This window comes from Ranitomeya variabilis, chromosome 1 (assembly GCF_051348905.1).
Source record: "Ranitomeya variabilis isolate aRanVar5 chromosome 1, aRanVar5.hap1, whole genome shotgun sequence".
Classification (NCBI taxonomy): Eukaryota; Metazoa; Chordata; class Amphibia; order Anura; family Dendrobatidae; genus Ranitomeya; species Ranitomeya variabilis.
The window spans coordinates 268612308-268684396 of NC_135232.1; the positions used below are offsets into that span (position 1 = coordinate 268612308).

The window sequence follows — 72089 nt, forward strand, 5'->3', positions numbered from 1 at the left end:
CACCTTCAGAAGTATCCTGGCTAGAAGGGTGAGCTAGGGCACTCCCTAGTGTTAGGGACAGGGAAGGAGCCCCTGGTCCCGGGTCACCAGACAACTGTGTCATGACAGGTAATTTGTAATGAAGCATACTTGATTTGAAGATGATGTATGAGTGGAGTACAATGCTTCAAGTCTCAATCTATTTCTTGCTCTATGATAGGCTCTTTTGATACATCGATGGCTATAGCCAATTTCCCTAAATCTTAGTTATAGATCTTTTGCCTGATTTTCAAAATCTTCATCTGTTGAACATAATCACTAGAGACGCAAGAACTGGCCCATTGAAATTGATCCAGTTAGGGACGCAGGATGATATAAAGAGGAATGTAATAATATGTTGACAGACTTGGGTTTCCTGTAAATGTTCGTCTGTGGCATGTCACATATAGGAGACACCAAGACTGCTGTATGCACATCACATAGGAGACACAGAGACAGCTGCATACATCACATAGGAGACACTAAGACTGCTGTGTAAGCAACATATAGGATCACTGAGACTGCTGTGTATACATCACAATCACAGTAGACATTGGGCTGCGGCATATACACTTCAGGAGACAAGGGGGCTGTGGCATAGACATCACTGGAGACATGGTGCTGTGGTATACACATCACGTGAGACATGGGGCTGGGGCATAGACATCACAGGAGATGCCGGGAGCTGCATCATAGACATCACAGGAGACGTCGGGGGCTGCAGCATAGACATCACTGGAGACGTCAGGGGCTGCAGCATCGACATCACAGGAGACATGGGGCTGCAATACAGACATCACTCGAAACATGGGGCTGCGGCATAGACATTGCAGGAGACATGGGGCTGCCAAATAGACATCACTGGAGACATGGGGCTGCAATATAGACATCACTGGAGACAAGGGACTGCAATATAGACAACACTGGAGACATGGAGCTGCAGTATAGACTTCATGGGAGACATGGGACCGGAGATGCTGGGGCTGCGTCATAGACATCACAAGAGATGCCGGCGCTGTGGCGTAGACATCACAGAAGACGCCGACACTGCAGAATAGACATCACAGGAGACACCGGCGCTGCGGCATAGACATCACAGGAGACGTCGGCACTGCGGCATAGCCATCACAGGAGACGTTGGCACTGCGGCATAGCCATCACAGGAGACACCGGCACTGCGGCATAGACATCACAGTAGAGGCCAGCACTGCATCCTAGACATAACAGAAGATGCCAGGGCTGCAGTATAGACATCACAAGAGACACCGGTGCTGAGGCATAGACATCACAGGAGATGCATGCACTGCGACATAGAACTCACAGGAGACGCCGGCGCTGTGGCATAGACCTCACCGGAGACACCGGCGATGCGGCATAGACCTCACCGGAGACATGGGGCAGAGGACGTGGGGGCTGTGGTATAGACATAACAGGAGACCGGGACTGTGGTATAGATATGACAGGAGACGCCAGGTCTGCCGCTGCTGTCTTTCTTTGTGGGATGGAAAAGCACATCCTGACACTGGCACTGGCAGGTATCAGGACTTACCGTAATCTTTCATTGCACGTGCTGCAGCATTCAGTGGTGAACGCAGATCAATGAGACATTAGAAGACTGACAACCGTCAAAATGTCGCTGCTGCCCCGAGCACTGCTGACCCAGGGATTCTGCCCGGAGGCCAGAGAAAAGGTAATCGTGGGCTGTAAACGGCCTCAGGCCTGAGTTTTTTCACCCCTGCTGTAAGTCAATGGAAGGACTAAAAAAAGACCCCACAAGGTTTTTTTTGTGTGCGTTTTTTTTTTTTTTTTTTTACTGAAAACTGAAAATAAATTCTAGTGTTTTCTTAATTTCTTTATAAATATTTTTTTAAAAGACTGCAACACTCTGAAAAAAAACGCTGAGGAAATGACTCCAAAAAATGCTGGCAAAAGACGCTTCAGGAATACGAAACTTCAGAGAAAAGGAACAAATGCTGAGGTGTCTTTTGTTTTGGAAAACAGACACGCAGTGTAAACATGCCTTAACTTTATGCTGCAGAATCCAAGTGGAAAATCCACACCTAATGAGCCCGACATGTGCTTTCTCACAGGGATAAAACTTTGAATTTCACCAGAAAGTGTTTCTCTATGTGGAGGAAATTCTAATGGAATCCTGACAGGATTTACGGCGGAATTACCGTGGATTTACCGCATTTTTTTTTTTTGCGGTTTTTGTGTGGATTTCACCTGCGGTTTTACACCTGCAGATTCCTATTACGGAGCAGGTGTAAACTGCTGTGGAATCCGCACAAAGAATTGACATGCTGCGGAATAAACAACGCAGCGTTTCCGCGCTGTTTTTTCCGCAGCATGGGCACTTCGGATTTTGTTTTCCATAGGTTTACATGGTACTGCAAACACATGGAAAACTGCTGCGAATCTGCAGTGGCCAATCCGCTGCGGATCCGCAGCGTGTGCACATACCCTTAGAGTTTATGCTGCCCTAGGCACTTTTAGTGCTGCCTCCCCCATTGGTGAGTATGACTAATGCAGACACTGTCGGCAGTGACTTAGCCCACTTTCATGTCAGCGATTTTTGCCATTCTTGGCAGATCCGACAGTTTTTCCGCTTCTGCCGCATAACAGATCACTTATGGCAACACTGTGTTCCACACACTGTACACTCACACTGTACACACACACTCACACTGTACACACAGATTTGAATAGGGGGAAAATGTGTAGTAACTGGCTATGGACACTAAATAGTGAACAGAGCAGCTCTGTACGGCTGTTTTCACACATCAGTTTTTTGCCATCAGTCACAATCCGTCGAATATTGAAAAAAAGGGATCCGTCGCAGATTGTGAAAAACTGATGCGACGGATCCGTTTTTTCGCCTGATCCAACTAGCTGATCCAGCTAATTGGATTCTAAAAAAATCGGAGCATGCTCAGTTACAAAAAAAAGGAATCCGTCACCGGATTCCGTCATTTGACGGATCTGGCGCCATAGGCTTCCATTGTAGCAAACGACAGACAGTGACAGATCCATCGCTGTCCGTTTTTTCAACGGACACAAAAAACGTTACTATGTCCGTTTTCTCCGGCCGCCAGATAAACAATATTTGACGGATCTGGCGAAAAACCGATGAAACGTGAGTGGCCATCCGTTGCAATCCGTTGCTAATACAAGTCTATGAGAAAAAAACTGATCCGGCAGCATAATTCGACGGATCCGTTTTTTCAAAATACGACGGATTGTGACTGTCAAAAAACTGATGTGTGAAAGCAGCAGTTCCAGCTGGCACCAAGAACAGCGGACTGGCAGGGGTGCTAGGTGTCGCCACAGGAAGCACAAAGGTGAGAGCACGGGGTGGGCGAGGCTCCGTGCCGTGGGCGTGGGCACTGCTGAGTAACCAAAGTCCCTTCACGGAGCTAAGTTCTCACTGCCGAGACTGGTGTGTCATCATGTCGGCACTGACCTTGTACTTGGACCTGCTCTCCCAGCCCTGCCGCGCGGTGTACATCTTCGCCAAGGCTAACAACATCCCCTTTACACACCAGGAGGTGCTGCTGTTCCGAGGTCAGTCGGGGGTCTTGTGATGTGGGTGCGGGGGCAGTTCTTGGCAAGAATCTTTGGAGACTTGCAGCTGCTGCAGTGGTGGATGGTGTCAGAAGTGTGTGGGCTGATATAAAGAATGCTCCCCCTCTTAGGCTACGTTCACATTTGCGTTGTGCGCCGCAGCGTCGGCGCCGCAGCGCACAACGCAAACAAAAACGCAGCAAAACGCATGCACAACGCTGCGTTTTGCGCCGCATGCGTCCTTTGTTTAATTGATTTTGGACGCAGCAAAAATGCAACTTGCTGCGTCCTCTGCGCCCAGACGCGGGCGCCGCAGCGACGCATGCGGCGCAAAACGCAAGTGCGACGCATGTCCATGCGCCCCCATGTTAAATATAGGGGTGCATGACGCATGCGGCGACGCTGCGGCGCCCGACGCTGCGGCGCACACCGCAAATGTGAACGTAGCCTTAGTCCGGCACTGAAGCAGTTTGGCAGGTACCTGGGTCAGGGTATGGGCACACGTTAAAGGGAACCTGTGGTGCCAAAATCCGCTATTAACCTGCAGATATGGGGTTAATCAGCTGCAGGAATCTCACTTTTCTGGTTGTAAGAAATCCTTCAGGTTTTGTGACAAAACAGCCTGTATGTTGGGCTCTCCATGCAGGTGCTGTGACAGCGACACAGTCGCGACACATGCAGCTGCGGCGCTGATCAGCCGGAGTGATCCAGGAAGCCGGGTTCCCTCTGCAGCTTATTCGGTAAGTGTTATAGCTTGCCAACAGGGGCGTAACAACAGTCCTGCGGGCCCCGGTGCGAACTTTTGAATGGGGCCCCCCCCCCCCCCAAAAAAAAAAAAAAAAATGATATACAGACACACGCATACAATGTTAAACTAAGAAGTAAATATCTATTGCAAAAAAAACACCCCCCCCCTAGCTGACCAATAGCACTATGCAGGGCACCCCCCCCCAGCTAAACGATAATGGCACCGGCTCCTGCCGCCCGGACATACCTGGGCCCGGCGATCGGCATCGCCAGGCAGCCCGGGACCTGGGAAGAGCATGGCGCACCCACATGTCGCACCCCCCACATGTCCCACATGTTGCTGCACGTACCTTCACCGCTCGAAGTCCCCCAGGCAGCGCGCGCGCGCGCCTGGCAGCCCCGCGAAAAGGAGGAGGAGGAGCCGAGGAACGTGACGCCGCACGGCCTGCCCCCACAGTCAGGGCCGTATTTAGAGTTTCTGCTGCCCTAGTCCATACTGTATAATGACCGCACATGATGCTCCATACACTGTATAATGACCGCACATGATGCTCCACACTGTATAATGACCGCACATGATGCTCCATACTGTATAATGACCGCACATGATGCTCCATACTGTATAATGACCGCACATGATGCTCCACACTGTATAATGACCGCACATGATGCTCCATACTGTATAATGACCGCACATGATGCTCCATACTGTATAATGACCGCACATGATGCTCCATACTGTATAATGACCGCACATGATGCTCCACACTGTATAATGACCGCACATGATGCTCCATACTGTATAATGACCGCACATGATGCTCCATACTGTATAATGACCGCACATGATGCTCCATACTGTATAATGACCGCACATGATGCTCCACACTGTATAATGACCGCACATGATGCTCCATACTGTATAATGACCGCACATGATGCTCCATACTGTATAATGACCGCACATGATGCTCCACACTGTATAATGACCGCACATGATGCTCCATACTGTATAATGACCCCACATGATGCTCCATACTGTATAATGACCCCATATGATGCTCAATAGTGTATAATGACCCCCTCCCATCTTGTATGCATGGCTCATATCCCCCCGCGTATGCATGGCTCATAATTCCCCCCCCCCCCGTATGCATGGCTCATATCCCCATATGCATGGCTCATTTCCCCCCCACCTCCTGTATGCATGGCTCATAATTCCCCCCCTGTATGCATGGCTCATATCCACCCCCCCCCCCCGCCCCCTGTATGCATGGCTCATATCCCCCCCACCTCTTGTATGCATGACTCATATTCCCCCTATGCATGGCTCATCACTCCCCACTACCCCCCCCATGCATGGCTCATCACTCTCCCCCCCCATGCATGGCTCATCACTCCACCACCCCCCTCCGCTCCCCGCTCCTTCTCCCATGGCACGGGCGGCTTACCGTCCTCCTTCAATCCCCCCTGTCCTCTGTCATACTCACCTGTCAGCTGACAGTCTCACACCAAGCGGGCGCGCCGACGGCGACATCCCTCCGGCTCTCTGTCCCGACTCCCGGCGCACAGGCGCAGGCTCGCAGCTCCTGCTTCCTGCGTGAGCGGTCACGTGATACCGCTCTCATTAAGGCTCATGAATATGCGCATATTCATGAGCCTTAATGAGCGGTACCACATGACCGCTCACTCAGGACGCGCTACAGCTGAGCTAAGCTGAGCTTAGCTGAGACCAGGCATGAGTGACCGGCCGCTCAGCCTGCAATTCATCCTGGCGGCGGCCCGGTAAGCTGCGCCCACGGCGGACTACCGAGGTCGCAGAGGTCGCGGCGGCACCGGGCCCTCTTTTGGGCCCGGGCCCTGGTGCAGCCGCGACCTCTGCGACCCCGGTAGTTCCGCCCCTGCTTGCCAAATAAGCAGGGACCCAAAAACATTCAATCATCTCTACTCATAATAACATAAAGAATAATGGCAGGTCAGCATTTAGTGAACATGGTTAGGGTATGTGTCCACGTTCAGGAAACGCTGCGTCCAGATGTTACAGCATAGTGGAGGGGATTTAAAGAAATCCCGTCTCCACTGTGCATTAAAAAACACGTGTTTTTCCCGCAAAAACGCACATGCGGTGTGTTTTTTCAGAACGCAGCATGTTGCTACAATGAGCAAAACACGCAGGAACACCGCAGGTGACCTGCCAGTGACCTCAGGTGCATTTTTGGTCAGGATTTTACCTGCATAAAATCCTGACCAAAGCCTGAAGCAAACCTGAACGTGGAAACATACCCTTAAAAAACAAAACACAACTGTTGAATTGCACTTTGTTGCCGAATAAGCAGGGACCCAATCAGGGCCGGACTGGGACAAAAAAGCAGGCCTGCCACACAAACCCCACCAGCCCACATACTATAACACTCCTCACCCCGATCAGTGAATTTGGCTTTACTTTGTTGTGCCCCTCACTCTCCTAAAAGGAGATATTTGAAGACCTACATGTGAATGCTGCCACAGTGCGTATGATCGACCACAGCTGCGTTTACATGGTGCTCTACAGAGCTCCGATTTTCAGCATCATGGGGGTCCCAGCAGTCGGATCTCCAGCAATTGGAAAGTTATCCCCTCTCCAGAGGAGAATGGATTACTTGAGATAATCCATTTAAACAACTTTTCCAATATTTTGTCTTTATTTGGCCATAGTAATATTGAAAATACTAAACCAATATTGACCCTCCCAAAGTCCAATGCTTCCTCTTCGACAAAAACACAGGAGAAGTGGTACTGTACTGTGCAGTACATATGCAACGCCCGCTAGGGCCGTGAGGTACTTGGAACTGGGTCGGACGATTCTTAAAGGGTTGGTAACAGCATTAGTGACCTGTCCCGTGGTCCTGGGCGTGCAATAAAAGTGATGAGGGAATGTTTGTATGGAATTTGTTCGTGACGCTACCCGTGGTGTTTGGCAATGAGTGGCTGACGCTGCTTAACCCCTTTGTGCCATGCGCCGTACTAGTACTGCGCTGCCGGCACTGCATTTGTGCCAGCAGCAGTACTAGTACGGCGCATCGATCACCGCGGTCGCGCGCTGAGCGCCGCGGTGATCGGGTGAGGGTGTCAGCTGTATATGACAGCTGACACCCCGCAGCAATGCCCACGATCGGCGCTATCGCCGATCGTGGGCATTTAACCCCTCTGATGCCGCTGTCAATAGTGACAGCGGCATAGAGGGGGATCGCGCAGGGACGGGGGCTCCCTGCGCTCTCCCACCGGAGCAACGCAATGAGATCGCGCTGCTCCGGTGACCTGGAAGGAGTCCCCAGATCCAAGATGGCCGCGGGACTCCTTCCGGGTCATTTACTGACCTGGCTTGCCGGCGCCTGCAAGACCTGCTGAGAGCAGGCGCCGGCAAGCCTCTGCCCTTGTCTGTGAGATCGGTGATCTGACAGAGTGCTGTGCACACTGTCAGATCACCGATCTGTGATGTCCCCCCTGGGACAAAGTAAAAAAAGTAAAAAAAAAAAAAGTCCACATGTGTAAAAAAAAAAAAAAAAAAAAAAAAAAAAAAAATTCCTAAATAAAGAAAAAAAAAAAAAATATTCCCATAAATACATTTCTTTATCTAAATAAAAAAAAATCACACAATAAAAGTACACATATTTAGTATCGCCACGTCCATAACGACCCCACCTATAAAACTATATCACTAGTTAACCCCTTCAGTGAACACCGTAAAAAAACAAAACAAAAAAAAACCGAGGCAAAAAACAACGCTTTATTCTCATACCGCCAAACAAAAAGTGGAATAACACGCGATCAAAAAGACGGATATAAATAACCATGGTACCGCTGAAAACGTCATCTTGTCCCGCAAAAAAAAAGCCGCTATACAGCATCATCAGCAGAAAAATAAAAAAGTTATAGCTCTCAGAATAAAGTGATGCAAAAACAATTATTTTTTTTATATAAAATAGTTTTTATTGTGTAAAAGCGCCAAAACATAAAAACATTACATTAAATGAGGTATCGCTGTAATCGTACTGACCTGAAGAATAAAACTGCTTTATCAATTTTACCACACGTGGAATGGTATAAACGCCCCCCCTAAAAGAATTTCAGGAATTGCTGGTTTTTGTTCATTCCGCCTCCCAAAAATCGGAATAAAAAGCGATCAAAAAATGTCATGTGCTCGAAAATGGTACCAATAAAAACGTCAACTCGTCCCACAAAAAACAAGATCTCACATGACTCTGTGGGCCAAAATATGGATAAATTATAGCTCTCAAAATGTGGTGATGCAAAAACTATTTTTTGTAATAAAAAGCGTCTTTTAGTGTGTGATGGCTGCCAACCATAAAAATCCGCCAAAAAAACGCTATAAAAGTAAATCAAACCCCCCTTCATCACCCCCTTAGTTAGGGAAAAATAATAAAAATTTAAAAAATGTATGTATTTCCATTTTCTCATTAGGATTAGGGCTAGGGTTAGGGCTGGGGTTAGGGCTAGGGTTAGGGCTGTGGTTAAGGTCGGGGTTAGGGCTAGGGTTAGGGTTTCAGTTATGATTGGGAGTTTCCACTGTTTAGGCACATCAGGGGCTCTCCAAACGCGACATGGCGTCCGATCTCAATTCCAGCCAATTCTGCTTTGAAAAACTAAAACAGTGCCCCTTCCCTTCCGAGTTCTCCTGTGCGCCCAAACAGTGGTCCCCCCCAACATATGGGGTATCAGCGTTCTCAGGACAAGTTGGACAACAACTTTTGTGGTCCAATTTCTCCTGATACCCTTGGGAAAATAAAAACGTGGGGGCTAAAATATCATTTTCGTGGAAAAAAAAAATTTTTTTTATTTTCACGGCTCTGCGTTATAAACTGTAGTGAAACACTTGTTGGTTCAAAGTTCTTACAACACATCTAGATAAGTTCCTTGGGGGGTCTAGTTTCCAATATGGGGTCACTTGTGGGGGGTTTCTACTGTTTAGGTACATCAGGGACTCTGCAAATGCAACATGACGCCTGCAGACCAATCCATCTAAGTCTGCATTTCAAACGCGCTCCTTCCCTTCCGAGCTCTGCCGTGCGCCCAAACAGTGGTTTCCCCCCATGTATGGGGTATCAGCGTACTCAGGACAAATTCGACAATAACTTTTGTGGTCCAATTTCTCCTGTTACCCTTGGGAAAAAAAAATTGCGGTCTAAAACATTATTTTGTGGAAAGAAAAAAATGATTTTTTAATTTTCACGGCGCTACATTCTAAACTTTAGTGAAACAATTGGGGGTTAAAAGTGCTCACTACACATCTAGATAAGTTCCTTAGGGGTCTTCTTTCCAAAATGGGGTCACTTGTGCGGGGTTTCTACTGTTTAGGCACGTCAGGGGCTCTCCAAACGCGACATGGGTTCCGATCTCAATTCCAGCCAATTTTGCATTGAAAAGTCAAACGGTGCTCCTTCCCTTCCGAGCTCTACCATGCGCTCAAACAGTGGTTTATCCCCATATATGAAGTATAAGCGTACTCAGGACAAATTGCACAACAACTTTTGGGGTCCAATTTATCCTGTTACCCTTGGGAAAATAAAAAATTTGGGTCGAAAAGATCATTTTTTGTGAAAATTAATATGAATTTTTTTTTATGGCTCTACATTATAAACTTCTGTGAAGCACTTGGAGGTTCAAAGTGCTCACCACACATCTAGATAAGTTCCTTAGGGGGTCTACTTTCCAAAATGGTGTCACTTGTGGGGGTTTCCACTGTTTAGGCACGTCAGGGGCTCTCCAATCGCGACATGGGTTCCGATCTCAATTCCAGCAAATCTTGCATTGAAAAGTCAAATGGCGCTCATTCCCTTCCGAGCTCTGCCATGTGCCCAAACATTGGTTTACCCCAACATGTGGGGTATCGGCGTACTCAGGACAAATTGTACAATGACTTTTGTGGTCCAATTTCTCCTGTTACCCTTGGTAAGATAAAACAAATTGGATCTGAAGTAAAAATTTTGTGAAAAAAAAAAAGTTAAATGTTCATTTTTTTTTTAAACATTCCAAAAATTCCTATGAAGCACCTGAAGGGTTAATAAAATTTTTGAATGTGGTTTTGAGTACCTTGAGGGGTTCAGTTTTTAGAATGGTGTCACTTTTGGGTATTTTCTGTCATATAGACCCCTCAAAGTCACTTCAAGTGTGAGGTGGTCCGTAAAAAAAATGGTTTTGCAAATTTTGTTGCAAAAATGAGAAATCGCTGGTCAACTTTTAACCCTTATAACTCCCTAACAAAAACAAATTATGTTTCCAAAATTGTGCTGATGTAAAGCATACATGTGGGAAATGTTGTTTATTAACTATATTATGTGATCTAACTCTCTAATTTAAGGGCATAAAACCGAAAAATTTGAAAATTGCGAAATTTTCATAATTTTCAACAAATTTCTGTTTTTTTCACAAATAAATGCAAGTCATATCGAAGAAGTTTTACCACTATCATAAAGTACAATATGTCACGAGAAAACAATGTCAGAATCACCAGGATCCGTTGAAGCGTTTCAGAGTTATGACCTCATAAAGTGACAGTGGTCAGAATTGTAAAAATTGGCCCTGTCACTTAGGTGAAAACAGGCTTCGGGGTGAAGGGGTTAAGGGGACTGCTGGGGCTGATGGTCATGCAGCAGAGTTGTTATGGCTCTCCACGGGTAGAGCTGAGCCCCAGAGCAATTGTAGTGTTAAAGTTGGTGGTGATGGTAGTTGTGCAGGGCAAGTGTTGCAGGAAAGAATTAAGAGGACACAGCAGGGTGCAGTCTTCACATTTTACTCAGTTCTCAGAGTACAGTACTGTGCTGTGTCCTCCAGGTCAGTGGTCCAGCCAACTCTACGGTAGCTTGGGGTACTTGTCCAAGACCCCCTTCGTGTGTATTCTTTCCTGGCCGACTCACTGCGCTGGCTCCCACCTCCCCTGCCCTTCACCTCACACACAGTGTCCTAAGCTGGTCGCTGCGGGTCCTGTCGGGCGACATCCTGTCACCTTGACCCTCTTTGGCTCCCTTTTTAGCGAGATATGTGTGGATGTGGCTGTCGCACATGCAGATATGACGGCCTCCGGATTTCTAGCTGGGACTTGTAGTTCCTCCACTACTTCAGGGCTGGTCCCCTACTGCGACCTGGTCCCTCCACCTGACTACGGTCAGCATGGATGCTGGCCCCATGCTTGGTTTCCACACTTCCCGTGCCCCTAGGACCCCTTTCGTTCCTTCTGGGAGCTTCTCTCCCTTCTTTCTCTCAGACTGTCTTCTTCTCTGTTCCCTCTCCTCACATCTGATCCTCTGCTCCTTTCTTCTCCCTCACTTGCCTAACTCCTCCCCTTTTTCCACTTCCTCCACCCACACCTTCTACCTAATCCCTCCTTAGCCTGTAGAGGTCTAGTGATGGGTGCTAGTGTCAGGGTTCTGTAGTGTCCCCCCCTTACCAGAGAGTTGGGGCACTACACCTCTGGCTGAGGTGCAGTACCTCTGTGGCGACTGGACCCTCAGGGGTGCCACACATACAGGGCCGGCTCCAGGTTTTTGTGGACCCCAGGTGAAAGAGTCTCAGTGGGCCCCTTTAACACATACCACAGTTCATAATGCACAGATACAGCAGAGCAATATAGGGATAGTATAATGCCAAAGATTTCACTTCTTACATTATATGAGTGATATCTATTGTACATTGTACAATAGGTCAGAAACCAGACAGTATATTGCTCCATACAGAATAATGAGCCCCATATGTTGTTCCATACAAATTAGCTCTTTAGAGTAAGTTATTATACTGTACTTTCTTTTCCCCTTTTGGTCCTCATACTTTCTGTACCATTGTAAGCGTTATTTTTAAATATATATCTATAAAAGTGAATTCTTAAAGGTCTATTTTTTATTTTGGTTCTAAATAATATTGAGACCCTATCGTTTCAAGAGGTTCTGTAATGACAACCATAGAAGTCTGCTGCAGACCTCTGGTCGTCATACCGACCCCTCTGCCCCTGACAAAGCCACGCTTGTGGTGACACACGTTGGGCTTAGTGCCCCCCTTGACCCCTAGACCGGTTCCTCACTACACTCTGGCCCTGCCTTGATCTGGTTATTTTTTTGCAGGGTGGAGTGCCCCTTCTTCTATTCAGCTTTATGACTTTTTTTTTTTTTTTGCCATGGCTTGGAGCTGAGGGGTCTCCTCTGCTCCAGCTTGCCTCCTAGTGCACTATGGATCCATATTATTGCCATCTAAGGTATACTGCCCACTATTGATTTCTTTGAGGATTCTGCTGATCTTTTTTCTTTGGGGTCTACTATTTGGTACATTTTGTACCTAGTGTTGTTATCTATTCTTCTATATTTTTTTATATACTCTTATGCGCATTTCCACTGTATGTCAGGATTGACTGCATATTAACTCTTTCCTATAGTGGCTATAGACGACTCTGTTTATTGCTCCTTTCTTGAGTATCATCTCAGCCACTATTAGTATGTAATAAGGTCTACTGAGTATGCAGCCTATTCCAGGATTCATAAGTATTTCACTATGCTGATTTGAGTGTTTCATTTCTGGTATAGCATTTTTTGGGGAGTTTGTTTATTTGCGTTGTCTCTTGTGTTCTGTATTATGTGTATTCTCCTGCTCATTGAGCTAGTTATAGGTGCACGCACACAGTGGCAAAATTAGGGGTTATTCTTCTACTGCAGGTGCTATATTGACACATTGTACATCGAGTAGTTTTGATAGCCTATTAATATATTATTTGCATATTCTTTGTATGTATATGTGCATTTTTTGTCATGGCCAGATTATTGTATGATGAATAGAATTACATGACTGTCCTGTGATAGTGTATCGGTCTTGGGGGGCTGACCCCACTAGGGTGTATGTACCATTTTGTTTTTAAATTGTTTGGTGTGTTCTTTTGACTCAAATAAAATTGTTATTTTTATTTATTTACTCTGGTGATCCCTGGTTCTAGTATGTTTCTTTCCTTTTTTCAACATAGCCGACCGGTTGGTGACCCGCAATCATGTGACGGGATCACCAATAAACAGGAAAGGCTACTTTCAACACATCAGGTTTTTTGCACCATGCTGATTCCGTCGTAATTTGTGAAAACCGGATGGAACGGATCCGGTTTACCCCCGGATCCGATACCCGGATCTGGTGGTAATCCGGATCCGTTCCATCTGGTTTACATCCGTTTCTTCCTTTTTTTTATCCGGTTTTTGACGGATCAGGTTTTTAAAAACGCCCCTGGGAGGCTCCAAAATGTGATTGGCCCCCTGAAAGCTATATATACAGTGTTCCTACAGCCCATCTGTGACAGGTTGTAGAGAGCAAGTGTTTTGTGCAAGATGGATGAAGTTATTGCGAATATTCTGAAGATCAATGTGGATTTCACTATGGAGGCGAATCGCTTGAAAACTATTTTTCTGGAGAAGGAGCGAGAGAGACAGCGAATTCTGCGTCTGCGCAAAAGGCGTTTGTGGATCCACCCCATCACTGCACAGAGAATGACGCGGGGAGTCTTTTGTACTTTATACATGGAGCTACGAGGAGACCCAGAGAAGTTTTTCAGCTATGTGTGGATGAAAACGGAGAACTTCAATGTAGTGGTGGACTGAATTGGACATCTCATCCGAAGGAGTGATACATATTGCCGATTCTCCATTTCACCGGCAGAGCGTCTGATGGTCACTCTTCGGTAAGCCATTTTTATTGTATCTCATCCTGTAAAGCACACTTTATTGTTGCTGCTGTTTTGTTTTTTTTTTAGAATAGTTTTTAGTGATCTTTTTTATCGGTTCTCCTATTGTTAAAGCTGACTTATAACTGTAATGTTATTGCTGGCATTTTGTAATAATTTTTGCCTTGCTTTTATTCACAGATTTCTTGCAACTGGAGAATCCCTTTCATCACTACATTTCCAGTTCAGACTTGGGATTCTACTATCTCCGGAATTGTCAAGCACATCTGCCGTACATTGTGGGACTCTTTGCATGGCGAATTTATACCACATCCCACAATGGAGAGTTGGTTGGAAGTAGCAGAGAAATTCCACCAAGTGTGTCAGTTTCCCAATTGCTTGGGTGCAGCGGAGGGGAAACATATCCGCGTCGTGAAACCGGCTGGTTCTGGCTCGGAATATTTCAACTATAAAAAATACTTCTCCATTGTGCTGATGGCCATCGCCGATGCGGAATACAAATTTATAGCGGTGGATATTGGGGCGTATGGCAGCTCCAATGATTCCCAAGTTTTCAAATTGTCTGCAATGGAGCGTCATCTGTATGGAAACACCTTCCAATTCCCCCCCCCCCCCCCCCCAAGACCACTGCTTCAAACCTCTGGGCCACCAATGCCTTTTGTTTGTGTTGGGGATGAAGCGTTCCAACTATCGGAACACCTACTGAAACCCTACTCCAGTAGTGGATTAACACAAACGAAAAGAATTTTTAAGTACTGCCTCACACGAGCACGGAGAATGGTGGAGTGCGCTTTTGGGATTTTGACCGCCAAATGGTGAGTTCTATTGACAGCTATGAACTTGAAGACTGACACTGTTGACAAGGTGGTGAAAGCGTGTGTTGTCCTGCACAATTATGTGATATGCAAGGAACATATTTCCATTGAAGACCACTCAGAAGAAACCACCTTGGCTGATTATCACAACATTACGTATAGAATTTCTGTGTCAGTTTCCTGAATGAGGGACCAATTCGCAGAATACTTTTTTTCACTGGAAGGAAGAATAGACTGGCAGATGAGAGAGTTTGACCAATTTGTCTTGGACCTTGTAACCCTTAGTATTTTACCTTATTGTACCCAAGTTGTGTACCTGTTTGTGTTGCCCCTAAAGTATTTAACTTTTAACCTTCTTTTACCCAAGTTATGTACCTGTTTGGGTTGTACCCAAAGTATTTAACCTATAACCACATTATTAAACCTTGTTTTACCCAACGTATTTAACCTTATAAATAAAAGACACATTTTGTAAAAATCAGTTTTATTAAACTAAATTTGGTAACAAATATAACTTTATAAGTTAAGAAAGTTCGGGGTGGAGATATTGCTGGAGGGGCTGTCAGATTGGGACACTTCGACAGTGGGAGAGTGGAGAGAGGAATGTGGTGGTGGTGAAGCATCAGTAGGTAGCGGTGAAGGGGTGGAGAAAGAAAGAACAGGTGGAGATGAAACTGGGAGTTGTATTTGGAATTTGGAAGGTTGGAGGGGTGTAGTTGATGGATTTGGAGGCAGAAGAGGTGATGGGTGGAGAAGAGGGTTGGGATAGTGACATGATGGGTGAAGGAGACTGGTGGTAGTGGGCAGGGAGAGGAGGCGCAGAAGATGTTGGTAGGAACTGGTATGGGGCAGGATGTTGGTACGGGTCAGAATGCTGGGACGGGGCACGAGCAGGATGCTGGTATGGGGCAGGATGCTGGGATGGGGCAGGATGCTGGTACGGGTCAGGATGCTGGTAGTGGCTAGAGGGAGGGACAGTGGCTGGAGGGGTGGCAGGTGCAGGAGGGGGGGCAGATGGAGTGGTTGGGAGGTAATAAGCGCTAGAGTAGACTGGCACGATTGCATTACTTGCATCTGCTGATCAGGAGATAGCTTATCCATGTGCTTGAGTACCGACCGGAAAAGTGTGGTTCGGTGATTGACTTGCATCTGAATGCAGCCGTAGCAGAAGTGTATGCAACTCGAGAATGCTTTTATTTATCAAATTGAAACCTGAGGCCATTTGCTCCGACAAAAGTTTCAGACAGTTCTGGAAGGATGCATTCATTTGTAAGAACTCGGGCGCATAGCTCTGTACCTGACCCCTCTGCCCCTGCCGCCCCGAAGCCACAGGTATACTAGAGGTGGCAGCATCAGAGGGGTGAGGTAAAGGAAAAGCTATATCCTCACCAGCAGATTCATGCAATGCAGCCGGCCAGGATGCTCCAGCGCTGGTGGATGGGACCGAGGGATCAGATGTGAGGGAAGGCAGCGAAGGTGCAGAGGGGCCGGGACTGTCGAAGTGTGGCGGACTCCTGAGGGATCGCCCCAGAGGGGTTCAACTCTGCTGCAGGCTCCCGAGTGCTGCCAACGGTGCTGTGGAACAAAGCGAAAAAAAAATATATAATGATATTGCATGGCCCTGGCTGAAACAGCAAAAGAGGGTTAAACATGTAAACATTGATTAGTAAATATGGTGGGTAATATTTACCTTCAGCTCACCATCGTTGACCTGAGGAACAACAGGGCTTGGGCATATTTATATCTGTTCCTGCGTCCTCCAGATCCACTCGGGGCCCGCATCTCTTTGTTGAACTCCTTCTTGAAGCGATCCCTGATTGACCGCCACAGCTTGACAATCCTCTCCCCTGAAAAAAAGTGAAAGCACAAGTTGGTTAGTATTAGTGATGAGCGAATATACTAGTTACTCGAGATTTCACGAGCACGCTCGGGTGACCTCTGAGTATTTTTTAGTGCTCGGATATTTACCGTATTTCGCGGACTATAAGACGCACCGGACCATAAGGCGCACCCCAAATTTGGGGTGAAAATTGCAGAAAAAAAGATTTTTTATAAGATGGGGGTCCGTCTTATTGTCCGAATTTACAGTATCTTACCTGAAGGCTGGCAGAGCAGGGTCACAGGAGGCATGGTGTCGGCAGAGGTGGGGTGATGCGGTACGGCGTGCACCTGAGCAGGGTCCCTTCCTGCTTAGGTGGGCGACGGCACGGCCTGGTGTCCATGGGAGGGTTGCAGCACTGGTTACCGGCAGAGGTGCTGGGATGAGGAGGTGCTGGGATGAGGAGGTGCTGGGATGAGGAGGTGCTGGGATCAGGAGGTGCTGCGATCAGGAGGTGCTGCGAAAGAAGAAAAAAAAACCATTACATTCAAAACAACATTAAGTACAAATTGAAAAAAAATAATAATAAGGAGATGCTTATGTGGCGCCCCAGGGTTCTGGTCGTCACATTAGCATTGCTTTCTTCACGGGGAGAGTGATGTTACGTTTGGAAGTGATGAAGGATATCTTTTATCAGGTAATCACCATACACACAACATGTTCACACTCCAGGCCACAAGGGGGAGCTTTTGATCCTATTTCTAGATGACTCCCCTGCATATGCATATATATATTGTGGTTTGGAGGGAAAGAGAGTTGAGTTTCAGGCAGATAGTGCCAGGAAGCAGACTGGAGCAGTCTGAGGCAGGAAGAATGTATGAGGAGCCGTGCAGCCACGAGAAAGTGCTGCAGCTCCTGGACAGAGGTAATACCGAAAGCAGAACATTGTTTAGTGAGCATGCAGGAGGGCAAAGCACAGGAGAGTGATCAGGGGGAGACCAGCTGCGAATGAACTATCTCCCTCTGAAGCGCAGATAACCGGTAACCGGACCACCGAGGTTGTAAGGGACTCTATGACTTACATCAGAAACCGTCAGGACAGCTGAACTGCAAGTTACCTGTCCGCCACACACACCTGAGACACAGTAACACATAGAGCCCAGGGCGTGATAGAGTTGAGTTACCTGTCGTGCAGGTATTGTCCTATCCTATATGGGGGACAGAGAGAAGAACTGTGAGGACCTTATCTGAAGCCATAGGCAGTAAGGGACTATAACACCACCACGCTTTGAGGAAGGCTTTTAACTCCACCTGGTAAAGGGGACTCTGGATTCGCTTCCAAGCTGGTTGGACCCTGCCTGCCCTGTGATCTGGTACCCTGGACTGTGGCTGCCTGAAGTCTTCAGTAAACCAGGTAAAGAGACTGCAAACCTGTCCTCGTTCTTTACTGCGCCATTCACTGTCTTTCATCTACACACCGGTAGCCCTGGGGATATACTTCACCTGTGGGGAGTTGTACCATCTAGCTGCCATAACATCACCCCAGAGGACCCCTTAAAGCAGCATTGGTGCCCACTGACCGAATACTACAGGTGACGTCACGAACATAAACTTTATTCAATTAGCCCTTTTACATGGGCGCCCAGGGTCACAGACCGGGTTGCCACCGTGACATCCCCCTGTGAACACCGGTACCGGGTACCCCATGGCCCTGGCAGGCGACTCGCTTACACGATGACGGCCGCCTGCACTCTCACGCCGACAACCCTAGGAGCTGCTCTGAGGACCTCTGGATCAAGCACCAGAATCAGAAGACTGAGAAAAAAAAAAAAAATTATGTGGTTGTATGTTGCCTTTTTATGTGTTGTGTGCAGTGTGATGTCTAAAATGATCATGTTGTGTGATGTCTGTAATGATCAGTTTGTACGTGTTGTGTGCAGTGTTCTTTCAGTAATTATCTTTTGTTTTTATGTGTTGGGTGTAGTGTGAGATTGCGTTTATGCGATGCATGCAAGAAACTTACCAATTGCAATCCCACTCTAGGTCTCTCTCCACCCCTTCGGTCTTCTTCTGGAAGCACCTCTTCTGCTGCAGCTTCCTGTTATACAAAAATGATAGATTGATAAATGCATTTGGAGCGCCCCCCGACGCAGGGCCGCGGGGTACTCGGTACCTCGCCTCTCTGTCTCAGTCCTGGGGTTGTCACGGTGGCTAGACCCGGTCCGTGACCCTGCTAAGGGGCGTCCAATGAAAGGTGTGGGTGCGTGGTGCAAAATGCGATGAATGACGAGGACACAGGGTTGCAGTCTCTTTACCTTTTTACTGAAGGCTTCGGGGTCCGCAATCCAGAGCACTGCTAACAGGGCAGGCTGAGACCGGCCTGTCATGATCTCAATGGCAAGAGAACATAGCATAAGCATATATAGGAACTAGCTCTTGGAAGATGGGAACTGAGCTGACCATGAACTAAACCTAACGCACAACTAGCAGTGGCCGGGTAGCATGCCTACGTTGATTCTAGATGCCCAGCACCAGCCGGAGGACTAAATAATGCTAGCAGAGGAAAATATCAGTCCTAGCTCACCTCTAGAGAAATACCCCGAAAGGAGACAGAGGCCCCCCACATGTATTGGCGGTGAATAAAGATGAAATAACAAACGTAGTATGAAAATAGGTTTAGCAAATTTGAGGTCCACTTACTACATAGCAGAAGACAGAAAGGACACTTTCATGGTCAGCTGAAAACCCTATCAAAACACCATCCAGAAATTACTTTAAAACTCTGGCATTAACTCATAACACCAGAGTGGCAATTCCTGATCACAAGAGCTTTCCAGACACAGTAACGAAACTACAGCTGTGAACTGGAACAAAAATGCAAAAACAAACATGGACAAGAGTCCAACTTAACTAGTAGTTGTCTAGGAGCAGGAACAAGCACAGAGAGGCTTCTGATAACATTGTTGACCGGCAAGCAACTAACAGAGCAGCAAGGTTATATAGCGACTCCCACATCTTGATGGAAACAGGTGAACAGAGAAGATGAAGACACCAGTTCAATTCCACCAGTAGCCACCGGGGGAGCCCAGAATCCAAATTCACAACAGTACCCCCCCCTCAAGGAGGGGGCACCGAACCCTCACCAGAACCACCAGGGCGATCAGGATGGGCCCTATGAAAGGCACGAACCAGATCAGAGGCATGAACATCAGATGCATTCACCCAAGAATTATCCTCCTGGCCGTATCCCTTCCACTTGACCAGATACTGGAGTCTCCGTCTGGAAACACGAGAGTCCAAGATTTTCTCCACAACGTACTCCAACTCACCCTCAACCAACACCGGAGCAGGAGGCTCAACGGAAGGCACAACCGGTACCTCATACCTGCGCAATAATGACCGATGAAAAACGTTATGAATAGAAAAGGATGCAGGGAGGTCCAAACGGAAGGAAACAGGGTTAAGAATCTCCAATATCTTATACGGGCCGATGAACCGAGGTTTAAACTTAGGAGAAGAGACCCTCATAGGGACAAAACGAGAAGACAACCACACCAAATCCCCAACACAAAGCCGAGGACCAACACGACGGTGGCGGTTGGCAAAAAGCTGAGTCTTCTCCTGGGACAACCTCAAATTGTCCACCACCTGCCCCCAGATCCGATGCAATCTCTCCACCACAGCATCCACTCCAGGACAATCCGAAGATTCCACCTGACCAGAGGAAAATCGAGGATGAAACCCCGAATTACAGAAAAACGGGGACACCAAAGTGGCAGAGCTGGCCCGATTATTGAGAGCGAACTCCGCCAATGGCAAAAAAGCAACCCAATCATCCTGGTCAGCAGACACAAAACACCTCAGATATGTCTCCAGGGTCTGATTAATCCGCTCGGTCTGGCCATTCGTCTGAGGATGGAAAGCGGACGAAAAAGATAAATCTATGCCCATCCTAGCACAGAATGCCCGCCAAAATCTAGACACGAATTGGGTCCCTCTGTCAGAAACGATATTCTCAGGAATACCATGCAAACGAACAACATTTTGAAAGAACAGAGGAACCAACTCGGAAGAAGAAGGCAACTTGGGCAGAGGAAAAACGGCGCTTAAGCTCCCGAAAGGCCTCCACAGCATCAGGGGACCAATCAGCAACATCAGCACCCTTCTTAGTCAAATCGGTCAATGGCTTAGCAATATCCGAAAAACCAGCAATAAATCGACGATAAAAGTTAGCAAAGCCCAAAAATTTCTGAAGACTCTTAAGAGAAGAGGGTTGCGTCCAATCACAAATAGCTTGAACCTTGACAGGATCCATTTCAATGGAAGAGGGGGAAAAAATATATCCCAAAAAGGAAATCCTCTGTACCCCAAAAACACACTTAGAACCCTTCACACACAAAGAATTAGACCGCAAAACCTGAAAAACCCTCCTGACTTGCTGGACATGAGAGTCCCAGTCATCCGAAAAAATCAGAATATCATCCAGATACACAATCATAAATTTATCCAAATAATCACGAAAAATATCATGCATAAAGGACTGGAAAACTGACGGAGCATTTGAAAGACCAAAAGGCATCACTAAATACTCAAAGTGGCCCTCGGGCGTATTAAATGCGGTTTTCCACTCATCCCCCTGCCTGATTCGCACCAAATTATACGCCCCACGAAGGTCAATCTTAGAGAACCACTTGGCCCCCTTTATGCGAGCAAACAAATCAGTCAGCAACGGCAATGGGTATTGATATTTAACAGTGATTTTATTCAAAAGCCGATAATCAATACATGGTCTCAAAGAGCCGTCTTTTTTTGACACAAAGAAAAAACCGGCTCCTAAGGGAGATGACGATGGACGAATATGTCCCTTTTCCAAGGACTCCTTTATATATTCTCGCATAGCAGCATGTTCAGGCACAGACAGATTAAATAAACGACCCTTTGGGTATTTACTACCTGGGATTAAATCTATGGCACAATCGCACTCTCGGTGCGGAGGTAACGAACCAAGCTTGGATTCTTCAAAGACGTCACGATAGTCAGACAGGAACTCAGGAATTTCAGAGGGAATAGATGATGAAATGGAAACCACAGGTACATCCCCATGAGCCCCCTTACATCCCCAGCTCAACACAGACATAGCTCTCCAGTCGAGGACTGGGTTGTGAGATTGCAGCCAAGGCAATCCTAGCACCAAATCATCATGTAGATTATACAGCACCAGAAAGCGAATAATCTCCTGGTGATCCGGATTAATACGCATAGTTACTTGTGTCCAGTATTGTGGTTTTTTATTAGCCAATGGGGTGGAGTCAATCCCCTTCAGAGGAATAGGAGTCTCCAAAGGCTCTAAATCATACCCACAGCGTTTGGCAAAGGACCAATCCATAAGACTCAAAGCGGCGCCAGAGTCGACATAGGCGTCCGTGGTAATAGATGACAAAGAGCAAATCAGGGTCACAGATAGAATAAACTTAGACGGTAAGGTGCAAATGGAAACAGATTTACCAAGCTTTTTAGTGCGCTTAGAGCATGCTGATATAACATGAGTAGAATCACCACAATAGAAACACAACCCATTTTTCCGTCTAAAATTCTGCCGCTCGCTTCGGGACAGAATTCTATCACACTGCATACTCTCTGGTGACTTCTCAGTGGACACCGCCAGATGGTGCACTGGTTTGCGCTCCCGAAAACGCCTATCGATCTGAATAGCCATTGTCATGGACTCATTCAGACCCGCAGGCACAGGGAACCCCACCATAACATCCTTAATGGCATCAGAGAGACCCTCTCTGAAAGTCGCCGCCAGGGCGCACTCATTCCACTGAGTAAGCACAGACCATTTACGGAATCTTTGGCAGTAAATTTCCGCTTCATCTTGCCCCTGAGATAGGGACATCAAAGTTTTTTCTGCCTGAAGCTCCAAATGAGGTTCGTCATAAAGCAACCCCAAGGCCAGAAAAAACGCATCCACATTGAGCAACGCAGGATCCCCTGGTGTCAATGAAAAAGCCCAGTCTTGAGGGTCGCCCCGGAGCAAGGAAATCACAATCCTGACCTGCTGTGCAGGGTCTCCGGCAGAGCGAGATTTCAGGGACAAAAATAATTTGCAATTATTTCGAAAATTCTGAAACCCAGATCTATTCCCCGAGAAAAATTCCGGCAAAGGAATTCTCGGCTCAGATACAGGTGCATGACAAACAAAATCTTGCAAATTTTGTACCTTCGTGGCGAGATTATTCAAACCTGCAGTTACACTCTGAAGATCCATTACAAACAGGTGGACACAGAGCCATTCAAAGATTAGAAGGAGAGAAAAAAAAAAAAAAAAAAAAAAAAATTTCAGCAGACTACTTATTTCTCTCCTTTCTCAGCCAAGGATTTTAACCCTTTAGTGGGCCGGTCAAACTGTCATGATCTCAATGGCAAGAGAACATAGCATAAGCATATATAGGAACTAGCTCTTGGAAGATGGGAACTGAGCTGACCATGAACTAAACCTAACGCACAACTAGCAGTGGCCGGGTAGCATGCCTACGTTGATTCTAGATGCCCAGCACCAGCCGGAGGACTAAATAATGCTAGCAGAGGAAAATATCAGTCCTAGCTCACCTCTAGAGAAATACCCCGAAAGGAGACAGAGGCCCCCCACATGTATTGGCGGTGAATAAAGATGAAATAACAAACGTAGTATGAAAATAGGTTTAGCAAATTTGAGGTCCACTTACTACATAGCAGAAGACAGAAAGGACACTTTCATGGTCAGCTGAAAACCCTATCAAAACACCATCCAGAAATTACTTTAAAACTCTGGCATTAACTCATAACACCAGAGTGGCAATTCCTGATCACAAGAGCTTTCCAGACACAGTAACGAAACTACAGCTGTGAACTGGAACAAAAATGCAAAAACAAACATGGACAAGAGTCCAACTTAACTAGTAGTTGTCTAGGAGCAGGAACAAGCACAGAGAGGCTTCTGATAACATTGTTGACCGGCAAGCAACTAACAGAGCAGCAAGGTTATATAGCGACTCCCACATCTTGATGGAAACAGGTGAACAGAGAAGATGAAGACACCAGTTCAATTCCACCAGTAGCCACCGGGGGAGCCCAGAATCCAAATTCACAACACCGGCCGGTCCGAAGGCACATCCAGAGTTCCCTTTGAAGGTGGAAATCAGTGCCTTCCTACTAGCGCCTGTGTGTTGTAGTCCTTCCCTGCTGAGCACCACGGGATAGTCCTCAGCACTGTCGTTTCTGTTCTGATGTTCTTTCTCTCTCTGTCCCCCAGATGATATGGCTAGGACGCACCCGTATGACGGGTAGGCCTGGAGTTATTCTGGGACCCTAGAGACGCCCCTCTCCCACTATTGCCTCCTTTGTCTTCGTTAGGAGATTTAGGTGAGGCAGCCAACCTATAATTAACTGTCCTGCCGCTGTTTGAAGTAATACGTAGAGTCTCTTACTTCCTCGGTGCTCCGGCCACCGGCTACGCGCCTCAGAAGGATGTTGCCACGGTCTTAAGGGCACGACTCCTTCTGGTTCTCTCGCCTCGGTGCTAAGATCTCACTTCTCCGTAATATACTCCGCTTCGTGTCCTTTCTAAGGAGCCTGCCGCTATACCTTACAGGCACAGCTCCGTAACGATCTGTCCTTTTCGCTAGGCCACTGTCAGGATCCCACCCCTGACAGGTCCTCTCCTGAACTCTCCCGGGCTGCTTTCTCCCTAACTTCCTGTCCAAACCCCAGTTTTACCAGAGTGTGAGGAGTGGCCTAATAGATAGAACCACCCCCCCTGGTGGCCGGAGTGTGGAGTGTAGTGTGTGTCTGTGATACCTGGTCAGGTGAACTCCTTTAGTGCAGTCAGATGTAACATCACTCCCCTTAGTGGCAGAGCGACATTACTGCAACGACCAGGACTCTGGGGCGCTGCACATTAATTAAGAAAACATAGATAGATAGATAGATATGGGACTGATAGATATGGGACTGATGGGTAGATAGATATGGGACAGATAGATAGATAGATAGATAGATATGGGACTTGCTGGCAGGCAGGCTCTCCTTGCTCTCAGGAAGGCAGGCTCTCTTGATGGCAGGCTGGCTCTACTTGCTGTCAGGAAGGCAGGGTCTCTTGCTGGCAGGCAGGCTCTCCTTGCTGTCATGAAGGCGGGCTCTCTTGCTGGTAGGCAGGCTCTCCTTGCTGGCAGGCAGGCTCTCTTGATGGCTGGTATGAGTGAGGGCCTCACTGGCATTGTTTATATATGTGTCCTGAGGCAGGCCAATTGGTTCTGAGCATGCTCAGATTAAAAAACTGGATCAGGTCACCGGATCCGGCGCATTCCGGCATCCATAGACATGCCTTGTAGCAAAAAGCCAGAAGCGCCGGATCCAGCCTTTCCGGCTTTTTCGCCGCAGATAAAAAACATTATTGTAGACGTTTTTTTCCAGACGCCGGAATGGAAATTTTCGCCGGATCCAGAAAAAAACGGAAGGAACGGTGGGAAATGCGGCTCAATCCGGCGCTAATACAAGCCAATGTGAAAAAACAGGAGCCGGGGTTTTTCTAAAAAGAGGCGTAATGAGCCGGAATGAAAAAACCTGATGTGTGAAAGTGGCCTTAGTGACGGGCTTCCTGTAAGCGCGAGTTAAATGCCATTGTCAGAGATTGACAGTGGTATTTAACTAGTTAACAGCTGCGGGTGGTTCGCGATTCCACCTACGGCTGTTGTGCACACAAGTCAGCTGTATAGATCAGCTGTCATGTGCCCAGAAAGGTCTGAGCTCAGTGGGGGAGTCCGACATGGGCGTACTATTACATCACATGTCGAAAAGGGGTTAAGATCATAAGAATGAGGATCCTGCAACCTTTTTATAACCTCAGACGTGCCCCTGCATACCTTCGAAAATGTCTTTTATACTTGTCCCATGCTATATGTAAATTGCACGGTCTGGTCCATTGGGTTTCTCCACATTGTGATCTGCGCCACCCCGATCCCTTTAAACGCCACCTCTTATAAGTGCACGTAAGTGGGTGACATCTCTCCGTCATCCACGTAGTGCCAGAAGTCTCTCGCCTGTGCAGTGAATTCACTGGCTGTTCAATAGGGCACAGTGAGGCCCTATTTTATCCCCCTGTGGTCGGCGCTCATAGCATAGCATAGTCTGTAATTCTGCTACATAGAGGTAATTCTGCTACATAGAGGCGATCTGAGCATCGCCTCTATGTAGCAGAGCCAATCAAGTTGTGGCAGCTTCTAGCCTCCCATGGATGCTATTGAAGCATGCCAAAAGTAAAAAAAAAGTTTTAAAAAATTTGAAAAACTGAAAAAATATAAAAGTTGAAATCAACCCCCTTGCGCTCCATTTAAAATAAAACAATAAAAAAAATCAAACCTACACATATTTGGTATCGCCGTGTGCAGAATTGCCCAAACTATCAATAAAAAAAGGATTAACCTGATAACTAAACGGCGTAGCGATGAAAAAAGTCAAAACGCCTGAATGACGTGTTTCTGGTCGCCGCGACATTGCATTAAAATGTAATAACGGGCGACCAAAAGAATGTATCTGCATCAAAATGGTATCATTAAACAGGTCAGCTCGGCACTCAAAAAATAAGCCCTCACCCAACTCCAGATCACGAAAAATGGAGATGCTACGGGTATCGGAAAATTGCGCAATTTTTTTTTCCAAAGTTTGGAATTTTTTTTCACCACTTAGATAAAAAAGAACCTAGACATGTTTGGTGTCTATGAACTCCTAATGACCTGGAGAATCATAATGGCAGGCCAGTTTTAGCATTTAGTGAACCTAGCAAAAAAGCAAAACAAAAAACAATTGTGAGATTGCACTTTCTTTTGCAATTTCACTGCACTTGGAATTTTTTTCCTGTTTTCTTATGCATGACATGATAAAACCAATGGTGTCGTTCAAAAGTACAACTCGTCCTGCAAAAAGTAAGCCCTCATATGGCTATATTGACGGAAAAATAAAAAAGTTATGGCTCTGGAAAGAGGGGGAGGAAAATACGAAAACGCAAAACCAAAAAAGCTCCGGTCATGAAGGGGTTAATGACCAAGCCAATTTTGAGGCTATGTGTACACATAGCGGTTTTTACCGCGGAACCGCAGCGTTTCTGCAGCTGCGGGTCCGCAGCAGTTTCCATTGCGGGAAGTAAGCCGATAATGTGCAGATGGTACCCGGGGTGGAGGAGAAGAGACTCTCCTCCAGGCCCTGGGAACCATATTAGTGTAAAAAAAAAGAATTAAAATAAAAAATGATATACTCACCTCTCAGCGCTGCATGCGGCCGTCCGGTTGCAGGGTTGCTGTGCGAGCAGGGCCTGAGATGACGTCGTGGTCACATGACCGTGACGTCACGAAGGTCCTTCTCACACAGCATCTTTGGAACCGGACCGCCACATGCAGCGCCGAGGAGATCGGGACGTCAGAGGGTGAGTATGCAGCGCCCCAGAATCCTGGTCGTTGCAGTACTGATGCTCCGCCGCTAAGGGGAGTGATGGTACGTCTGATGGCACTGAAGGAGTTCACCTGACCAGGTATCACAGACACCAATACACTTCATGGTCTGGCCTCCAGGGGGAGCTAAGGGCGCTATGTATTAGGCCACTCCTCACAATCTGGTAAAACTGGGGGTTGGATAGAAAGTTAGAACAGAAGCTGACTGGGTTGGAACCAGGCAACATCCTGTGGCAGAGGGTGTTGCAGGGGAAGATTCAGGGGGGTCCCTGTCAGGGGTGGGATCCTGACAGAGGCCTAGCGAACAGGAAAGAACGTTAAGGAACCGCGCCTGCACTACATCGCGGCGGTATCTCAAGAAAGGACAAGAAGCGAGGTTTATTGTGGAGAGTGAGAAACGAGATCAAAGCAAAAAGGAGAAAACACCAGTAGGAGTCGTGCTGTAAGATCGAGGCAACATCCTATTGAGGTGCGTAGCCGGTGGCCGGAACGCCGAGGAAGTATTAAGCTCCAAGCATTACTTCAAACCAACGGCAGAACAGTTAATTATAGGTTGGCTGTCTCACCTAAATCACCTAAGCAGACATAGGGGGCAACTGTGGGAGAGGGGCGTCACTAGGGTCCCGGAAGAACTCCAGGCCTACCCGTCATACGGGTGCGTCCTATCCATATCATCTGGGGGACGGAGAAGAACATCAGAATAGACATAAGTTGTGAGAAAGAACATCAGAAACAGACACAACAGTTGTGAGGACTATCCCATGGTGCTCAGCAGGGAAGTACTACAACACACAGGCGCTAGAAGGTAGGCACAGATTTCCACCTGCAAAGGAAACTCTGGAGGTGCCATCGGACCGGCCGGTCTCAGACAGCCCTGTTAACCGTACTCTGGATTGAGGACCTTGAAGCCTTCAGTAAAGAGGTAAAGAGACTGCAACCCTGTGTCCTCGTTATTCATTGCGACCTGCACCACGCACCACCACCTACAACTTTCATTGGACGCCCCTTAGCAGGGTCACGGACCGGGTCTAGCCACCGTGACAACCCCAGAACTGAGACAGAGAGGCCCGGTATCGAGTACCCCGCGGCCCTGCGTCTGGGGGCGCTCCAAACTCCTAACCATTTTTTATTTTTTTTAACATTTACTATTGACGCTGCATATTGCTGCATATGCAGCATCAATAGTATAGGAGTAAACCCGCAGCGGAAACCGCAAAACAAACCGCGATAAATCTGCAGGGATAACCGCAGCGGTTTTGCCCTGCAGATTTATCAAATCCGCTGCAGGAGAACCCGCAGAGGACCCCGCAAAGTGTGCACATAGCCTTACAATTCTGACCACTGTCACTTTATGAAGTTATAACTCTGGAAGGCTTCAACGAATCTCACTGATTCTGAGATTGTTTCTTTCGTGACACATTGTAGTTCATGTTGGAAACGGAAATTTGGCAAAAATTTTGAAAATTTTGTAGTTTTCAAAATTAAATTTTTGTGCCCTTAAATCAGAGAGTGGTGTCACACATAGTTAATAAATAACTTTTCCCACATGTCTACTTTGCATCAGCACAATGTTGAAAACTTAATTTGTTTTTTTCTTAGGACATTATAAGGGTTATAAGTTGACCAGCGATTTCTAATTTTTCCAACAAAATTTACAAAACCATTTTTTTTAGGGAACACATCACATTTAAAGTCACTTTGAGGGTAAAGACAACAGAAAATACCCAAAAGTGACACCATTCTAAAAACTGCACCCCTCAAGGTGCGCAAAACCACATTCAAGAAGTTTATTAACCCTTCAGGTGCTTCACAAGAACTAAAGCAATGTGGAAGGAAAAAATGAACATTTTACTTTTTTCACAAAAAATGTATTTTGGCACCAATTTCTTTTATTTTCACAAGGGTATCAGGAGAAAATGGACCACAAAATTTGTTGTGCAATTTCTCCTGAGTACGCCAATACCTTGTATGTGGGGGAAAGCCACTGTTTGGGCGCATGGCAGGTCTCAGAAGGAAGGGAGCACCATTTGACTTTTTGAAAGCAAAATTGGCTGGAATCAATGGTGGCGCCATGTCGCGTTTGGAGACCCACTGGTGTACCTAAACAGTGGAACCCCCCCAATTCTAACTCCAACCCTAATCCTCCATAACCCTAACCACAAACCTAACCCTAACACACCCCTAACCCTAACCATAATCCCAACCATAACCACAACCCTGACTTTAGCCCAACCCTAATTTTAGCCCAACCCTAACCCTAATGGAAAAATGGAAATAAATAAAAAAAATGTATTATATCATTTTTACCTAACTAAAAAGGGTGATAAAGGGGAGTTTGATTTACTATTTTTTTTATTTTGATATCTGTGATGGGGTCTATCACAGTGATCAAAATGAACCAATAGGAAGATTCCCTATTGTTGCCGGGTGCCGGCCGGCAGATCTCGGTGGACACACTTCACATGCGCCCGCCATTTTCTTCCTGGAAGAAGACTCTGGCAGGGGGACTTCACGGGAGGATGCAGGGACACCGGAGGTACCGTGGGGGATCGAAGGACCCCATTTCTTTCTCCTCCGATGTGCGATCGCATAAGAGGAGAGAGAAATTACATGGGAAATCAAACTTTTTTTTTTGCGGTCACTGTTATTCCGTTAATAACGGCGATCGTAACAATGGGGTCAGTAAAAACTGACCCGAATCATGTTCTCTGGGGACTCAGATACGCCTGGTAGCCAAGTCCCCAGAGAAATTCTGACGCTGAGGGGCGATATACACTTATTTCATAGCGCCGTTAAAAAGCACCGTTAAAAGGCGTATCGGCGGTCATTAAGGGGTTAAATTTGCAGCATGTCAATCGAAGGACCCCATTTCTTTCTCCTCTGATGTGCGATCACATCAGAGGAGAGAGAAATTAAATGGGAAATCGTACCTTTTTTTTTTTGCGGTCACCGTTATTCCGTTAATAACGGCGATCGTAACAAAGGGGTCGGTAAAAATTGACCCGAATCATGTTCTCTAGGGACTCAGATACTCCTGGTAGCCGAGACCCCAGAGAAATTCTGATGCTGAGGAGCGATATACTCTTATCTCACAGAGCCGTTAAAATTCACTGTTAAAAGGCGTATCAGCGGTTGTTAAGGGGTTAAATTTGCAGCATGTCAATTTATTATTATTATTATTATTATTATTATTATTACTACGCTATTTATTCCACGGCGCTTTACATGTGAGGAGGGGTATACATAATAAAAAACAAGTACAGTAATCTTAAACAATACAAGTCACGACTGGTACAGTAGGAGAGAGGACCCTGCCCATGAGGGCTCACAATCTACAAATTCTTTCAACATTTTTGCAGCATTAGGCTGGTTTCACATTTGCGGTTGTGTCCGCAGTGTTTCTGACGCATACATCTGCATGCGTCTTTATTTCATATCTTTAACATTCTAGACGCAGGTGCATGCGTTTGCATGTGTTCGTCTACGTTTGCTTACGCATGCGTTTTTCGCAGTGTGCGGCAGGGCGCAGCTGACGCACCATGTTAGAATTTTTGAGGCGGCAAATTTCCGTCAAATATGCGCAGGCATGCGGATGAGTGCGTTAAAAAACGCATTACAGTCTATGGGAACGCATGCGTACGCACGTCTTTGCTTATGCATGCTTTCGATGCGCTTGCGTACTTCGGACTGCACATGTCCAGGAACTGATTGAGACATGCCCTCCTGGAAATATCAAACGCATGCGCATAAAAACGCGAACGCATGCAAAAATGTGTGCAAACATTGCGTTTTTTAACCGTCATGCGTAAGTTGATGCGGATAAAAAACGCAGCGTATGCATGCGTTTTGCAATGCATTTGAGGTTGCGAACGAGACGCTGCAGACTCAACCGGAAATGTGAACCTAGCCTTAGTTCACCCATAGAAAGCAATGAGAAAATTAAAAAAACAACGCAACGGTGTTGTTGGTGAATAAAAACTAACTTTATTAATAGGTGCTTTCGTTCTAAAATGAATAGTCTGCAGTCTCCCTGTGTGACTGCAGACTCGTGAACCCTCCCAGAGCATGCTCTGAACGCTGCGAAGACTCGCCGTTCTCTGACTGGGGGAACGATATTCACACTCCAGGCAGAATCCATCTAGAGGGCACGGGCCACTTGTATTGAGCGAGGCCGTGCTAGTACATGTTCTGTCTGGGCACTGAAGTGGTTTTTCTGCCAGATTATGACATGGGGCTTGGAGAGATGCTGCTGCACTTTGGATTGGAGAGTCTTTTTCAGATTTCGTTTGAATTCCTAAGGAAAAAAATGTGAAATTAGAATTACTGTATACAGGTTATCATATCCTCATAGTGTGACACTGATAGCTGCACATCCTGTGCCCAGGTTGTGAAAATGAACAGGTATAATGACAAATTACGGTAGTATATTTCTGGAAATGTCCTGATCTGGATACAGATTACAATATTTGGGTCCTTTTTTTTTTTCCTTTAAGGAGATCACCTGAAAGAAGATTTTGGCAAGGTGAATCCACTTTGTAAGGTGCCAGCTCTCAAGGATGGAGACTTCACAATGGCGGAGAGGTAAAAAAGGGTCATATGTTAAAGCAAATTTACCAAACTTATTTTTTTTTTAATTTTAAACCATGTATATATATTTTTAAAATAATTGTAGATTATATGCTGCTGCCATTAGGAGGCTAACACTATGCAAATAAAAAAGTTAGCCCCTCCTCCTAGAGACTGAGTGCTGCGTGTACTGCCACCCCATATCCTCATATGTCTAGCCGGCAGGACCTCAACCCCTAACACATGAAGCGTGTTTAGGTGATATGAACATCGGTCCTGGCTCCCGTCTCCTATCCACTCGCCCAGGACCGCCATCAGTGCATTAATGCCCTGACTGGTGTATGGGGCCCGATGACGCAGGTTCAGTTAAACTCTATAGTTAAAAGCCGCCAGCCAATCGGAGGCTGGCAGCTAACCTCAGCCCGCACGTCACCGGCATATGACGTCATTGTCATTTGCCAGCGAGTGCGCGCTGGAACTACGTGGAGGCAACTTCGCTGCAGCAGCACGGCAAGGTAAAAAAATAGGCTTTATTTTTTTTAAAAGGGGCAGGATTGTAGACACAGGGGCCAAGAATGGAGACACGGGCCAAGAATGGAGACATATGGGGCAAAAATGGAGACACTGGGGAAGAATGGGAGACACGGCGGGAAGAATGGGAGACACGGGGGGAAGAATTGGAGACACAAGGGGAAGAATGGGAGACACGGCGGGACACAGGAGTAAGAATGGAAGACACCGGAGAAGAATGAGAAACGGGGAAGATTGGGAAACACAGAGGGAAGAATAGGAGACACGGGGAAGAATGGAGACACGGGGGCAAGAATGGAGACACAGGGGGCAAGAATGGAGACACGGGGCAAGAATGGAGACACAGGGGGCAAGAATGGAGACACGGGGCAAGAATGGAGACACAGGGGGCAAGAATGGAGACACAGGGGGCAAGAATGGAAACACAGGAGGCAAGAATGGAAACACGGGGCAGGATGGGAAACACAAAGAAGAATAGAGACGGGGAAGAATGTAGACACAGGGAAGAATGGAGACACGGGGAAGAATGGAGACATGGGGAAGAATGGAGACATGGGGAAGAATGGAGACATGGGGAAGAATGGAGACATGGGGAAGAATGGAGACATGGGGAAGAATGGAGACATGGGGCAAGAATGGAGACACAGGGGGCAAGATTGGAAACACGAGGCAGGATGGGAGACACAGGGAAGAATGGAGACACGGGGAAGAATGGAGACACGGGGAAGAATGGAGACACGGGGAAGAATGGAGACACGGGGAAGAATGGAGACACGGGGAAGAATGGAGACACGGGGAAGAATGGAGACACGGGGAAGAATGGAGACACGGGGAAGAATGGAGACACGGGGAAGAATGGAGACACGGGGAAGAATGGAGACACGGGGAAGAATGGAGACACGGGGAAGAATGGAGACACGGGGAAGAATGGAGACACGGGGAAGAATGGAGACACGGGGAAGAATGGAGACACGGGGAAGAATGGAGACACGGGGAAGAATGGAGACACGGGGAAGAATGGAGACACGGGGAAGAATGGAGACACGGGGAAGAATGGAGACACGGGGAAGAATGGAGACACGGGGAAGAATGGAGACACGGGGAAGAATGGAGACACGGGGAAGAATGGAGACACGGGGAAGAATGGAGACACGGGGAAGAATGGAGACACGGGGAAGAATGGAGACACGGGGAAGAATGGAGACACGGGGAAGAATGGAGACACGGGGAAGAATGGAGACACGGGGAAGAATGGAGACACGGGGAAGAATGGAGACACGGGGAAGAATGGAGACACGGGGAAGAATGGAGACACGGGGAAGAATGGAGACACGGGGAAGAATGGAGACACGGGGAAGAATGGAGACACGGGGAAGAATGGAGACACGGGGAAGAATGGAGACACGGGGAAGAATGGAGACACGGGGAAGAATGGAGACACGGGGAAGAATGGAGACACGGGGAAGAATGGAGACACGGGGAAGAATGGAGACACGGGGAAGAATGGAGACACGGGGAAGAATGGAGACACGGGGAAGAATGGAGACACGGGGAAGAATGGAGACACGGGGAAGAATGGAGACACGGGGAAGAATGGAGACACGGGGAAGAATGGAGACACGGGGAAGAATGGAGACACGGGGAAGAATGGAGACACGGGGAAGAATGGAGACACGGGGAAGAATGGAGACACGGGGAAGAATGGAGACACGGGGAAGAATGGAGACACGGGGAAGAATGGAGACACGGGGAAGAATGGAGACACGGGGAAGAATGGAGACACAATGCAAGAATGGAGACACAGGGGGCAAGAATGGAGACACAGGGGGCAAGATTGGAAACACGGGGAAGAATGGAAACACTGGGGGCAGGATGGGAAACACGGGGAAGAATGGAGACACAGGGCAGGATGGAGACACAGAGGGGGCAGGAATGGAGACACGGGGCAGGAATGGAGACACAGGGGGCAGGAATGGAGACACGGGGCAGGTTGGGAGACACGGGTCAGAATGGGGACAGATGGGGCAAGATGGAGACAGATGGGACAGGATGGAGACAGATGGGCAGGATCATGGGGCAGGATGGAGACAGATGGGGCAGGATGGAGACAGATGAGGCAGGATCATATGGCAGGATGGAGACAGATGGGGCAGGATCATGGGGCAGGATGGAGACAAATGCGGCAGGATCATGCAGCAGGATGGAGACAGATGGGGCAAAATCATGGGGCAGGATGGAGACAGATGGGGCAGGATGGAGACAGATGAGGCAGGATGGAGACATGGGGTAGGATGAAGACAGATGGGGCAGGAAGGAGACAGATGAGGCAGGATGGAGACATGGGGTAGGATGAAGACAGATGGGGCAGGATGGAGACAGATGTGCAGGATCATGGGGCAGGATGAAGACAGATGGGGCATGATCATGGGGCAGGATGGAGACAGATGAGGCAGGATCATATGGCAGGATGGAGACAGATGGGGCAGGATCATGGGAAAGATGGAGCAGGGTCATGGGGCAGGATCACAGGACATCACATGGGGGCAGAATGGATACTGACGAGGGCAGGATGGGAGAACATATGGCTGAAGCCAGGAATGAGACAGGATGGGGGATATTATTACCATAGGGGCTAATTAAGGGATATTATTACTGCCGTCATGTGTGTGTTTTATTTATTGAGGATACTGTTTTAAATGGGGGGGTGGTCCTGTTACTGTGCAGAGAGACACTGTCACCTTTTTTTCCCTTCATCTAGTGTATTGTAAAAGTCAGGAAAAAATTAATGTGTTCTGCAAGCGGTGCTCTAGATAATTGTGTTGTTTCCTGCAGAGACGAGCCCTGGCTGGAAGAAGTGATGGCGGTCTGTGCTGGATGAAGATGAAAAGCAAAGATGAAGGACTTCACCTAGAGATGTCACTTGTTGAGTCAGTGTGTTGCCTGTACACTGACACTATACACTATATACAGCTGTCCTGTGTACAATGTCACCAGTGATCACTGTATTACCTTTACACGATATACAGAGCTCCTGTGTATAATGTCATTGATCACTGTATAACCTGTACAATATATACAGCGCTCGTGTGTATAATGTCACTGTTGATCACTGTATTACCTGTGCACAGGCACTGCATACTAAGTACAGATCTCCTGTGTATAATGGCACTTATGGTGATATTAGTATTGATTTTTTTAATTAATGATCGGTATTGTATTATTCAGTCACTATGTGATGGTAATATGTTGTCCGGCCATGGTGTGGCGGTATTTGTTCTCTTTATGTGCTGTTATTTGGTCACTGTGTGGTGGTAATATGTGGTCTGGTCATGGTGTGATGTTATTTGTTCCTTGTATGTGATATTATTCAGTCACTGTGGTGGTAATATGTGGTCTAGACATGGTGTGGCGGTATTTGTTCCTTATATGTGGTATTATAGGTCACTATGTGGTGGTAATATGGTGTCTGGTCATGGTGCGGTGGTATTTGTCCCTTCTATGTGATATTATTGGTCATTTTAAAAATTGAAAAATAAATAAAAATATACCAAAATTGTATTAGATATTTTAACAAATAACACTGGTCTACAAAAAAAAATAAAATTCTGGTATTGACTTTAAGAACAGTTTTAGACTAATTTGAGGGTGCTGAATTCAAGTCTGATCTTATAATTTCTCTATCACATCACGTTTTTGCGCTACAGGTATATAGCCCATTTTCAAGAATTCCATGATAAATATAAGTAGTGTATGAAAAGTGCCGATTTATACGGTTCACTAAGGTAAATTTAGTTTTCATTTAGTCTCCCAATAAATGTGAGAATATCTTTTTCTTTGAACATGCATAATTCCCATTTGTTATGATAACACCTTTGTTTTCTGTGCTACTGGGACAGTAGAGCTACAGCAGATCATTGGGTGAAAACTGAATGGCCTCAGCGACAGTTTGGCATCTGGTGATAAGAATATCATCCATGATCCTCTAGTGGATAGGAAGGACATTGTCTTTCCTCCCTTACACATAAAACTTGGATTGATGAAGCAGTTCGTCATAGTTCTCAATCACAGTGGAGAATGCTTTAACTATATATCTTCAACTTTTCCTGGTCTTAGTGAAGAGAAGAAAAAGGCTGGAATATTTTATGGACCTCAAATAAGAACACTTATGAGAGACCCACATTTTATCACATCAATGAATGAGACAGAAGAAAGAGCTTGGAATGCATTTTGTAATGTGGTGCAGAATTTTCTAGGGAATAAGAAAGCAGACAACTATGAAGAGATTGTGGAAGAGCTACTAATGAGTCTGCGAAATCTTGGATGTAGAATGAGTATCAAGATTCACTATTTACACAGCCATTTGGACTTTTTTCCAGAGAACCTTGGGGATGTGAGCGAGGAACAAGGGGAGCGTTTTCATCCGGACATTAAAACAATGGAAGAATGGTATAAAGGCCGGTGGGACTCACATATGATGGCTGACTATTGCTGGAGCTTGATGAGAGACAACCCAGAAGCTGTACATCACAGATCAGCCAAGAAAAGAAAGTTAAAATAACTGCCATTTGTCATTCATCTGTGTGCCATATATATATGTGTTTTTATATTTTGTAGTTTAATTCTGTAAGTATATTATATTTGATTTGCTGTACATAGACTTTGTAATCCTTGTTATTCCTTGATTAAAAATATACAATGTAGTATCGAAAATCATGTGTTTTTATCATAAAACATTAGATAGGAGTAATTTTCATCAAAAATTGAAAATATCTCGAAATCCTGATGATAGCCAAAAACGGAGTTCATATTCGTAATCAGCAGCCAAAATTGACTTAAAATATGTTTTAAAACCTTTTGCCAGAAAAATTGCGTTGACCAGTGTAATTAATAGAATAGAGTAGTGCTCGGTCAAAAGAATCTACCTTGTCGTGGTGGTGGCTTAAAAAAATCTTTTGGCCAAAACAAAAGCTGCTGGCTATATGTTTGATCTGGTGATGGGAACTGTTAATATGTGATTGGTGAGAAGTGGAGTTTTTCCAAGAGAGAGCTGTGGGACTGTGGACAGTCCGAGGGGCAGAGTCTCAAGGGGGCCCCAAAAATGTTGCCAGTATGGGGCCCCGTAATCCCTAGTGGCAGCTCTGCACTTGTCCTCCAGAGCCTGTCTGTTTCAGGAGGCATGGACGTCACACAATTCCACGAGGCTCGGACATCTAAGGATTAGTGATGAGCGAGTAGAATTGTTTCTCGGGTCTCCCCGAGCACGTTCGGGTGATCTCCGAGTATTTGGATGCTCTCGGAGATTTAGTTTTCATCTCCTCAGCTGCATGATTTACGGCTTCTGGACAGCCTAAATACATGTGGGAATTCCCTAATAAACAGTCATTCCTCACATGTATTCAGCCTGTCTAGCAGCTGTAAATCATGCAGCTGAGGCGATGAAAACTAATTCTCCGAGCACATCCAAATACTCAGAGATCACCTGAGCGTGCTCAGGGAGACCCGAGCAACGAGTATACTTGCTCATCACTACTAAGGATGTTCCTGACTATGTAGAGATACTTCCTTTTCCTTCTTTCCTGAGGTGCTGAGAAGTTAAGGTTTTTTGTTTCCCACCACCTCCCCCTCTGTCCTTTCTTTTCATAGAGTCTGAGTGTTAGAATAGTCTATACCTGTAGGTGGGGTTTACTTGTAGCAGGGTTCCAGAGGGGTATTTTAGACCTTTTGTTCTATAGGTGCCTGTGTGGGAGCTACTTGAGGCAGGATCGGTGGGAACAGGGTTTTTTTGTTGCTTTTTTAGGCTCCACACTGCCCCCCCTGTCTCGCCGGGGTCTTTTACTAATTTAGGCCCCGGCTTCTGTGCCACCTAGTTGTAGCGGTTAACCCCGCCCCCTCCTTCCCGGATTTTTCAAGCACGCTTTTCTCCCGTCCGTCGCAGGCACACCCCCTTTCTTCCCTCAGTGGCGTGGAAGCTGTGCACTTTTTTGATTTGAAAGTCCTCCTCTCCCTCCCTACTGTCGCTATCTGCCGACACCTGGACCCAGAAGGTGGCTTTTTCTCAAGGTTACACAGGCACTCCTCCTGCATCTCCCCGCAGCCCCTCTCCTGATGCCATTGTACACTAGCTCCAGGCAGAGAGGTGAGCTGCTCCTTCCCCTTTACTGCCGCAGTGTTTGGGAGCAACTTCCTGCTGAGAAAAGACTGAATCTTCCAACAGTGTCTGCTGTGGCTCAGTGGACAAAAAAGCCGACCACAAAACGCAGGCTCAAGGGTTTGAAACCAGGAGAGTAGAGCTTAGTCTCCCACTGATCCCAAGTGTCACGCTCACGCCCTGACTCGTGGGCGTGAGCCAGGGAGTTATGGCCCCACTGTGCCACAAACCAGACTACCCTGGAAGGGGCGTGACTAAGATAGCTGCCTTGATTTTCACTGGAGCCTCTGATGGTGAGGCCAGGCTTGTGCGGCAGGCAGTTGCCAGGTGTTACGCCAGGGTGGTGTTTGGCTGTGGCTGCTGATCCCACTTGGGACACAGGAACACTAGGACAGGTGCGGGTGACAGGCAGGACTGGCAGATGAGCAAGGCAGAAACTCGGATGAGTAGGCAGGCAGGCACGGCTGAGACACAGGGCAGGCAGGCACGGCTGAGACACAGGGCAGGCAGGCACGGCTGAGACACAGGGCAGGCAGGTGTGGTGTATGAAGGAACAGGTAGAGACCTGTTTACACAGTGGATGTTAGTACTGGAACAGATAGGAGCAAGTGGAGTATAACGGGACAGGTTGGGACCTGTTCACACAGGAGATGCTGGTACGGATACAAGCAGGAAGGAATGAAGTATGAAGGAACAGGTTGGGACCTGTTCACACAGGAGGTGCAGGTACGGATACAAGCAGGAAGGAATGAAGTATGAAGGAACAGGTTGGGACCTGTTCACACAGGAGATACAGGTATGGAAACAAGCAGGAAGGAATGAAATATGAATGAACAGGTTGGGACCTGTTCACACAGGAGATGCAGGTACGGATACAAGCAGGAAGGAATGAAGTATGAAGGAACAGGTTGGGACCTGTTCACACAGGAGATACAGGTATGGAAACAAGCAGGAAGGAATGAAATATGAATGAACAGGTTGGGACCTGTTCACACAGGAGATGCAGGTACGGATACAAGCAGGAAGGAATGAAGTATGAAGGAACAGGTTGGGACCTTTTCACACAGGAAGAGAACCGCAAGGCTGCGGATAAGAGCGGTAGAGCAGCAAGACATAGTGCAGCAACAGAAGCTAAGCAGAGCGGAAGTGCAAGGAATGCAGAGAGGAGCTGCAGCGAGAGTATTCTGCAGCAGCAGGAGCTGAGAAGAACGGAGCAGAACCGAAGGAGTGTGGAGCAGAGGTAAAGCTGCAAGAGAGCAGAGCACAGGCAAAGTCACAAGGGTACAGAGCAGGCAGAGCCGCAAGAGTGTGGAGCATAAGCAAACAGAGAGGACACAAGCAAAGACACAGCAGGGAAAGAAGCCACAGATGAGACAAGGTACAAGAACAAAGACACAGGGACCAGGATATTCTGCCTCCTGGAGGGCGGATAGACAAGTACAGAGCAAGGCTAGAACAAAGACACTGAGACCAGGATATACAGCCTCCTGGAGTGTAGACAAACAAGATCAAGGCAAGGCAAAGAGAAAAGCCTCCAGAGAAGGCAAAACACAGAACAAGGCCTGGCAGCTCAGAAGCAAAACACTGAGTTAACACATTGCACAGGATCAGTCCACAGGGTGGAGCTGCCCTAAATACTGGAGGCCTCTGGGTAATTGGTCAGGAACAGTTTAGACAGGTGCACCCTGATTCCATAAAAAACAGAGTTCTGGCGCCGCCTCCCTATGCACACAGCCAGGAAGCAAGCACAGAGCAGAGGCACAGAACATGAAGCCGGCAACAGACAGAACACAACATGACATGGAGCAGTGAGTAAGATGGTGTGTGAGGGATGGGAGGACATGCAGTGATGCTGGCAGAGTTGTTACACCAAGCTGACTATTATGCCTTGGAAATCAAGGTCCCAGAGTCTGGAGAAGGAGTGGAGAGGCATACAATCCAAGCTGCTTGAGGTCTAGTGTGAAGTTTCCACAATCACTGACGGTTTGGGGAGCCATGTCATCTGCTGTTATAGGTACACTGTGTCAGCTGTCCACCAGGAAATTTTAGAGCGCTTCATGCTTCCCTCTGCCGACAAGCTTTTTGGAAATGGAAATTTAATCCTCCAGCAGGACTTGGCATCTGTCCACACTGCCAAAGGCACCAATATCTGGTTTAAAAACAACAGTATCACTATGCTTGATTGGCCAGCAAACTCGCCTGACCTTAACCCCATAGAGAATCTATGGGGTATTTGTCAAGAGGAAGATGAGAGACACCAGACCCAACAATGCAGACCAGCTGAAGGCTGCTATCAAAGCAACCTGGGCTTCCATAACACCTCAGTAGTGCCACAGGCTGATCGCCTCCATGCCGCATTGATGCAGTAATTGATGTAAAAGGAGCCCCGACCAAGTATTGAGTGCATTTATTGAACATAAATTTCAGTAGGCCAACATTTCAAATGTAAAAATCATTTTTTAAGCTGGTCTTATAAAGTATTCTAACTTATTGAGATAATGACTTTTTGGTTTTCATTGGCTGTAAGCCATAATCATTGACAGAAATATACACTTGAAATAGATCACTCTGTTTGTAATGACTCTATATAATATATGAGTTTCACTTTTTATATTGAAGAGCTGAAATAAAATAACTTTTTGATGATATTCTAATTTTGTGAGATGAACATGTACCTTGGGGTCATTTGCAGCATCTGCCTACACTCCTTTCTATTTACCTCTCAGTGAATCAGAGGTGCCTGGTATTCATTACTTCTGGTTGGCTGCAGCAGGTGCAAGTGAGTCAGGTGCACCTTCTACTACGTGTCTCATGTTAATTAATATCTGTGGTCTTTTTCAGTGAGACATACGTACATTCGACCATGTACCACACGGTTGTTCACAGTGCCATCATAAGTGGCCAGTCCACTTTCAGGTAGGTCAGATACGCAGGTGTCAAGTACCGGATGACCAGCAGTCTTCTTTCAGCCATTCACTTTGCCCTGATTGCTTTTGCTACCAGATGCCCTTCCTCACCTTCTGGTTACTCAGGTCTACCGCTAACTATCCAGTAGGACAGTTTACAGTGCTGTCCTCAGTATCCAGTGCATTACACTTACCATACATGATTTACCAATTGCAGTTTATATGTTCTGGCTATCTCTTTCTGAGTCAGATCCTATATATACCATGACTCTCATAACTGGTCACTGTACGATCCTAGAGGCCTATGTGTTTGTCAGTACTTACCTCTTCTTTCTTACAGACACCGGATAAAGCCTTGAGCACAAGAATCTATCAACTCCGGGATTTGGTTTCCAAAAGTTGCAGGAACAAGTTCCCCCCTCTGACAGGGATTGGATCTTACTCTCCACAAGCATTGACCAGTAGACGAAGGCTGCTCCAGGCCTAGATCCTATGAGGAGCATGGCGATCCTTATCAGTATTTTGCCAATTACATTTTCACCGTTATCTGCGGTTGTGTTGTGACTCATACCTAGGTAAGCGGTCCAAGACCGATACGGTCGCCCAGGACGTCAAAGTGATGGTTGTTCCTTTTGTCAGCCCAGTTTTCTTCTGGATGCTATGTGATCCTTACCATTGCCAACTTTCTATGGATTTGGCTGGTCTCCTCCCACATGGACGTAGCATACTTCCGTTTCTCCTGGGGCTTTTCCTCCTAATTTCTCCCTGTTCGGAGTAGGGCGGTATCCATATTTTAGTTCGGGCTCGACTGCTCATTTACTGTTGTTCCTTCCAATGGCCATCTTGACAACTATTTCCATAGTCCCTTATGACCATCCTCACCCAGTACGCTTGAGTTTAGCTTCCTGATTGATCCGATTCTGTGAAATCGTCCATGATAGTCTACGTTATACCTACTTAGACAGGCAAGGGGTTGCCTCTTCAGACGTCTCTCTATTTTTATGAGATGTTTCTTGATGAAACAGAACACGCATCACTCTGAAGAGATCCTGAGTACTTCATGAGGTTTCCCTGAGTACAGACACAGTGTTTTGCTCTCCCGTATGTTTACAGTAGCTTGCTTTCAAGTTTGTATCTTGTCATTTCAATGTAACTGTCCCTGTCCCTTTTACGGCCTGCTAGTGAAACTGCAGCATCCAAACTCCAGATCCTCCAGTCAAGGCGTAAATACGATCTTTGCAGGGAATTCCCCTTTTATATGCCCCTTTCACTCCTCCCAGGGTCAGTTCCAGAGCCTAGTTGTCACTTAACCCCCTTGGGGCTGCTTCTCGCTTTTCCTTTCAGGGAAACCAGTTTCGCTTTTCATTGGTTGTTTTTTTTCTGTGGGGAGTGCACTCTTCCTTGATTCCTAGCGGCTTCCCGGGTGTCTTTGGGATAGCCCGCCTCTGGTGGCGGTCAATTTCCTGCGTTCCTTCATGTCTTTCTAGCAGTTTTCCCGGATTTCTTAGTAACGGGACAACGGCATCTCTTCGTTCCTTCTGTCGAGACCAGTTTCTTCAGATGCCCAGATTCCCTGTTTGCGTCTGGACAGTCTTTTGTCTTCCCGACTTCTCTCGGCATCTGGACAAATGGCCTCCTGCAACATTCTTTTCTCAGGTTCCTAACAGCAGCTCTCTAAGCTGTTGTTCTCCTTTATATTTTTGTCTTTCCTTCTGCCTTCCTGGAGTTTTTCGCCTGGGTAGTAATGTCTTCTCCATGTTACAGAGGCCAGCCTCCCTCCTGCGATTCTCACCCTTGCTCGTGTTTTTTGGCCAGTTCTTGTAGTCTTCCCACCATTGGGTACTGCTTTTGGACGTCCCATGGTTTCCTATGTCCCCCAATGAAGCGATAGAGAAAAGTAGATTTTGTATTCTTACCGTAAAATCTCTTTCTCGGAGCCTTCATTGGGGAACACAGCACCCACCCTTTTTTAATGATTCCATTTAGGTTGCTTCTCCTACTGCTTTGACACTAACCAGCTTGGCCTCGGTCAGTGGGGTGTACACTGCGGAGAAGGAGCTGTTTTATTTGCATAGTGTCAGTCTACTAGTGGCAGCAGCATACACCCCCATGGTTTCCTGTGTTCCCCAACGAAGGCTCAGAGAATGAGATTTGACGGTAAGAACCCAACATTTACTTATTACATTTAGAACATTGGGATTGCATAGCAGATGCTATAAATCCATGTTTAGATCACTTCCTAACCCTTAAAATCTTGGATTTAGTTTGAATCGCCCGCCTGGGCAGTGGGGTACTCGGTACCGGGTCCGGTCGCAATTAAAGGGGATGTCACGGTGGCTGCGACCCGGTCCGTGGCCTTGGGCGCTCAAGCTGATGGGGAAAGGTCTTTAAAGTGTTTAATAAAGTTTGTATACGTTCGTGACGCCACCTGTGGTTTTCAGTCAGAGGTGACCGACGCTGCTTAAAGGGGTCCTCTGGGATGATGTTACTGTAGCAAGATGGTGACGCTTCCCACAGGTGAAGCGGGGTCCCCAGGGCTCCCAAGGTGTGTGGCAAGGGTGGTGAATGCCAATAAGAAATGGAGGACACAGTCTTGTAATGTCTTTACCTGGTTTACTGATGGTAGCAGGCCTCAGTCCAGGGTACCAGCAACAGGTGGTGATAAGGTCCGGCCAGCTTGGAGGCAATGGTAGATCCCTCTCCCAGGTGAGGTCTGTAAGCCTTCCTGCTAGTGCTAGTATGTGAGGTCCTTGCTGCCTGTGGCTTCTGTACAAAGTCCTCTCTCTCCTGTCCTGGGACAGTTACTTGTATGATGTGCAGTACGAGCCTTTTTATAGGGTCTCTATCGACCCGGGCTCATAGTACTGCTTCACCTCCAGGTGTGGTGTGGGCAAATCACATACAGTTCTATGCCCTCCGGTTCTGCCGTGTGACCTGGAGTACAACACGACCTCGGGCTCCCAGTGCCCGGTTCCTGCGCTTCAGCTCTGAGGGTGCCCGGTCACAGTTCCCCTCTGAGCACCTTTCTATCTTCTGTGCTCCTTTCCTCTGATGCTTCACTAACATTCAACCCCTCGGGTTATCTTTCTTTCCTAGAGCTGCAGCTCAGTCCTGGCTGCATGACTCCACTGTCTGCTCCAGACTTCCTTCTCTCTCGGTCTCCCTGGACCAACTAGCTAACTCCTCCTCCAGACCAGAATACATATATCTCAGGGAAGTGCCCCTGAATCCGGGTTCAGAGCTCCCCCTTCTGGTCTGAATTCAGAACATGTTGAATGTAGGTGCTTACCTGGTTAAGAGAATCCCCCTTGCCTCCAAGCATAATATCGCCCTCCCCGAAAGGAAGGCAACATCACTGTAACAACCGGTTACCTGACGTGTTACAAGTTGATGTTACATTTTCATTTATGAATTAGATTTACTGACTGCACATTATAGTTACTGTGTATTTTACAACGGGAATACAACAGAAGATAACCCCTAATGCTCCAGAAAAACTTTTTTTTTTGTTTAATTTACTCTAAGGGAAAGTTTACTCACAACAGAATTGTTGCAGAAATATCTGAACTCATATTTCTGAATGGTGACAGGTGAAATTCATGCTCTTGTTTCAGAAACCTCACCATTCACATCTATGGAATAGATTGTCAGTTGTCACATTAAGGGTAAGTTCACACAGGGCGTTTTTTTGCTGCGTTTTTTATGCTAATTTTCAGCTGCTTTTTACAGTACCAGCAAAGCCTATGAGAGTTCAGAAATCTCATGTACACACATTGGGTTTTTGTGTGGTCAGTATTTTGTGCTTTGCAGTGTTTTTTTGACATAGGGCATGTCACTTCTTTCAGCGTTTTTCACCCATTGACTTGAATGGGTGGTGAAAAAACGCTGCAAATACACTAGGTTGACTTTTCTTGCAGCGTAATTGCTGCAGAAAAGTCTAGGAGAACCGGATGTGATGTCACATTCGGCTCTGCTACATCTAGATGGCAGGCTGCACGATGCGTTCAAGCAGCCTGTCATCCAGCAGCAGACCCCCCATTCTCTTGAATGGGGAGTCCGACCTTAGTGTTTGACACGCTGTCATATGCATGACAGCTCTGCAAACACCGCTTCTGTTCGGCGGGGAAATCCTCCCCGCCGGTCAGAGAGCCGCGGCTCCCCGCTGTCAGAAGACAGCGGGAGCGATCAGCTGTGATTGGAGGTGTAAACTCACCTCCGATCACTGGTGTGAGCTGATGGGACTACTGCTCCCATCATCTGACACCTGCTAATGCTAATTACAGTGTGAGCAGGAACGGCGGATGGGAGTTTTCATCTGACGCTCTTGCACTATAAATAAATAAATTTAAAAAAAAAGCGTGGGTTCCCCCCTAATTTTGATAACCAGCCACACAAAACTCACAGCTGGGGGCTGCAACCCCCAGCTGTCAGCTTCAGCAAGGCTAGCTATCAAGAATAGAGGGGTTCTCACGCTGGCTGTTTTTTTTTTAAATTATTTAAATAAATAATATAAAAAAAAAGGCGTAGGCCCCCCCATTTTTGACAACCAGCCTTGCTAAAGCTCACCGCTGGGGGCTGGTATTCTCAGGCTGGTAAGGGGCCATTGATATTGGCCCCCCCCCCCCCAGCCTAAAAATAGCAGCCCGCAGCTGCCCAGAAAAGGCGCATCTATTAGATGCCCCAATTCTGGCACTTTGCCCGACTCTTACCACTTGCCCTGTAGCGGTGGCAAGCCGGGTAATAAGGGGTTAATGTCACCTTGCTATTGTAAGGTGACATTAAGCCGGATTAGTAATGGAGAGACGTCAATAAGACACGTATCCATTACTAATCCTATATTAATTAAAGGGTTAAATAAACACACACACATGAAGAAAAAAGTATTTTAATTAAATAAAACACTACACAGTTTTGATAATCCTTTTATTTTTCTGCCATTCCAAAGCGAAGCCATCGATCTTCTATAATAAAAATGAAATAAAAAAGCAAAAGTATACTCCCTGATCCGTCCTAGTCCAATATAACGAGTGTCCCACGCAGAATCTGGGGGAGATAAAGCTTACTACCGGGAGCGCTGCTAATGCGACCGCTCCTGGCTGTAAGCGACTGGTGAACGAATGAGACAGAGCGGGCGCAGGCTCAGTAACTAGCGGTGACGTCACCGAGCCTGCGCTCCCTGACAGCCTGACCTGAGGTAAACTCTGCACCGTGGGGAAATGCTGGGGAAGAGGATAACGCAGGTAATGTATCTATTCTATCTATTCATTCTATTCTGTTCATTCTATTCTATTCATTCTATTCTATCAATCAATCTATTCATTCTATCCACAGGAAGTTGTTTTTTTTCTCTGTGTGCACTCAACTCTATTGGCATGCACAAAGAGAAAAAAACCGCACCAAAAACGCAGCAAAAACGCACCAAAACATGCACCAAAAAAACACTTAACCCTATGTTTTTGGCGCAGTTTCTTTCCTGCCAAGATGATCCGGTTTTGCTGCAGAAAAAAAAGCAACGAAAACGCCCTGTGTGAGCTTTACCCTAATAGTGTGTGAGCAAAGTTTAATATTGGGTTTTTATTCTTCGTGCCCTTGGTACTTTTTTCTTTTAACGACTGCCTAGTAATCCAGAACATGTGATAATCCAGCAACTATCAGGCCTTGTCAATGTTTTGTACATAATTATATGTCTACCTAATAGTTTGTGCTTACTCGGCTTTCATTCTCTTTCCAGCACTGCAATCCTACAGTATCTAGCTAACAAGTATAAGACCCCAGATCACTGGTACCCATCAGACCTCCAGAAACGTGCTCGTGTAGATGAGTACCTGTCTTGGCATCATGCAAATACACGTCCACACTGTTCCAGAGTGTTTTGGGTCAAGGTAAATGTGTCTTTAAAATACAGAGTCCCATTTAGATAGCACGGTTTTTGGAATATAGATAGGGTTTTGTGTGGTGTTCAGTTCCTTCTGGTGGATTGTTTGCATTGTGTGGCATATGAAGAAATGGAGGCCACACTTGCTCTCAAGTGCACTATTTGGAGTGACGGCTGCCACGGCTTCTTTTCTTTTCTTTAGAACTGCCAGAGTTGGCCAAATGCTGTACTCTGCTTGGCAGTACAAGAGTGAGACTGGAGCTGTTGGGCATATGCACAGCCATCGTTCCATTTAACCCCTTCCCGACATGCGCTGTACTAGTACTGCTCTGCAAGAATTGCAAACAGCAGTACTAGTACGGCGCACCAATTGCGCGGCCTCACAATAAGTGCCATGGTGTTCGGGTAAGGGTGTCAGCTATATGTGGCAGATAACACCCCGTAGCAATGTCCACGATCGGTGCTAGCACCAATCGTGGGCATTTAACCCCTCTGATTTCACTGTCAGTAGTGACAGCGGTATAGAGAAGCATTGCACAGGGAGGGGGCTCCCTGCTTGCTTCCATCAGGACATCGCAATGCGATCATGTTGGTTTCATGGTGTCCATGGAGACCCCGGCACCAAGATGGCAGCGGGGTCCAGCAGGGAGGTGGCTTGTGAATGCCTGCTGAGATCAGGCCCTGGCATGCCTCCTTCCCTGCCTGTCAGATCGCAGTGCAGAGTGTCAGATCAGCGATCTGACATTATATAGTGATGTCCCATCCTGGAACAATGTAAAAAAAGTTAAAAAAAAAAAAAAAAATGAGAATGTGTAAAAATATTTTTTTTTAAATTACTAAATAAAGAAAAAAAAAAGTAAATGTTTTTATTGGAAAAATATTTATGTAAATAAAAAAAAGTACACATATTTGGTATCGCCTCGGCCATAACGACCTGCTCTATAAAACTATCCCACTAGTTAATCCCTTCAGTGAACACCGTAAAAAAAAATGAGGCAAAAAACAATGCTTTATCATCCTACCGCTGAACAAAAAGGGCAATAAAACACGATCAAAAAGACGGATGTAAATAAATATGGTAACGCCGAAATAACATCTTGTCTCGCAAAACAACAAGCCACCATACAGCACCATCAGCAGAAAAATAAAAAAAAGTTATAGCTCTTAGAATAAAGTGATGCAAAAATAATTATTTTTTCTATAAAATAGTTTTTATTGTGTAAAAGTGGCAAAACATGACAAAAAAATATACGGTAACTGTGGTATCGCTGTAATTGTACTGACCCGAAGAATAAAGCTGTCTCATCAATTTTACCACACGTGGAACAATATTAAAAAGAAACAAAAAGCAATTCCTGAATTGCTGGTCTTTGTTCATTCTGTCTCTGAAAAATGGGAATAGAAAGCGATCAAAAAATGTCATATGCCCGAAAATGGTACCAATACAAACATCAGCTCGTCTCGCAAAACACAAGCCCTCACATGACACTGTCGGCCGAAATATGAAAAAATTATAGCTCTCAAAATATGGTGATGCGAAAACTAGTTTTCGCAATAAAAAGCATATGTTAGTGTGTGACAGCTGTCAAACATAAAATCCCGATATAAATCTGCTATCGCTGTAATCGCACCAACCCAAAGAATAAAGTCGCCTAATCATTTATACAGCACGAGGAACGGCGTAAAAGATGAATAAAACCAATTCTTCACCTGCTGTTGATTTTTTCATTCTGCCTCCCAAAGATCGCAGTAAGGCTGGGCGCACATTTATCCTGTGCTCTGCGCTGAGCGCTTACGCCGGGGTTTCTGTGTAAATCCCTGAAATACGTGATTCAGACAGAACCCTGGCGGAAGATTCCCTATAATGAGGCAGATGGAGGCACTGTGGACGCCATCTAACCTGTGATCCGACGGTGTCAGTCTTTTTAGGATTGTATAGATGTGCTGTCATCCACAGTTTTGTGCACTTCTGAAAAGAAAGACACAGCTGAACAGAGGCTAGACAGAGTCCAGAGTAAATCTGCTGCCTCATTATAATGAATGGATCCCTTGGGGGTTTCAACTGTCACGTCACTCAGAGATTTAGATGGCAACCCCAAAGTAAGTGGCCAGCGTAGAGCGCAGGATAAATGTGATCCTTAACGTTATGTAAAATGTTCCCAATAAAAGCTTCAACTAAATCCACAAAAAAAGTCCACACTTAGGTCCATCATCTGTTAATGGAAATATAGGGGGCTTCTGCATTACTGGTAGCAAAAAGGCTCTGAAAAAGCTAAATGGCTCCTCGCTCCCCAAAAGAAATTCAGCAAATTCTACGCTTCCAAATCCAAATTCCGTCTCCCTTCTGAGCACCAGAGTGCCTAAACAACATTTAGCGCCCACATGTTTGGCATTTCTGTAGTGATAAAAGCCTTCCTAATTTACGGGTGCATGTCTCCAGTAGCACGGCAGTTTACAATTTTCACTCAGCAACATCCACTGCTGCCTGTTTCTGAAAAACACTCATGCATTCAAAATCGTCGCTACATCTGTAGATAAATTCTGAAAAGGTTATAATTTCCAAAATGAGATCACTTGAGGGGGGGTTCACTGTTTAGGCACATCAGGGGCTCTCCAAACACGACATGGCATCTGTAATTATTCCAGTAAATTTTGCATTCAAAAAGTCAAATGGCGCTCCTTCCCTTCCAAGCTCTGCCGTGTGCCCAAACAGTAATATTCCCCCACATATGGTGTATTGGCGCACTCAGGAGAAATTGCACGGAGCAATTTCTCCTGTTACCCTTATGAAAATGCAAAATATGGAGCTAAAAAAAATATTTATTTTGGAAAAATGTGATTTTTTTTTTATTTCCACGGCTATATGTTATAAATTTCTGTGAAGCACCTGGGGGTTCAAGGTGCTCAATATACATCTAGATAAGTTCCCTAAGGGGTCTAGTTTTCAAAATGGTGTCACTTGCGGGGGGGTTTCCACTGTTTTAGGCACATCAGGGGCTCTCCAACGGAGACATGGCATCTGCTAATTATTCCTGCATATTTTACATTCAATAAGTCAAATAGTGCTCATTTCCTTCTGAGCCCTGCCATGTGCACAAACAGTAGATTTCCCCACATATGGGGCATCTGCGTACTCAGGAGAAATTGCACAACAAATGTATGGTCCATTTTCTCCTGTTACCCTTGCGAAAGTAAAAAAAAATTAGGTCTAAAGGACATTTTTTGTGAAAGAAAAGTAAATGTTTATTTTTACCTTCCACATTCCAAACATTTCTGTGAAGCACCCGAAGGGTTAATAAACTTCTTGAATGTGGTTTTGAGTACCTTGAGGGGCGAAGTTTTTAGAATGGTGTAATTTTGGGGTATTTTCTGTATAGACCCCTTAGGCTGCCGTCACACGATCAGTATTTGGTCAGTATTTTACATCAGTATTTGTAAGCCAAAACCAGGAGTGGGTGATAAATGCAGAAGTGGTGCATATGTTTCTATTATACTTTTCCTCTGATTGTTCCATTCCTGGTTTTGGCTTACAAATACTGATGTAAAATACTGACCAAATACTGCTAGCGTGACGGCAGCCTTAAAGTCACTTCAAATGTGAGGTGGTCCCTAAAAAAATGGTTTGATTTTGTTGTAAAAATTAGAAATCGCTGGTCAACTTTTAACCCATATAAGTGGAAATGTTATTTATTAACTATTTTGTGTGATATGACTCTCTGATTTACCGGTAAGTGCAGAAAAATTATAAGTTTGAAAATTGCGAAATTTTCGCCAAATTTCCATTTTTTAACAAATAATCGCAAGTCATATCAAAGAAATTTTACCACTGCCATGAACTACAATATGTCTTGAGAAAACATTCTCAAAATCACCAGGATCCATTGAAGCGTTCTAGAGTTATGACCTCATAAAGTGACAATGGTCAGAATTGTAAAAATTGGCCTTGTCAGGAAGGTGAAAACAGGCTTCGGGGTAAAGGGGGTTAAAGAGATTTTCCCACAAAGTACATTTTAATCAATAGATCTTGGAATAATAAGTTCTAAAATTGGATGTGTTTAACCCCTTAGTGACAGCCAATTTGGTACCTAATGACCAGGCCAATTTTTACAATTCTGACCACTGTCAATTTATGAGGTTATAATTTTGGAATGGTTCAACTTATCCCACTGATTCTCAGATTGTTTTTTAGTGACATATTGTACTTCATGTTAGTTGTAAAATTTCTTCGATATGACTCGTGTTTATGAAAAAAACGGAAATTTGAAAAATTTTGAAAATTTTGTAATTTTCAAACTTAATTTTTGTACACTTAAATTAGAGAGTGGTGTCACACAAAATAGTTAATAAATAACAATTCCCACATGTCATCTTTACATCAGTACAGTTTTGGAAACATTATTTTTTTTTTGCTAGGACGTTATAAGGGTTAAAAGCTGTCCAGCGATTTCTTATTAGGGACCACCTCACATTTGAAGTATGTTTGGGGGGTCAATATATCAACTAAAAACTGCACCCCTCAAGGTGCACAAAACCACATTCAAGAAGTTTATTAACCCTTCAGGCGCTTCATGAGAACTAAAGCAATGTGAAAGGAAAAAATGGACATTTTACTTTTTTCACAAACATTTTACTTTGGAACCAAACTTTATTTTCACAAGGGTATCAGGAGAAAGTGGACCACAAAATTTGTTCTGCAATTTCTCCTGAGTACGCCAATACCAGGTATGTGGGGGAAAGCCACTGTTTGGGCACATGGCTGGGCTCAGAAGGGAGGGAGCACCGTTTGACTTTTTCAGCGCAAAATTGGCTGGAATTAATGGTGGTGCCATGTCGCGTTTGGAGAGCTCCTGATGTACCTAAACAATGGAACCCCCAATTCTAACTTTAGCCCTAACCCCAACACACCCTTAACCCTAATCCCAACCATAACCTTAACCACAACCATAACCCCAGCACACCTTTAACCATAACTCTAACCACAAGCCTAACCCTAATCCCAACCCTAATGGTAATCCCAACCATAACCACAACCATAACTTTAGGCCCAACCCTAACTTTAGCCCCAACCCTAATGTTTGCCCAACTCTAATCCTAATGTAAAAATGGAAATAGATACTTTTTTTTACTTTATTATTTTTACCTAACTAAGGGGGTGGTAAAGTGGGGTTGGATTTACTATTTTTTTTTAATTTTGATCACTGTGATAGGGTCTATCACATTGATCAAAATGAACCAGAAGGAAACTTTTCAGCTGACTCTTTCTGTGGGGTAATACATTTCACTGCCTGTTTTTAAGTAATGTTTTACCTCAAAGAAAGAATCAGCTGCAATCTTGTGCTGTCCTTTCAGTATATTCTATTGCTTCCTCCCCTGCCCAGGAAATGCGGTATGATCAGGCCATGTTCCTGTATGGTCAGACATGGCCATTATACAGTACACAGCAGGGGCTCATTTATAAGATTATCTCAGCACAGGAACATTTTTGTTTTGTTTTTTAAACATTCAGTCATAGAATTTATTATTATTCCAAGATCTATTGATTAAAATCAATAAAATTAACTTTGCGGGGAAAATGCCTTTAAGAAGAGCACTTGAAAGCCCCAGTATCAGGATAACGGGACTCCCAGTGGAGGGCCCCCCTAAGCAATCAGCAAGTTATGGTGGTGCAAGGTTCTTTCAGTAATTCTATGGGCATCCTGCCTTTTATATCTGAAATGCATACTGTCAATTTGTGATTGTAAATTAATATTTGCTACAGAAGGATGTAGTTGTAATAAATTCCAAGTACTCCTTTCTTTTTGTGCCAGGGCATGACTCCATATATCCTTGGTCATGAAGCCGCACCTGAAAATGTAAATCCTGCTCTATCCGAGCTTAATGGGACGTTGACAGCCATAGAAACTAAATTCCTGCAGGACAAACAATTCTTTGCAGGGGATGAGATCTCCATTGCGGATTTGGTTGCTATTGTAGAGATTATGCAGGTGAGTAAATCCTATTTGCTTTATTTTTTCCCCTATTATCTCTAATGGACAACCACTGCTCAATCATTTCGGGCCCTATTTAAAATAAAACAGTGGATAATCGCCACCTGAAGTGGTGCCCTTCCATTCATGTTGGCATTCCTATTGCCAATGGGTCATGTGAATGTCAGTCCCGTGATACAACAATCGCCATCATCCCTGGAAGAATGCAGCTGTGGTAGGAGTGTAGTTTTCATCCTTTTTTTCTTATGGGGCCCTGAAGTGATATTAGTATAAGTTGTCCAGTAGTAGATAACCACTTTTTTAAAAGGAACGTGTGAGTAATTCCTGCTGCCCAAACACCAGCAGAACGAACGATTGCAGCCAGGGAGAAAATTATATGCAACACTCGGGTGTTTCTAGAAGGTATAGTTTGAAGAGCTGACCTAGAACAATAGGCAGATACGAGACTAGGCCTGGGCTGCCCCTGGCTGTCTTTTCCCAGCCCCGCTCCAAGTGATTGAAAGGTCTCTTTAAAGTTGAAAGACTTGTCAATTGGCTGGCGTGGTCCTGGGAAAAGACAGCCTGGTACGGCACAGGACTGGTCTTATCTCTGCCTAAGCTCCTCTGCCAGTTCTTCAAACTATTTTATCAAATACCAGAGCATTTCAGAGAAAATTATGCATATATGAATCAACCGACATATTCCTTTTAATGCCTATCTGGTCTGCAACTTGATCAATTGTTAGTTTACAGAATGGCTTTAAGGGATCCAATCGCCAATCTAGGGCTACCTTATTTTATTCTATTTTTTAGTAAGGGCGGGCTGCCCTTTTTAATTAATAAAAGAAAGGGCAGCCCTAGACTGGTGATTTTTCTAACTATGAATTGTTAGAAGTCTGCAGAACAGACCCCAATGCCCCAGGGCTCAACTTTCTAGCAAAAGTTGGGCTTGAACATCCAGGTTGTGTGACCCCGGCATGCGGAGTGGGTCCCATGGCCCCTTTCTCAGATTGAAAGTATTAGATTAGCTTGGTTTCTGCAGCATGAATTGGATGTTCCCTTTAATATCTAGTATATTATTACAACTCTTTTACTTACAGCCAATTTCAGCTGGTATTGATGTTTTTGAAGACAAGGCCAAGTTGTCAGCCTGGAAACAAAGAGTGGAGGAAGCAATGGGAGCAGATCTGTTCAAATATCTGAGATCTGAGCTAATAACGCGTTTCAAGGAGCATCAGTCACTCCCTCCTGAACTCAGAGAGCGACTTAAAGCCAGATTAGATTATTTCAATCGCAAATAGCCATTCCAAAGGTTCCAAGCTCCTGTACGACTCGTCTAATAAATGAGCAGGGAAGTGATCTGACTACATGCTGATATATTTCATAAGTGAGCAGAATTATTAAGTTTAAAAAAAGTATGTTTAAATGCAATAAAAAAAGTCCTTTTAAGTGCTATGATTCCAGCTACATGTACAGTTGAGATTCAGTCATTTTCTGCTACACTAGATTATTTTGTTGCATTTTTCGTATTTCATCATCCTTGTATATCCATCTTAGTTTTCCCCAAGTGCTACATACTGGGGCGTTATCCCAGCTGCTGACCTAATTCCACAGGAAAAGGGGCTAACGGACTACTCAACTTTTACATATAGATCTTATGAAAATTGGGTCTTTTATGAAAATGTACTTTTGCTCTTCTCCTCTTCTGACACTTAGTGTGAATTACATGCGGTTTTATTCTGTTTCTGCTGCTGAGATGCACTGAAAAATTAAGATGCACTTTTTTTTAATTGTGGATTTTCCTCATTTTGGGTCTATGGGGAAAGTACACAGATAATCCCTCTTATGCTAAATATGCATTTTGACTTGTTGCAGATTTCAAAATCGTTCCGCAGATCAGTTTCTACAGCGTAAATAATTCAAAAACAAAGGTGGTCATCTGATTTATATAAATGACATTGACTGTACTTGAACTGTTAGGCCGGGGTCACACTAGAGAGAAATACGGACGACTGAGAGGCGCAAAAACAACGCATTGCACTCGGACCAATGTTTCTCTATGGGGCAGCTTCCATGAGCCGTATATTTCTTGGCCGTATTTTACGGGCAGAGAAAATCGCAGCATGCTGCGATTGTCAGCGTATTCCTCCAAAAATACGCCAATGCAAATCTATGGGGGCAAGAAAAATACGGATTACACATGGACCACGCATGTGACTTGCGAGAAATACGCAAGACTTTTCGAGGTGACAGGAAATGGGCCAAGCCATTGTCAGGAAGCTTAGACTTGGTAATTAGCTAAAAAAGCGCTCCAGACATCCCAGAAGAACGCCTCCACGGAGTCCTGCAGCATGTCTAACTACATAAATGTAGAGATTTTGATCGTTCTGGTCCAAGAAAGGCCAGAAATTTTGGACCAGAGGGATATGGATTATTCCGACCGGTCCAGAAAAGAGGCGGCATGGAGTAGGATCTGTGGGCTACTGTCTGGAGATTTTGGGGACCGTCCACGTGAGGGACAACAACAAATTGGTAAGTTATCTTATGTTTTATAAATCATATTAACTGCACGAACTAAATAACACGTTTTCACACTATCCCCTTAAATGTTATTATGTGTATTTTTGGATCAATAAGTGTAATTTAGATTATGTTTATAAATGACACCTTACTAGGCCACATTACTATATAAAATGTCTCTAAACTTGTTGATCCAATGTGCGCAATGTCCTAATACATTTTTATTGTCTGTTATTGCAGTGGAAGATGTTATGAGACGCTGGCGCAGCATCCGCGACCAGTACAGGCGGGAACGTCAGCAGCGGGCCAGGAGTGGGGATGCAGCATCGACAAAGTGGAAGTATATTTATTTCGACCGCCTGGAATTTCTGGCTCCCATTATGGATCTCAGACCGTAAGTACATACATCACACCACATTACACATATGCTATTTAGGGTCATATCTCCAACCTTTTTTTTTTTCAAATTAAATTTCATAACAGAACTCAGTCCAACCTCACTGAGAGGGAGGCAGGGTCGGATTCTGAGGCCATTATTATAATTGAGGCCCAATTATACACTTCTTCCCCTGACATGACCCCTACCCTAATTCAAAATACCAAGGATTGTCTGTCTGCTGTCTCTAACATCATGTCCTCCCTCTATCTGAAACTAAATCTCTCAAAAAAGGAACTTCTTGTGTTTCTCCCTTCTACTAACCTCACTCTACCCAACATCGAAATTACCCTGGAGGGTTCAACCATAACTCTCAAGCAGCATGCCCGCTGTCTTGGGGCCATATTCGACACTGAACTTTCCTTTACTCCCTATATCCGATCACTCTCTCGCTCTTGTCACCTGCATCTTAAAAACATCTCCAGAATCCGACCTTTTCTCACCTTTGAAACTGCTAAGACTCTTACTGTCGCTCTTATTGATTCTCGTCTGGACTACTGCAACTCTCTTCTGATCGGTCTCCCTCTACCAAACTTTCTCCTCTCCAATCCATCTTGAATGCGGCAGCCAGGGTCATATTTCTGTCTACCCGCTTCACCGATGCCTCCATCTTGTGCCAGTCATTACACTGGCTACCCATTCGCTACAGGGTCCAGTATAAACTCATCTCTCTCACCCACAAAGCTCTCCACAGTTCTGCACCGCCTTATATCTCCTCTCTCATCTCTGTCTATCGCCCTACACGTGCCTTCCGTTCTACAAATGACCGAAGACTAACATCCCCCATAATCCGAACCTCGCACCTCTGTCTCCAAGACTTCTCTCGTGCTGCACCAGCTCTCCGGAATGCACTTCCCCAGACCATCAGACTGATACCTAGCTCCGACCTACTCAAGCCGCTTTAAAAACCCATCTCTTCAAACAAGCCTACCACATCAACTACTCAGTGAACTAAGTTTGCCCTGTTCCCTCCTTCCAAATATTATTCTGAATCTGCACCCTACTATTCATCTGTCTCCACACCCTTCATGCACATAACTGCACTTGATACTTGACTATTGTACTTAAACACACGGGCTGATGACCGGATCATTCAGCTTTATATGAAAATCCCTATTTATTATAATTGGCAGACCTGAAATAACAAGCACTTTTTACCTATTGTGTCCCCCCATTTCCTTGTACTGTAGATTGTAAGCTTGCGAGTAGGGACCTCACCCCTAATATCACTGTTAAATTGTCTTAACTTGTATTGAATTTATTGTTTGTACATGTCCCCGCTTAATTGTAAAGTGCTACAGAATATGTTGGTGCTATATAAATAAAAATTATTATTATTGTCATTATTGATCCAGTCGGGGAGGTGAAGAGATGGCCGGACCATCTTCTGAGCCTTCCAGCTGCATCCCCCCAAGCTCCACCTGCACCAGCACCAGCACCTGAACCAAGACCTGTCCCAGCAGCTGCACCAGCACCCGGAAGCCTTGAGGAACCAGGCAACAGCAGCAGCCCTACTGTTCATCTTGAGGGCTCCCCCCCAGCCTGCTGTCATATCCCACCGTAGGCGACGAAGGCGAGAGATCCCTGCCTCAGATACCAGGAGGCATGTTGACACCAGGGTGCTCAATTACCTGTCCTGGGCTGCCCAGGATGAGGTTGAGGAGGCATATTCTTGCAGTCTGGCACAGTACCTCCATCCCCTACCTCGTGAGGTGAGGCTACTTGTGCGAGGATCAATTCATATCCTCATTGATGCATACACACCCCCCAATACCCCATATGAGGTATTTGAGTTCTTGGAGAGGTGGCAGCTGTCACCCCGTAACCTCCTCTGAGTTAACCCCAACCCAGAAGTGCATGGTCAATATGGATCTGAGGCACCTCCTCCACGGGTGCCTACACCTCAATCCATTCCCCCCACAAACCAACCTTGGCCACAACAGGCCCAAATGGCAGCCTATAACTCACCTGCCAAATATGGCCACTTGTACAGGCCCAGTGTTGAAGGCTGGTCCCAACCTGGCTTTGGATGACATGTCCATATTGGGGGTATGAGGCACATGATTCCAGAATCCCCAGGAGTATAATGTTAATTATCACTGTGGACACTTCACCGCTCAGCAATATGATCATGGTCACATCATTCATCATGGCCCAGATTCTGCACCCCCACAGGGTGAAGGCCAAGTTGGACAACGAAGGCAGCAACAAAGAGAGGCTGTTCTCCCGCTATCATCTCCACCAACATACCAAGATTTGTAATTTATTTTTGGTATATGATTTTGCTTTAGCAAATTTATGTTGATGTTTTATTAGTCTGTTTAACAAATTGTTAAAAAAAGGTATGCTCAAATTTCTCTGGGAACAAAAGCCATATGAAGGAAATATGGTTTTGTTAAAAAAAAAAAAATATATATATATTTTTTTAACCCCTTACTGACATCGGACGGGATAGTACGTCCGATGTCAGCTCCCCTGCTTTGATGCAGGGCTCCGCGGTGAGCCCGCATCAAAGCCGGGACATGTCAGCTGTTTTGAACAGCTGACATGTGCCCGCAATAGCGGTGGGTGAAATCGCGATTCACCCGCCGCTATTAACTAGTTAAATGCCGCTGTCAAACGCAGACAGCGGCATTTAACTACCGCATCCGGGTGGGCGGCCGGAAATGACGGCATCGCCGACCCCCGTCACATGATCGGAGGTCGGCGATGCTTCTCCATTGTAACCATAGAGGTCCTTGAGACCTCTATGGTTACTGATCGCCGGTAGCTGTGAGCGCCACCCTGTGGTCGGCGCTCTCAGCACACCTGATTTTCTACTACATAACAGCGAACAGCAGATCGCTGCTATGTAGCAGAGGTGATCGTGCTGTGCCTGCTTCTAGCCTCCTATGGAGGCTATTGAAGCATGGCAAAAGTTAAAAAAAAAGTTTAAAAAAATGTGAAAAAAATAAAAAAAATATAAAAGTTTAAATCACCCCCCTTTCGCCCCAATCAAAATAAATCAATAAAAAAAAATCAAATCTACACATATTTGGTATCGCCACGTTCAGAATCGCCCGATCTATCAATAAAAAAAAATCATTAACCTGATCGCTAAACGGCGTAATGAGAAAAAGAATCGAAACGCCAGAATTACGTTTTTTTGGTCGCCGCAACATGGCATTAAAATGCAATAACGGGCGATCAAAAGAACGTATCTGCACCGAATTGGAATCATTAAAAACACCAGGTTGGCACACAAAAAATAAGCCCTCAACCGACCCCAGATCATGAAAAATGGAGACCCTACGAGTATCGGAAAATGGCGCAATTTTTATTTTTTTTTAGCCAAGGTCGGAATTTTTTTTCACAACTTAGGTAAAAAATAACCTAGTCATGTTAGGTGTCTATGAACTCGTAATGACCTGGAGAATCATAATGGCAGGTCAGTTTTAGCATTTAGTGAACCTAGCAAAAAAGCCAAGCAAAAAACAAGTGTGGGATTGCACTTTTTTTGCAATTTCACAACACTTGGAATTTTTTTCCCGTTTTCTAGTACACGACATGGTAAAACCAATGATGTCGTTCAAAAGTACAACTCGTCCCGCAAAAAATAAGCCCTCACATGGCCAAATTGACGGTAAAATAAAAAAGTTATGGCTCTGGGAAGGAGGGAAGTGAAAAACGAACACGTAAAAACAAAAAATCCCACAGTCATGAAGGGGTTAAAGAAATTTAAAAAAAAAGCAAAGTTTTGTCTCTTATTGAATTAATTACTACAATATAAAAAAACTAAACATCTATAAGATAAAGAAACTGAACACACACAACAACAAAAATGAAAAAATGATATTTATATACACAAACATATTAAACTTACAACATAGATACAGCATGCTCTTGCCATACACCCTGAGGTGTCACAAAATAATTAGTGAAAATATCACGTACTTTCAGTCCGGAGAGTGGATCACATGTGGTCTAGGGCTACCCACATTGCCCAACACACGTTCAGCACCATCAGATGAGGAGCAATCATGAAGTCGAGTGAAGTTATGTAGGACCACACATGCTTTGATGACCTCATTAACGTTGGCTTCACTCAGCTGAATAGCTGACTAGAGGACCCGCCATTTGGCACAAAGAATGCCAAAGGCGCACTCCACCAGTCGCCGTTTTTTCGTGATAGGCACAAGTTGAAGATCCTATGCCGGCGGTCCAGGTTTCGACGGGGATATGGCCTCATTACATGCCTGGTTAATTGAAAGGCCTCATCTGCAACAAGGACATAAGGCACAGAATCTTGATTGGAGCCTGGAAGCTGACGTGGTGATGGTAGGTCCAATTGGTTATTGCACAGCCGCCGACCCATAATGGAAGAGTTGAAGACTCTAGAGTCTCCAGTTCTTCCATAGGCCCCAGCGTCTACAATTATAAACCTGTAGTGACTGTCAACCAGAGCCAACAACACTACAGAAAAATATTGTTTATACTTATAGAATTGGGACCCTGAGTTCGGCGGCTTACGCACACAGATGTGCTTCCCATCACGGGCTCCAAAACAATTGGAAAATTGGCAGTGCTCCTCAAATCCCCAGGCAATCCGCAACCAGTCTTCCATCTTGGGCTCAGGCATGACCACTTGATGAAGTCGTGACCAGATTACTGATCAGGTAGACCGGACTATGCCTGAGATTCATGATGGAGTGCTGCATATGTTAAACCAGTTGTAAGGAAGCTAAAAGAAAACAAATGTGGAAAAAAAAAAAATCAGTAAAATGGTTCAAGTTTTTAAACAATTCGTATAGAGCACAAGTACTGTGTGTAACTAACAAGCCAGGCTACCACAACCTTAAAAAATTAACACTGGCTATGTGAATTTAACATAAATAACATATTCTTATTACTAAGAGTAGATATTTGAGATATATTAATAATAAAAGAACCTAAACTGGTAAGCAGAACTAGATAAGACATTTAGAGACACATCATCAACATAGAGTATGAGGATGAAGAATACATACCGTAACGTAAGGAGAAGACGCTCCTCAGCAGATATACATTTGCGCATCCTGGTGTCCTGAAAGGTGATTCCAGGGCACACTGTCTCCAGCAAAAGATCAAAGGTGGCAAGGCTCATGCGACAATATTGATAAAACTTGTCGGTATGTGTCCGCAGAGATGCACATAGACGGTGGAAATGGCCTTTATTGAGGCGTTGCCTCAAAAGCGGATGGACCCACATACGCCTCCTCCTCCTTGGATCCACTATCACTGGGTATGGCTGCCCAAAGTGGCGTGACAACACCCAGTTGTAGAGAACACGCTCAGTTGGGGTGAACCTACAAGTATGTCTGACATATTGCCAACAAACCACCAATACACCAACACAAGCACAGCAACAAAATTGCCAGATTGGAGGCTGACACCTGTTGTAGAGGCAATAAATAGGGTTGCTGATGATGATTTAAATTAATTTCAGGCCTCAAAACCGTTAAATACGGAGGTTTACATGTGCAAAATACGCAGCCACACCTTGCCAACGGATGACATACGGATCACTGTTCAGGGAATATTTCTGCGAATTACGACTGTAAAAAATGGACCGTATTTTTATACGTTGTGTGTGACGCCGGCCTAAGACTCAAAATGCAATTGAAAAAAACATACTACATACTGTACTCATCTTGTGAACTTAGTTTTAGGCTACGTTCCCACAATGAGCTGTACATGAGTTTTTTACATTGCATATTTTAGAATAAATGCTAGTAACCTATTTTACTTAATGTGTGCAGAAATGCTGCAGAAAACCGGCAACATCAAAACTCACCAAAAGCTCATCGTGGGAACGTAGCCTTATAGTCCAGTGACAGCTTTTTCTGATTGAGAAGGATGCTGTACTAGCATTCTCCTCGATCCCTGAGATCTGCCCTCTTATCCTACCCTAAACTGATTGATGCAGGGCAGCAGAGAATGCTGCCAAGGCCTGGATGGATACTGCACATTTCAGGTAATGTGATCAGTCAGGTGCCTGGAAGGGACCATCAAAATGTAGTAATGTATACTCAGTGTGCACATAGCAGAGCTGTGTGTGCAGGAGCTGACACAGAAGATGGCTCCTGTTTCAGAAAAATAAAGTATATTGTCCTTTTCCAGTCCAACAACTCATTGCAATGCATAATTCCATTTGATTTGGAGATGGAAATGGGACCCCATACCTCTTGGATTCCTACGCGGACTGCACAGGTTGCCCAATGTTTTTCAGTCGCTTCATTGGGGGACACAGGAAACCATGGGTGTATGCTGCTGCCACTAAGAGGCTGACACTATGGACAAAAAAAGTTAGCTCCTCCTCCACAGTGTACACCCCATCGAACGGCACTAGGATAATCAGTTTAGCTTAGTGTCAGTCAGGGCTGGACTGGGACTAAAATTCAGCCCTGGCATTTGAAGTTACACAGGCCCACCACTTGTCACATGGTGACTGTATAATATATTTGTACATTTGTAGGTTACAAGAAGTGAGGGGAGTGTAACACGACTATATAACATATAATCACAGCTGTATCCAGCATTACAGCTCAGTCCTATTTATTGCTTTTAGTTGCAGTACCAAGAAAAGCCGCTACTTTACCTACATAACTGGATCTCGTAGATAATGAAGGGATTGAGACGACCAAAGGCTATGGAACCTCATTCTGATACTCTATAAACTTTGCCTACAGCCATTTTTGGTTCCGCTGCGCAGCACGAGTTCCGGTGACTCTGAAGAGCGGTGACATCAGTAACGTCACTGCTCTTCAGATATTCTGGTTCTTGCGCTAAGCTCGGCGACTGTGAAAAGCGGTATTGTTACTACCGTCACCGCTCTTCAGAGTCGCTGGGTCTCGCCAGGTCTGGGCTAGTAGTGGGACTGTGATAGACACCTCTCCATTACTTACACCAGGGATTGATAGCAGCTGACATCAACCCTAAAAATCATTACACATACCAGAATTAAATGCTCTGGCGTCTGAGAAAAGCAGTAGAGTTAGCGCTATTCCCAGGCACCAGGTGCTAACTACAACTGTCATCATCCTTGCTTAGTCTCCCTGCGAAGCATTTCTGCTGTATTTACATGCGCTGATCTCAGGCCACTAAATGAATGTGATCGACAATACTGAAGTCGTTCGCTTGTTTCCCGCCTCTTTATACCAACTGAGAAAGAATGATGGGGACAGAACAATCACAATTAGATCAATCTGTCCCCATACAGTATCATGTTATCAGCAGCACAACTACAGTTTACACCGGCGATGTGCTGCTGAGAACAAAGATTTATATTCCCACATAAACAATCCAATCACTCGATGAATAGGCAGCATTTTGCTTGTTTAGTATAATACACTGCATAGACCTCCATATATTATAATGTGCACCTCATTCCTCCATATAGTATAATACACTCCTCAGTCCTCCATATAGCTTAATACACTCCTCAGTCCTCCATATAGTATAATACACTCCTCAGTCCTCCATATAGTATAATACACTCCCCATAGTCCTCCATATAGTATAATACACTCCCCATAGTCCTCCATATAGTATAATACACTCCTCCATATATTAAAATACACTGCAATTCCTCCATATAGTATAATACACTCCTCAGGCCTCCATATAGTATAATGTACTACCACAGTCCTCCATATAGTATAACCATATAGTATAATACATTCCTCATAGTGCTCCATACAGTATAATGCCCCGCCATTGTCATCCATGTAGTACAATTCACTTTCCATAGTATAATGCACCCCATAGTTCTTCATATAGTATAATGTATTCCCCAGAGTCCTCGATACAGTATAATGCAGCCCACATATAGTATAATGATGCCACCCCAGAGTATAATGCAGCCACCCCACAGAATATATTGTAGCCCCCTGAGTATAATGTAAACCCCCAGAGAATATAATGCAGCCCCCTTATATAGTATAATGCAGCCCCTGCATATATAATATATGGTAGCCCCCTCCTAGAGCATAATGCAGCCCCCCATAGAATATAATGTAGCCCCTCCATAGAATATAATGCAGCACCCCATAGAATGTAATACAGCCCTCCCTGTTGTGAATTTGGATTCTGGGCTCCCCCGGTGGCTACTGGTGGAATTGAACTTGTGACATCATCTTCCCTGTTCACCTGTTCTGATTAGATCTGGGTGTCGCTATATAACCTGGCTTCTTTGTTAGATGCTTGCCGGTCAACAATGTTATCGGAAGCCTCTCTGTGCTTGTTCCTGCTCCCAGACATCTACTAGATAAGTTGGACATTCGTCCATGTTTTGTTTTTGTATTTTGGTTCCAGTTCACAGCTGCAGTTTCGTTGCTGTGTCTGGAAAGCTCTTGTTGATCAGGAATTGCCACTCTGGTATTATGAGTTAATGCCAGAGTCCTAAAGTAATTTCTGGATGTGTTTTGTTAGGGTTTTCTACTGACCATGAAAGTATGCTTTCTGTCTTCTGCTATCTAGAAAGCGGACCTCAAATTTGCTAAAACTATTTTCCTGCTGCGTTTGTTGTTTCATCTCATATCACCGCCAATATATGTGGGGGGCTTCTGTCTCCTTTCTGGGCATTTCTCTAGAGGTGAGTCAGGTCTTATATTTCCCTCTGCTAGCATTATTTAGTTCTCCGGCCGGCGCTGGGCATATAGGGATAAAAAGTAGGACATGCTACCTGGCTACTTCTAGATGATGCGGTAGGTTTAGTTCATGGTCAGTACAGTTACATCTTCCAAGAGCTTGTTCCTATTGAGGCTTATGCTAGTTCTCTGGCCATGGAGATCATGACAGTTTGACCGGCCCACTAAAGGGTTAAAATCCTTGGCTGAGAAAGGAGAGAAATAAGAAGTCTGCTGAAAATTTTTTTTTTTTTTTTTTTTCTCTAGTAGTTAGTGTGCTCTTGATTGGATCACTTGCCAGTCTGTCTATGCTGCAGTCTTTCTTTTTTTTCTCTCTCCTTCTAATCTTTGAATGGCTCTATGTTCACCTGTCTATAATGGATCTACAGAGTGTAACTGCAGGTTTGAATAATCTCGCCACGAAAGTACAAAGTTTGCAAGATTTTGTTGTTCATGCTCCGGTATCAGAGCCGAGAATTCCTTTGCCGGAATTCTTCTCAGGGAATAGATCTAGCTTTCAGAATTTTAGAAATAATTGTAAGTTATTTTTGTCCCTGAAATCTCGTTCTGCTGGAGACCCTGCACAGCAGGTTGGGATTGTGATTTCCTTGCTCCGCGGCGACCCTCAAGATTGGGCTTTTGCATTGGCACCAGGGGATCCTGCGTTGCGCAATGTGGATGCGTTTTTTCTGGCCTTGGGCTTGCTGTATGAGGAACCTCATTTGGAACTTCAGGCAGAAAAAACTTTGATGTCCCTATCGCAGGGGCAAGATGAAGCTGAAATTTACTGCCAAAAATTCCGTAAATGGTCTGTGCTTACTCAGTGGAATGAGTGTGCCTTGGCGGCTACTTTCAGAGAGGGTCTTTCTGATGCCATTAAGGATGTTATGGTGGGGTTCCCTGTGCCTGCAAGTCTGAATGAGTCCATGACAATGGCCATTCAGATCGATAGGCGTCTGCGGGAGCGCAAACCAGTGCACCATCTGGCGGTGTCCACTGAGAAGACGCCAGAAAACATGCAGTGTGATAGAATTCTGTCCAGAAGCGAGCGGCAGAATTTTAGACGGAAAAATGGGTTGTGTTTCTATTGTGGGGATTCTACTCATGTTATATCAGCATGCTTTAAGCGTACTAAAAAGCTTGATAAATCCGTTCCCATTGGCACTTTACAGTCTAAATTTATTTTGTCTGTGACCCTGATTTGCTCTTTGTCATCTATTACTACGGACGCCTATATCGACTCTGGCGCCGCTTTGAGTCTTATGGATTGGTCCTTTGCCAATCGTTGTGGGTATGATTTAGAGCCTTTGGAGACTCTTATTCCTCTGAAGGGGATTGACTCCACCCCATTGGCTAATAATAAACCACAATACTGGACACAAGTGACTGTGTATTAATCCGGATCACCAGGAGACTATTCGTTTTCTGGTGCTGTATAATCTACATGATGATTTGGTGCTGGGATTGCCATGGCTGCAGTCTCACAACCCAGTCCTTGACTGGAGAGCTATGTCTGTGTTGAGCTGGGGATGTAAGGGGACTCATGGGGACGTACCTTTGGTGTCCATTTCATCATCTATTCCCTCTGAAATCCCTGAGTTCCTGTCTGATTATCGTGACGTCTTTGAAGAACCCAAGCTGGGTTCACTACCTCCGCACCGTGAGTGCGATTGTGCTATAGATTTAATTCCGGGTAGTAAATACCCAAAGGGTCGTTTATTTAATCTGTCTGTGCCTGAACATACTGCTATGCGAGAATATATAAAGGAGTCCTTGGAAAAGGGACATATTCGTCCATCGTCATCTCCCTTAGGAGCCGGTTTTTTCTTTGTGTCAAAAAAAGACGGCTCTTTGAGACCATGTATTGATTATCGGCTTTTGAATAAAATCACGGTGAAATATCAATACCCATTGCCGTTGCTGACTGATTTGTTTGCTCGCATAAAGGGGGCCAAGTGGTTCTCTAAGATTGATCTCCGTGGGGCGTATAATTTGGTGCGGATCAGGCAGGGGGATGAGTGGAAAACCGCATTTAATACGCCCGAGGGCCACTTTGAGTATTTGGTGATGCCTTTTGGTCTTTCTAATGCCCCTTCAGTCTTCCAGTCCTTTATGCATGATATTTTCCGCGATTTTTTGGATAAATTTATGATAGTGTATCTGGATGATATTCTGATTTTTTCGGATGATTGGGACTCTCATGTCCGGCAAGTTAAGAGGGTTTTTCAGGTTTTGCGGTCTAATTCTCTGTGTGTCAAGGGTTCTAAGTGCGTTTTTGGGGTTCAGAGAATTTCCTTTTTGGGATATATTTTTTCTCCCTCTTCCATTGAGATGGATCCTGTCAAGGTTCAAGCTATTTGTGATTGGACGCAGCCCTCTTCTCTTAAAAGTCTTCAGAAATTTTTGGGCTTTGCCAACTTTTATCGTCGATTTATTTCTGGTTTTTCGGATATCGTTAAGCCATTGACCGATTTGACTAGACAGGGTGCTGATGTTGCTAATTGGTCCCCTGATGCTGTGGAGGCCTTTCAGGAGCTTAAGCGCCGTTTTTCTTCTGCCCCTGTGTTGCGTCAGCCTGATGTGACTCTTCCTTTTCAGGTTGAGGTCGACGCTTCTGAGATCGGGGCTGGGGCAGTGTTGTCGCAGAAAAGTTCTGACTGCGCCGTGATGAGGCCTTGTGCCTTCTTTTCCCGTAAATTTTCGCCCGCTGAGCGGAATTATGATGTTGGGAATCGGGAGCTTTTGGCCATGAAGTGGGCGTTTGAGGAGTGGCGCCATTGGCTCGAGGGGGCCAGACATCAGGTGGTGGTATTGACTGACCACAAAAATTTGATCTATCTTGAGACCGCCAGGCGCCTGAATCCTAGACAGGCGCGCTGGTCATTATTTTTCTCTCGGTTTAATTTTGTGGTATCGTACCTACCGGGTTCTAAGAATGTTAAGGCGGATGCCCTTTCTAGGAGTTTTGAGCCTGATTCACCCGGCAACTCTGACCCCACAGGTATTCTTAAGGAGGGAGTTATCTTGTCAGCCGTTTCTCCAGACCTGCGGCGGGCCTTGCAGGAGTTTCAGGCGGATAGACCGGATCGTTGTCCGCCTGATAGGTTGTTTGTTCCTGATGATTGGACCAGTAGAGTCATCTCTGAGGTACATTCTTCGGCATTGGCAGGTCATCCTGGAATTTTTGGTACCAGGGATTTGGTGGCAAGATCCTTCTGGTGGCCTTCCCTGTCACGAGATGTGCGAGGCTTTGTGCAGTCTTGTGACGTTTGTGCTCGGGCCAAGCCTTGTTGTTCTCGGGCTAGTGGATTATTGTTGCCCTTGCCTATTCCTAAGAGGCCTTGGACACACATCTCGATGGATTTTATTTCAGATCTGCCTGTTTCTCAGAAGATGTCTGTCATCTGGGTGGTGTGTGACCGTTTTTCTAAGATGGTCCATTTGGTTCCCCTGCCCAAATTGCCTTCTTCTTCCGAGTTGGTGCCCCTGTTTTTTCAAAATGTTGTTCGTTTGCATGGTATTCCTGAGAATATCGTTTCTGACAGAGGAACCCAATTTGTGTCTAGATTTTGGCGGGCATTCTGTGCTAGGATGGGCATAGATTTGTCTTTTTCGTCTGCTTTTCACCCTCAGACTAATGGCCAGACCGAGCGGACTAATCAGACCCTGGAGACATATCTGAGGTGTTTTGTGTCTGCTGACCAGGATGATTGGGTTGCTTTTTTGCCATTGGCGGAGTTCGCCCTCAATAATCGGGCCAGCTCTGCCACTTTGGTGTCCCCGTTTTTCTGTAATTCGGGGTTCCACCCTCGATTTTCCTCCGGTCAGATGGAATCCTCGGATTGTCCTGGAGTGGATGCGGTGGTGGAGAGATTGCATCATATCTGGGGGCAGGTGATGGACAATTTAAAGTTGTCCCAGGAGAAGACTCAGCTTTTTGCCAACCGTCACCGTCGTGTTGGTCCTCGGCTTTGTGTTGGAGATTTGGTGTGGTTGTCTTCTCGTTTTGTCCCTATGAGGGTCTCATCTCCTAAGTTTAAGCCTCGGTTCATCGGTCCGTATAAAATATTGGAGATTCTTAACCCTGTTTCCTTCCGTTTGGACCTCCCTGCATCCTTTTCTATTCATAACGTTTTTCATCGGTCGTTATTGCGCAGGTATGAGGCACCGGTTGTGCCTTCCGTTGAGCCTCCTGCTCCGGTGTTGGTTGAGGGTGAGTTGGAGTACGTTGTGGAAAAAATCCTAGACTCCCGTGTTTCCAGACGGAGACTCCAGTATCTGGTCAAGTGGAAGGGATACGGCCAGGAGGATAATTCTTGGGTCACTGCATCTGATGTTCATGCCTCTGATCTAGTTCGTGCCTTTCATAGGGCCCATCCTGATCGCCCTGGTGGTTCTGGTGAGGGTTCGGTGCCCCCTCCTTGAGGGGGGGGTACTGTTGTGAATTTGGATTCTGGGCTCCCCCGGTGGCTACTGGTGGAATTGAACTTGTGACATCATCTTCCCTGTTCACCTGTTCTGATTAGATCTGGGTGTCGCTATATAACCTGGCTTCTTTGTTAGATGCTTGCCGGTCAACAATGTTATCGGAAGCCTCTCTGTGCTTGTTCCTGCTCCCAGACATCTACTAGATAAGTTGGACATTCGTCCATGTTTTGTTTTTGTATTTTGGTTCCAGTTCACAGCTGCAGTTTCGTTGCTGTGTCTGGAAAGCTCTTGTTGATCAGGAATTGCCACTCTGGTATTATGAGTTAATGCCAGAGTCCTAAAGTAATTTCTGGATGTGTTTTGTTAGGGTTTTCTACTGACCATGAAAGTATGCTTTCTGTCTTCTGCTATCTAGAAAGCGGACCTCAAATTTGCTAAAACTATTTTCCTGCTGCGTTTGTTGTTTCATCTCATATCACCGCCAATATATGTGGGGGGCTTCTGTCTCCTTTCTGGGCATTTCTCTAGAGGTGAGTCAGGTCTTATATTTCCCTCTGCTAGCATTATTTAGTTCTCCGGCCGGCGCTGGGCATATAGGGATAAAAAGTAGGACATGCTACCTGGCTACTTCTAGATGATGCGGTAGGTTTAGTTCATGGTCAGTACAGTTACATCTTCCAAGAGCTTGTTCCTATTGAGGCTTATGCTAGTTCTCTGGCCATGGAGATCATGACACCTCCCCCATAGAATGTAACGCAGCACGGCCCCATAGAATGTAATGCAGCACAACCCCCATAGAATGTAATGCAGCACAGCCCCCATAGAATGTAATGCCGCCAGCACCCATAGAATGTAATGCAGCACAGCCCCCATAGAATATAATGCCACCAGCCCCCATAGAATATAATACAGCACAGCCCCCATAGAATGTAATGCAGCCAGCCCCCATAGAATGTAATGCAGCACAGCCCCCATAGAATGTAATGTAGCACAACCCCAATAGAATGTAATGCAGTGCAGCCCCCATAGAATGTAATGCCGCCCTCCCCCATAGAATGTAATGCAGCACACCCCCATAGAATGTAATGCAGCGCAGCCCCCATAGAATGTAATGCCGCCAGCCCCCATAGAATGTAATGCAGCACAGCCCCCATAGAATATAATGCCACCAGCCCCCATAGAATGTAATGCAGCACAGCCCCCATAGAATGTAATGCAGCACAGCCCCCATAGAATGTAATGCAGCACAGCCCCCATAGAATGTAATGCAGCACAGCCCCCATAGAATATAATGCCACCAGCCCCCATAGAATTTAATGCAGCACAGCCCCCATAGAATGTAATGCAGCACAGCCCCATAAAATGTAATGCAGCACAGCCCCCCATAGAATGTAATGCAGCACAGCCCCCATAGAATGTAATGCAGCACAGCCCCCATAGAATGTAATGTAGCACAGCCCCCATAGAATGTAATGCCACCAGCCCCCATAGAATGTAATGCAGCACAGCCCCCAGCCTCATCAGCAGGAGTGGGGGCTGTTCTGTCACAGGAAGGAGAGGATGTGCGTTCTTTTCTAAGGCGGAGCTAAACTGCGAATTTGGGAACCGAGAATTGCTGGCTATTAAGCTTGCGTTTGATCATTGGCGACATTTTTTGGAGGGCACTAGACATCCTATACAAGTCTTTACTGATCATAAGATTCTGACCTATCAGGATGCTGCTAAATGTTTGAATGCCTGTCAAGTTAGGTGGGCATTGTTTTTTACTCGGTTCCATTTCTCTGTGACATATATCCCTGGGACAAAGAATGTTAAAGCTGATGCTTTGTCTCAAAGTTTCTCCTCAGCGGTTAATACTGAAAAGGAGGAATCTATTCTGCAGAGAGGGGTGGTGGTGGCAACATTAGGTTCTGAGTTGGAAAATAGCATTCTTAATACCCAGGATGTGGCACCAACTAACACTCCATATGGGAAATTATTTGTGCCTAAAGCCCTGAGGAGAGCTCATGATATTCCATTTGTTTATGGAATGTCATGAGCAGGGGTGGGCAATTACGGTAACTTTGCCATGGGGCCGCATAAGAAATTGGGATGGTTTTAGAGGGCCGGACTAATAACTCATTTTTACCCAATACTGTAGTATACATATGCTATCTTTTCATAAACAAACAGTATTTTCTGCAACATGGGCACAGCGGATTTGGTTTTCCATAGGTTTACATGGTACTGTAAACCTGATGGAAAACTGCTACACTTCCACAGCGGCCAATCCGCCGCGGATCCGCAGCCAAATCCGCACCGTGTGCACATAGCCTGATTCTAACCCAAAATTCTAACCCTAACCCTAGTTCTAACCCTAAGCCTAGTGTACAAATAAAAGTAAATATAGTTTCTTTACTTTTATTATTGTCCCTACCTATGGGGGTGATAAAGGGGGGGTTCATTTACTATTTTTTTTTTATTTTGGTCACTGTGATAGGTTTTATCACAGTGATCAAAATGTACCTAGAATGAATCTGCTGGCCGGCCGATTCGGCGGGCGCATGCGCCCATGGAGCAGACGGACGGACACCGGGAGGCTCGGCAAGTATGAGGGGGGGAGCGGAGCACAGGGGGAGCGGACAGGAGGACGGGGGAGTGGACAGGAGGACGGAGGGGAGCAGAGCACAGGAGGACTGGGGAGGCGATCGGTGGCGGGGGGGGGGGTTGTGGCAGATCAGGGTTTCCAGCCATGGCCGATGATATTGCAGCATCGGCCATGGCTGGATTGTAATATTTCACCATTTTCATAGGTGAAATATTACAAATCGCTCTGATTGGCTGTTGAAAGTGAAACCGCCAATCAGAGCAATCGTAGCCATGAGGGGGTGAAGCCACCCCCCCGGGCTAAAGTACCACTCCCCCTGTCCCTGCAGATC

The 72089-nt window shown here is 45.6% G+C and overlaps 1 protein-coding gene across 1 annotated transcript; it reads left to right on the top strand.

Annotated features, from left to right (window-relative positions):
• Positions 1 to 3445: 3445 nt before the first annotated feature.
• LOC143814729 (glutathione S-transferase theta-1-like) lies at positions 3446 to 54609 on the top strand. The gene is made up of 5 exons (XM_077293469.1): positions 3446 to 3582; positions 31644 to 31731; positions 47033 to 47183; positions 52984 to 53160; positions 54243 to 54609. Exons 1-5 carry the CDS (start codon positions 3468 to 3470, stop codon positions 54441 to 54443), a joined length of 732 nt encoding a protein of 243 aa, XP_077149584.1. The 5' UTR covers positions 3446 to 3467; the 3' UTR covers positions 54444 to 54609.
• Positions 54610 to 72089: the final 17480 nt, after the last annotated feature.

What these genes read in the sequence shown, in the direction of transcription:
- LOC143814729 (XM_077293469.1), top strand. Translation starts at nt 3,468, where the DNA reads ATGTCGGCACTGACCTTGTACTTGGACCTGCTCTCCCAGCCCTGCCGC. An exon ending in GACTTCACAATGGCGGAGAG is followed by an intron (nt 31,732 to 47,032) that starts GTAAAAAAGGGT and finishes TTCTCTTTCCAG; the next exon opens with CACTGCAATCCTACAGTATC. An exon ending in CTATTGTAGAGATTATGCAG is followed by an intron (nt 53,161 to 54,242) that starts GTGAGTAAATCC and finishes TTTTACTTACAG; the next exon opens with CCAATTTCAGCTGGTATTGA.